At 43.8% G+C, this 72,089-nt stretch overlaps 2 protein-coding genes across 2 annotated transcripts; both read right to left on the bottom strand.

Moving 5' to 3' along the window:
- Positions 1 to 11,691: 11,691 nt before the first annotated feature.
- LOC127216704 (cytochrome P450 4F4) lies at positions 11,692 to 25,031 on the bottom strand. The gene is made up of 13 exons (XM_051177522.1): positions 24,881 to 25,031; positions 24,487 to 24,685; positions 22,732 to 22,876; positions 21,170 to 21,223; positions 20,948 to 21,075; positions 19,325 to 19,446; positions 17,034 to 17,304; positions 15,222 to 15,288; positions 14,927 to 15,056; positions 13,048 to 13,181; positions 12,894 to 12,958; positions 12,657 to 12,739; positions 11,692 to 12,287 (listed from the first exon to the last, which is right to left on the bottom strand). The coding sequence occupies exons 2-13, from the start codon at positions 24,682 to 24,684 to the stop codon at positions 12,116 to 12,118; spliced, it is 1,569 nt and encodes a 522-aa protein (XP_051033479.1). The 5' UTR covers position 24,685; positions 24,881 to 25,031; the 3' UTR covers positions 11,692 to 12,115.
- A 28,471-nt stretch (positions 25,032 to 53,502) lies between these two features.
- On the bottom strand, positions 53,503 to 68,829 carry LOC127216708 (cytochrome P450 4F4-like). The gene is given in 12 exon segments (XM_051177526.1): positions 53,503 to 53,680; positions 54,085 to 54,172; positions 54,175 to 54,378; positions 54,470 to 54,603; positions 55,985 to 56,114; positions 56,298 to 56,364; positions 59,317 to 59,587; positions 60,757 to 60,878; positions 61,335 to 61,462; positions 61,553 to 61,606; positions 64,447 to 64,591; positions 68,632 to 68,829. Coding segments are annotated over 12 exon segments (1,719 nt in total).
- Positions 68,830 to 72,089: the final 3,260 nt, after the last annotated feature.

The raw sequence follows: 72,089 nt of genomic DNA, 5'->3' as shown, positions 1-72,089 counted from the left end.
ATCTATCTATCTATCTATCTATCTACCTTTCTCTATCCCTGTGTTAGGTTTTAGAGAGAAAAGAGAGGAAAGAGACCTGGGATAAGATAAAAAGACATTTCCACTCCTCCAACTTCCCAACCCATTCTCCCTCTGTGACATAACCTACTTTCTCCAGCCAGTCCCCTCCTCCTAAGGTTTCAAGACCTTCCCTGAACTGCAACACCAGGCTTCATTTCATGAGCTTTTTTAGAAAGGAGACTTTATATCCATATCTTCCTTTAGAAAGAAAATGGAAGTAAAACATTTCATTTGAAACTTTTTTGGTGACTTTTCAATGTGTTTACAATACTGAGAAGTGGCTGCGGCCATCAACATCTACCATGGTCTCTTTGGCCTACTGGAATACATGTGACTTGGCTCCCGAAGGTCAGGAGTTCCTGGAAGCTCGCATTCCCCTTGGAAACAGTCATTAACAATTGACTGACAAGCTGGGGAGGACATGTACCCTATCTTTCTTGCCTCTAGTTGAAACAACTATGAGGGGTGACCTTCAGTATCTTGGGGCATCCCGGAGGGGCTCAGGCCAAAGTCCTTCTTTCTACGTAGTGTTAGATGGGGACTGATGGAGGTGACATGAAACCTAAAGGCAGATAGCATCTGCAGAAGCATAACTGTTTGTAGCTGGAGTCCCGCCACCACTTCAGCCCCAAATAAGCACACAGAGACATATATTATTTTACTTTTGGCCAATGGCTAGGGCTTTTTACTGGCTACCTCTGTCTTAAATATTAACTCATTTCTATTAATCTATGTATTTCCACCTGGTCTTCCCTTACTGGAGAAGGATCTGGACCTGTTACTCCTTCCAGGGATACATAGCATCTCCTTTGCTATCTCTCCCTACCTACCTTTCCCATAATTCTTCTCATCTCATAGTCCCACCTATCTTCCTGCTTCTATTGGCCAAACAGTGTTTTATTCATCAACCAATAAGAGAAACATATATATGGAAGGACATCCCCCATCATCCGTTCTTTAATCAGAATAACTGAAGGACACCAGTATTTCTGATAGATTAGGGACTGCCCAAGATATGCAGGGTCCTTGCCGTTTTATGGGGTAGAAAGGGGGGACCATTGGGATAGAAGATTACATCTGAGGTCAACTCCATGCTATCTCAAAATGGTAGATACCAGTGGGGGTGGGAGGTGGTTTTTTTTTTTTTTTTTTTTGATCACCTTACCGGAAACATCCACAGGTGTTCTCAGTGAAGCTAATTTTTCTGTCCTCCACCTGAGTCTTTGAACATCTTGCCTAATATGACCCTTTGTTTTTCCTCTGCTACAGTTTGAACCTGAAATGTCTCCTACAGGCTCTTTCATGCTTTGGATGCTTGGTCTCCAGCTGGTGGCTTTATTTTGGAAAGTTCCAGAAACTTTGAGAGGCAGGACCTAACTAGAAGTAAGTCATTGAGGGTATATTATCTATCTATTTCCTATGTTTTCTACTTCCCGGTGCATGCATGACCTGAATAGCCTCTGCCACACACTCCTTCCATCAAGAACTAAGCTGGTGTGCCAATTCTCTTTTACACTGTGCTTGTCCTAACAGGGCAAAGGCATGTAATACAGCCATCTCTCCTCTTCTCTCTTCTCTTCCTTTTCCTTTTGTTTTTACCTCTCCTGTATTCTTTTATCCTCTCTCATCTCCTATTTTTCTTCTGATATTGGGCCTCATTATTTGAAACAGATCTCAAACTTTTATTGCCCCCAATTTTAGCCTTCAAAGTTCTGGGTGTTGTGTGTGATATTTTGCTTGTGTTCTGACAAATAAAGCTTGCCTGGAGAACAGAGGGTGCAACTAGCCACTTGTTAACCATAGGGGTAGGGAGGTCTGTACAGACAGGAGGCAGGAAAGTGATAAGGCTGGGTGGAGAAAGGAAGTGATAAGGCCGGGTTCAGATAGCAGCTTGCCCTCTTCTCAGCCTGAGGGGTAAGAACTCTAGTGGCTGGCTACTCTGCATCTCTGCTATTTCAGCTTTGACTCTAATACCTGACTCCAGGTTTTTATTGTTAAACCCAATCAGGGTCATGTGTCATCTGACATCCTACAAGGAAGCACCATGTGGTAGTTTCCTGTCTTGGAGTCACTTGGTCCAAATACCTGGCAGTGACTTCCCAAATTACAACATAGAGGCTTAATATTACTTATAAATGCTTGAGCAATACCTCAGGTGTATTATTAACTGGCTCTTACATTTTAAACTAACCAATTCTCCTTATTTATGCTCTGCCATGTGGCAGTACCTTTTCTCAGTACAAAATGCCCATCTTGCTCTCTGAGCCTGGCTGTCGCCTCCTGATTCTGCCCTTCTCCTTCCCTTCATTCTTAGCTTGGTTGCCCCTTCTATACTTCATGCCTGGCTACTGCAGTGCTTTATTACACCAATTCAAGTGAAAAGTCTTTACAGTGTACAAGAGGATTATTCCACAACAAAAATGTGATCCAAGACCATTCCTTTCTTCCTTAAATTGCTTTCCTTAACATAGGCAGGGAGAGAGCAGAGGGTTCACCAACCAGAGGGACCCACACATACAAAGACCTGAAGTCAGAAAGTAATTTCTCATCCAAGAAAAGAGAAAGGATCAATAGGACAGGCAGCTCAGGTCACAGCATGTGCAGTGGCTTAAGAAGACAGACAAGGCTCCACATAGGAAGGACTTTCCATCATCAGCCCAGCAGCCCTAGCCCATAGTCATCTATCTGTGGGATACTGAGGATGATGATATGGTAATGCACGGGCCAGGAAGGCTCAAATGATACCACCCACACCTGAAAAGTGCATCTCAGGAAAATCAAAGAATATTAATCTTCATTATATATGGATTTTATTATTCACAGTGTCGAGCCCCCCAGGGTGAGTGAAAGGGTGACTTTATTGCTATTTCTCAAACAAGGATTTACTTTTAATTTTAGTTATGTGTTTGTTGTGTGTTTGTGTATGCTCATGCCTGGAAACATGCATGTATGTTCATATGTGTGTCAGCACCTATGGAAATGTGTGGCTTGGGGTCCCCCTGGAGCTGTAGTTACAGGCAGTTGTGAGCTGCTCTATATGGGTTCTAGGAACCAAACTTGGGTCCTCTACAAGACCAGTATGTGCTCCTAACCACCTATCTCTCAAGCCCTTTTTGCTGTATTACTTTTCTTTTAAATTGCATTGCATTTATTTGCTTGTTTAATCATTCATTTATTTTATGTGTGAGTGTGTGTAAGTATGAGGGTTGCCCATGCCACATGTGTGTGAAGGTCAGAGGGTCTGGGGTTTGGGTCTCTCCTTCCACCATGTAGTTGCCTGGGACTGAACTCAGGTCACAGAACCCATGTCATTAGGAGCAAATGCCTTTCCTCTTGAGTCTTCTGTGGTTGCTTTGTTTTGCTTTGCTTTGCTTTGCTAAGTGATGTTTTGCTAGGGATTAAACCCAAAGCCTTGTACCTGCTTGACAAGTACTTTCCTAGTGGGCTGTGTCTCTAGCCTTTTGCTTGTTTTCCCCATAATAGTTACTGAGCACAGTGTTATGAGCAGTTTTTCCTGCCAGCCTGGTCCCTCAGCCGCGCCAGCCCCAAATAACACAGAGACAGTGTATTAGATATAATGCTGGTGGCCTGTTACTAGTATTTCTTATTGGCTAGCTCTGTCTTAAATATTAACCCATTTCTATTAATCTAAGTATTTCCACGTGGTCTCATCTTACCAGAGAGAGGGCCCAGACCTCTGTTCTCTTGGTCTTACCTGTTAACTCTCCTCCCTACTACTTCCCCCATCCTCCTTGTCTCCTAGTCCCGCCTATCTTGCTTTCTTATTGGCCAACAGTGCTTTATTCATTAACCAATACAAGAAACATATTTACAGAATGACATCTTCCATCATCTCCTCTTTTCTGTCTAAAACACAAAGAAGGGTTTTAACTTTAACATAGTAAAAAATATATATCAAAACAGTTATCAAATAAGAACCACGGTTGACATATTTAGTCCACTAACATTTAGCAAGATTTGAAGAAAATATTTTATCGTCTATCCTATCTTTGTGAATCTAAAGTCTTATATGTAACTTATCTTTAATCCTAACTAATGAAAACTATAACCATAACTATCTGTCTTCAACTCCCTCAAAGACATAGAAGGATAATATATAAACTCCAGAAATGACAGAGACAACTCGCTGCTTGGTCAATCACCCAAAGTTCTTCTATAATGTTCAATCTTCAGCCCATAGGCCATAATGTGTCAGGCAGACTCCTCAGCAAAGCAGAAAACTTTAAACTGTCTACCTGTAATGGCAGTTTGTCAGTCACTTTTCTGTGTCCTGCATAAAATCTGGAAGACTCTTCCATGAAGCAGGAACCCTGTAGCAATGTCCATCTTGTATCAGCAGTCACTTTTCTGTGGGTCCTGCATGTCCAGTTTATACAGCATAAAGTCAAACAAGAGGAGTAGCTTGCCCAAATGGCTAGTCTTGCCATATTGAAAGCAAACTCCATAACGAATTTCTTCCTTTCTGACACAGGTGGTGTTGCCAGGAGCAGTTGTGCCTCACTGTCAAGAAAACTCCTAAATCATTTTAAATGCCATATTCTGTAGGTTTTTGAAAGGTTTGAAGAATGCCTATTCATCTCAAATACATCTCTGTATACCAGAAATCCTAACTAACTTAACTATAAGTTTTGACTATTATAGGTAACTATCTATAATCTGTACTAAATTATACATTACATTTCTAAATGAGCTATATAAACAAAATACTTAAACAAGAGGAGAAATACACTTATCACAAAAATTGACCTTAAATTTGTATGAATAAATGAAAATCATTCCAAAACAAAGTATTCATATCTATACCATAATCCCCCTTTTACCTTTAGGGAGATTGGTTGTGGTCATTAACCATTCATAATTAATTTCATTTAAATAAAAACAAACATTTATAAACAATATTTGGGAATTTGGGTGTCATTCTTTCCAAAATGCTTCCTGCTGGTAGGGGGCGCTATCATGGGAATCCTAAGAAGACACAGAAATCCTGGCTGTCATGGTCTCCATGGCTGCCTTGTCCCAGTCCCAGCTGTTTTGAATGTTGGATCACCTGGGACACTGATTCAGGGGTCTAGCTTGATCAAACCTTGTTAGTCTGGAAGGAATCCACAGCTTTTCATTTTTCTGTGGAAACAAAAATAGAAATCCTTTTCGCCAGTAACCTGTCCTTTGACTTAAATTTTGGAGTTAAAGCATTTTTAAAGTATATAAAAATTGGATTAATCCAGCAGCATTTTTTTAACAGTTGTTCCTATTTCCTCAGCAGTCAAACAATTTAAAGATAATATAATAGTGTACAGTACTCAGAATATTTTTGTGGTTTCCATCTTTACATGGCTTTTTTATTACTCTATTTCTCCTATTTCTATTTTTTTATTTTTTGAGATAGGGTTTCTCTGTGCAACTTTTATCTGTCCTGAAATTAACTCTGTATACCAAGTTTACTTTGAAATCACAGAGATCTGCCTCTGTCTCCGGAGTGGTGGAATTAAAGGCATGTGTCACCACACCCAGCTACTCTCTTTCTTTTTATTATTCTTTTTAAAAAACATTTTGTCCTGTTTCTTTTTCTCTCCTAAGCCTACATATATTTTAAAACACACTTAGAGGTTTTTCTTAATCTGAATATGTCTTTACTGTAAATCCTTATCTTTTTCTGGCCTCAAGACTTTATCTGGTGAACAAGATTGGTCAAATGAAAGCCATAGCTGTATTAGCTGTGGTCTATCAAAGATGGTGGCTGGTACTTTTATTCCCCAGAACTGAGAGCTATGCCTTGATCTATGCTGCCATCCAGCAGCATAGTGCCAGATTGGAGATGTGGTCATTTCCATTGCCAGCTCTTGTACACACCATTAAGTTGTTAGCAGAGCTCTATAAAAGCCTTGCCATTTTTTTGCCGCTTATGCTGAGTCAGGAAACCTCCCTTAAGGGAGCTGCACAAATCTCTGCTTGTCTCTAGCAAAAGAGCCCAACCACGAAAAATACTGCTACCAAGAAGCCTTGCTTGTCTCTCTTCTTTTGTTTCTAAAACCCTTTTTTAAGCTTTTGTTAAGTTTTAAGTGAAAGTTCTTATTAGCCACGTTCAAGGTGCCATTTTGTTAGGAGCAGGTTTTTCCCACCAGCCTGGTCCCAGTGCCACACCAGCCCTAAATAACACACAGAGACCTTGTATTAGATACAACACGGTTGGCCCGTTACTAACATTACTTATTGGCTAGCTCTGTCTTAAATATTAACCCATTTCTATTCATCTAAGTATTTCCATGTGGTCTTATCTTACTGGAGAGAGGGCCCAGAATTATTCTCTCTCTACATCTTGAATCTCCTCCTTTTTTCCTCTCTACTCCTAGTCTTCTAGTCCCACCTATCTTGCTTTCTTATTGACCAACAGTGCTTTATGCATTAATCAATAAGAGAAACATATTTACAGAATGGCATCTCCCATCATCATAGTATCTACTGAGGCAGGGAGAGCACAACTTGGAAGTTGCTCAGTGTGTTCCTGTCCTCTTAGGGATGTGGGCTTAGTGTGGTATGAAGGACATTGCTAAATGAGTCATTTATATGGCAAGGTGTTGAGCACTACAGTGGAGGTAGAGGTGTCAGAGCCCTGCAGGACATCCTGTGTGCCAGGAGCATAGGTTGCTCCTGGAGGCCATGCTCTGCATGGTAGAGTGTCACAGTGCTTTCTCTGTAGCAGTTGGCTTCTTGGGTCTCTGGAGCTTTTGTGTCCTGGGGAAACAGAGGGCTGCCTTCAGTACTTAACTGTAGGTCTTGCTTGCTAGGCAGACACTCAAGTTTAGGCTTGAAAGTAAGCAGAAAACCACCTGGGGAGCATCATTGTTCCTGAGTGGGTAGCATGGTTCCTCCATCCTAGCCATGGGTTGTGTATGCATCAGCCACAGATGCCTCTATCTCTGTCCTCAGAGACTCTGTAATTTGTACAAATAAGTGAAGACTGGAATTGCCTGTCAACTTTTAATGAGTCCCCAGGTATCACCTGTTGTGAGCCCTGATAAAACTTGGAATTGGTTTCCTGGGGACTGTTATGGCAGGGAAGTTTGGCAGTCTGCAGAAAGATGTCCCTTTTGGCTGTTTAAAGCCAGTGAAAACAACTGTACCTTTTTCATCTCTGATGTGTCCTCCAGGACAGAAGCCCAGGGGCTTTGACTAGTGGGCATAGAAATTCCTAAGCAGGGCTGGGGATGGCATATTCTTGCAAAGCATTGTAACTGCCTGGCACAGGAATGCCATGGCCTTGCTTCATCTGGATCCTCCTGGGGATTTTGTGTTTAAACAGAGACCTGGCTGAGAAGTGTTTCTTTTTATATTTTTCTTTTATTTTGTGGTGTTAGGGATGGAACTCAGAACACAGAATTTAGGCAAATACTTTACTACTGAGCCATGCCCTATCTTCATGTTCTTAAACACAGATCAATATCCAGGAATTACTATAATAATCAGATTAGGGATGTTGAAAACTATGATTCCTATACCAAAGGCTGCAATACACAGCATGCAGGAACAGAGAGGAAGGGATGGGGAAGTAATTTTTCCAGTAGTGTAGTCACTGATTAGTTACTCACACTCTAATAAACAAATGACTCCATGCACATGCTCACAAAAACAATCCCAATAAAACTTAATGAGTCAGGGCTGGAGAGATGGCTCAGTGGTTAAAAGCACTGCCTGTTCTTCCAAAGGACCTAGGTTCAATTCTCAGCACCCACATGGCAGCTCACAACTGTCTGTTAACTCCAGTGCCAGGGGATTTAACATCTTCATACAGACATACCCAAAGTCAAAAAAGAAAAAAAAAATCAAACAAAATACTCAATGAGTCATTAAAGGAAAACAAACCCAAAATCCAGACAGGGAGTTATCACTGTGAGGGCCCCAAGTGGGGATCTGTTTACTACCTTTTGAGATATTGAAGGCGTTCTAGGATAAAAAAAAATGTCATATACTCTGCTAAAATGCCTATATCTTAGGAATGTCTTATGCCCTTTGTCCCCTCCAGCTGATGTGAATAATAAGCAAAGAAGATCAAAAGAAAGGCAATCACAAGTATGAAGCGTGAGTCTAATTAATATTAATCAATAGAAGCCAGAAGTCAGATATCAGGATAAAAACCCGAAGAACCAGAGAAGCAGCAGAGCAGCCACCAGTTGCTTCCTTCCTGTCTCCACCCCACCTTACCACTTCCTGTCTCCAGCTCCCGAGTGCTGGCATTAAAGGTGTGTGCCACCACTGCCCAGCTTCTATGGTGGCTAGCTCCACCCTCTGGTCTCCAGGCAAGCTTTTTTTTTTGTCAGAAGACAAGCAACATATCACACAAGTACCTTAGGAGAGCCACAATACTGAAGTGAGGTTATTAATCTGTGATAAGATCTCCCCCAAAGGCAACACCTTCACTACAATTCTTCAGTTTAGGAAGAACTGTGTGTATCAGGAAAACCAAGGAACCAGATTGTCTCCATCTTTGGCTGAAAGCCGTCTTATAGCAAAGACAAACTAGGTTCATTTCTGCTTATGATTAAATTTCTATTTCTCAAAGGCTGGGATATGCTCTATCTGTAACCCTGACTACAGATGGTCCTACACTACCTGTTCCAGGAAATAGCCACTGTGTCTTTGTCTCAAAAGGTATGATCACTTTTTGTTATGACTACCTTATGGCCATCTTGCAATCATGTCTCTGTTTCAGAAGCTCAGTATTATTAACTTCTAATGAGATTGTAATCCTGTCTATTTGCCTGTCAAATATCCCATTTGGAAATCCCCTATCCCTGAGATATAGAAACATTATCTTGCCCCTGTCCAGTAATGACTTCTTGAACCCTACCTTAGGGGGAGGCAGCCCATGTGCATAAGTAAATAAGCTTTCTTTAATTAATTTGGTCACGATTATTTGGGTCAAAGCTCTTCTCATGCCCACAGACCACTAGGGAACTAGGACCGTTAAACATGGGGAGCCTCACCCTCTTTCTGTGCGGATATCGCTCCCGCCAACATGGTGAACATTCCTAAGACTTGCCGAATGTTCTGCAAGAAATGTGGCAAGCACCAGTCCCATAAAGTACAAGAAGGGCTACTCTAATACAGTGTCCTGTAGGTTATAGTTCCAGCTGTTTGGAAGGCTGAGACAGAGATCCCTTGAACACTAGGAGTTTAGGTTCACTGGAGAAATAAACCCCACTTAAAGGCAGGCTTCAGGCTCCTCAGAAAAATGGTTGCCACCAAAGGAACTCAACAACATAAAGTACAAGAAGGGCAAGGACTCTTTGTATGCCCAGGGGAAGTGGCCTTATGACAGGAAACAGAGTGGATAGGGTGGGAAGACTAAGCCTATTTTCCACAAAAAGGCTAAAACTACAAAGAAGATTGTGCTGAGACTTGAGTGTGTTGAGCCTAAGTGCAGATCTAAGTGGATGATCGCTATTAAGAGATGCAAGCATTTTGAACTGGGAGGTGATAAGATGAGAAAGGGCCAAGTGGTCCAGTTCTAAGCTGATCTTGTTATGAAGACAATAAAAGAAACTCACCTAAAAAAAATGTGGAGACTCTCCTTAATGGAGGATATGAAATACCCATTTTCCCACACAAAAGGCTGGGAGTGAATTTTGTTAATGACCTGGTGACCTTCTGCTCTAGAGGTAGACTTCACCTATATTCTCCAGACTGTTTATCCCAGACTCTCTCTCCTTAGACCATTATCTTTAGCTCCCAGTAAAACTCATCCTCAGAGGAGATGTCTCATCTATTTTATAACTTGCTGATCTCTATGATGTCAGTAAGAGACCACACTAGTTTCTAGCCCTTTTAGCTATAGAACCTACCCTCATGATCATATGTACTTTGCAAAAGAGTTTCTATATAGTCACACCTTCAGCTTTATTGTGCACCTGGAATTGTTGCCTGGAAACCTGGAATGGGAATAATTGTTGCCTTGAAACTTTTCGCCTAATTGTGTTGTGTTTTAAATATGGTGACAAGGAACTATCTGGCATCAGACTCCTCAAGTCTGGTCCAGGCTGACAAAGTCAATCTGAACTGAGTTTTCATTCTCATCTCTTCACAGGTTCACTTCCCTGCCTGGACATTTGCTTCTGCAGTCAGTATGCTTAACCACTGGACTATCTTCCTTATTATAGCTGACAATAATCCAGTTAACCACCAATATGTAATCACCTGGAAGACTTGAACTCTGTGCCCTGGAGGTCTTGAGACCCCTATAGCCACAGAGAGGGCAGTCCAAGTATAATCATAGCACTGAACAGTGTTTCCCATGGCATGCACTACCGTTGTATAGCAATTTAATTCAAGCCAAAGCATTAAAGTCTAGAGAAAGGCTTGAGACAATCAAAACTTACAAGGTTCAGAAAGTAAACACCTTACAAATCTCAGGAAATCCCTGAAACTTACAAGATTCGCAAGGTTATACAAGTAGTAAGGAATGTAGGAGAGAGAAAGATGAAGGGAGCTAGAGAAGGAAATAGGTAGGGAGGTAAGGAGAGTGGGGGGGGAGGGAGGGAGACTTGAGATTTTATAAGTCATTCAGGGAGAACCAAGGATACGGCTTTCGTGTAGCCAGAAGCTGGGAAGGATTTTCTGTGATGTAGTTGCCTTTGAGGCATCTATGCTTCTGGAGGTAACCCTTTGTCTACACCCTGGAAGTAGTGTCAACACACTCACTAGGTCACTATGCTAGGCTTGTGCAGATTCTTTCGTCTATCTTTGGTACCCTACCTGGGGTGAATCTTCCCCAGAAAAGTCTCAAAACAACCACCCATTCCCTCAATACCTTTGTCCTCAAGGATGCATAGCAGTTAGGGCTACTCTAATACAGTGTCCTGTAGGTTATAGTTCCAGCTGTTTGGAAGGCTGAGACAGAGATCCCTTGAACACTAGGAGTTTAGGTTCACTAGAGAAATAAACCCCACTTAAAGGCAGGCTTCAGGCTCCTCAGAAAAATGGTTGCCACCAAAGGAACTCAACAACATCTTTGAAGGTTCTTTGTCTCATAATGTTAAGTCAGGCCATTTTCCCCCTTATAGGTCCTTTGCATATACATTAGGGCTTCCAGGTTTGTGTTTTTATGGGATTCCTCTCTCTCTCTCTCTCTCTCTCTCTCTCTCTCTCTCTCTTCCTCTCTCTCTCCCTCTCTCTCCCCCCCTTCTCTCTCTGTATGTACTAGTGAGTCTCTGTGTCTGTATGTGTCTTTTTGTGCAATTTCTTTGACTCTTTTTCTTATTTGGTTGTTTGCCCTATCCCAATTTGATTTTGTTTTGTCTTATTTTCCTTTATTTTTATTGTATTATTATATTTCTGTTTGTTTTCTAATGAGAGATAGAAAGGATGTGGAACTAGATGGGAGGGAAAATAGGGAGAAGTAGAAGGAAGGGAAACCATAAAAAGAATATATTATGTGAAAAAAAAATCTATTGTCAATAAGAGATAAAAGAAAAAAAAACCTAAAGGTATGATAAATAAAATAAAATGAGGCAAAACCAAACCAAGGAGTAGAAATTTGAGAGAATGCAGGGCAGTGTATTGAGACTCCTATTCAAACAAACAAACAAATAAATAAAAGTCGATAGCAAATGCCAGGCTTGTTTGGTTTAATAAACCTAGAAATTCAGTTTTCACAGAAACACTGAAGAATCCCCAAATAAGAGAAATTTTGGGATTAGAACAGAGGTCAAGGCGATGGAAATGTACCTCAGTTTCAAAGATTTCCTGAGCGTGAGCCTGGCCCCCATCCTGCCCAGACAGTACCCTTCATCTCTATTATCTAAGGGGGGGTAGGTCCTGCTAGGTTGGAGCACAAGGCAGGGCCTGTGAATAGTCTGAGCAAGTCAGTGGTCTTGATCCAAGGACATTAGCTCCATTTCACTCCCAGACCCCAACTGCTGATGCCCGCTGTCCTCCAGTGCCTCTTGTTGTGTGCCTCGCGCACAGGCGATACTTTTGCTTATTTGGGGATCTGCAGAGGTAGGTAGGTGGGTGTAATGGTCCATCTGGGTGTAGGGGTTTACTGTGTGTTCAGCGGCTCCACCCGCAGCCACAGCCCGCCCTCTGCACGCAGAATCAACTCTGGCTGCCTTCGAGGCTCCTTGTCATCGGGCAGGATGCGGAAGCGCAGCAGTGTCAGCGCCAGGGCCACCTTCATCTCACTGATGGCAAAAGTCTGTCCTATGCAGTTCCTGTGAAAGGGCAGGGTGGGGACTGTGACTGTGTCCTGGATCCCATTCAGGTCCTACCTATCACTGAATCCTGGCCTAGGTACCTTCCCACCTGGTCAGCTAGCTGAAGGAGCACCCAAGAGGAACTAACTTAATTGGGACCCGTCGTTTACATCCACATTCTTTATCTCGTGAACCTCACTAGACCTCACAGCCCAACTGAAACAATCATGATTGTGGTTCTGAGACTTCCCCAACCTCAGTACTGCACATCTTTACTTAACCTGCAAAGATGCAGGAACAAGACCTAGACCCTGATTTGTCCCAACTTTCCACCTTCTCCATCTTCCCCAAAGCTGTGAACCATCACCTCAAGCCCTCTGGCCTCACCTGGGCCCAGCAGAGAAGGGAATAAAAGCCAGAGGTGACCTGTCCTTGATGTTCTCTGGATCAAAGCGGTAGGGGTCATAGACCTGAAAGATACAATGAGCCGAATCTCCCAGCACAGCCAGAGAAAGGGGGCTGTGTGCGGTAGGGAAGGGAAGGACTGATTTCCATAGCTTAAACCTGCTCCTTCTGCTGGATCATTAAAGGAAAAAGAATGGGGGGATGGGGTGTTTACAGCACCTCAGGATCAGGCCACACAGTTGGGTTGTGATGAGTTGCGAAAATATTGATGATGCAGACGACACCTGTGGTAAAGTGGGGCCAGGAGGGTGAGCCTGCTGCTGAATAAACCTTGCTGTGTGCCCAAGACCCTCCTTCCCTGTCCCGTGGGCACCTTTAGGGATGACCCGTCCATCTGGGAGCCCAATATCTTGGGTGCAGCAGCGGGAGATCACTGTGACTGGAGGATGCAGCCGCAGACTCTCCTTGATGCACATGGTGAGGAAGGGCAGCTGGGCCAGGTCGTCCCTGAGGAACAGGCCACACAGTTATCCAGGAGCGAAACAGATCATCAGGCTCCATGTTGCCCACAGTATTAAAACATCCCCAGGGAAAAAAGTAGAAAAGTACTGGGGAGAATTTAGCCAGGTATCTTTAGAAGGTTTTTCTGAAGTAAACACATCCAAATGTCCACCATAAAAAGGAACTAAAAAATGGCTTAAAAGAGAATTTTTCTTGAGTAAAGGCAAAATCAAAATGAACTAAGTAAGGGATAGCAAAAACATAGTGTTTGCCTTTTTTTTTTTTAAAATCAACCTTCTATGTCTGTTTCTGCTGCCTCTTTGAGTTCCTCCCTTCCTCTGCTCCTCCCTTCCTTCTCCCCCTTTCTTTCCCTCCCCCCTCAAATCCTTCTACCCTTCCTCCCTTCCCTCCACACTTCTTTTTGATCTCTAGTCCCACCCTGTTCCTTCACAGGCAAACCCTCCATGCTCCCTTCCTATCTTCCCTTCCTTCCTCCTCCTTCCTCTTCTTTTGTTCCTCTTCTTTTTTCTCCTGCCCCTCTTCCCTGTGCTCATCCTAACCCTCCTTCTTTCTCTTACACCCTCCCCTGCTTTTATCCCACACCTTATCTTCACCATTTCTCCTCTTTTCTAGTCCTCTCCTCTTTCCAATTCCCCTCCTTCTCAATGTGTAACAAATTTGTGCAAACTAAAAGATTCTGTCCCAGGGGGAGCTCCAAAAGACTCAGGATACGCAAAAACTTATAAGGCTCACAAGTCTTAGGAAATTCCTGAAACCTAAAAGATCCTCAAGGTTAAAGAAAGGGTAATAACTGTTGGGCAGAGACTGTCTAGGTGCTCCAGGATGCAGCCTTTTTGAGTCCTCATCCACATTAGGGTGTGATTTTCAGTGGTACAGCTGTAAATAATCCCTCATCCATACTGATGTGAGAAACTCTAATAAACTCACTGTTTCACTACATTGGCCTTCTATGCAATCATTTGTTTTGTCTGTTGTCCAGGAGGGCATTCATTCACATTTCCCCAACAAAAGTCACACAACACTCCATCTCTTGTCTCCATCCTTCTCCATCACCTCTACTCCTCCTCCCTCTTATTTATAGCCCTGTACCACAGTTCCAACCAGATACCTCCTAACCCTCATTCAGGATTCTAGATTAAATCCATCCTTTACCCCAGCCTGCTTCTCTTACTCTAAACCTCACACCTGTCAGTGTGTCCTAGAGGTGTCCTGATGCAAACCATTCTCCCTTCAGGCTTGGAGCTCCTGGCAGAACTTCCCCTCAGCTACATCATTAGCACAGGACAGCTCGTAAAACTCATGGGAAGGCATTGTAGGAGGATTTGCTGAATAGATGCACGAATGATGCAACAGATGGCACAGCACACTGACAATGACTTTTGCCACCATGTGTCATTTATGAATTTCTATTCTGGCAGGAAATAGGAAAGAGTAAACAGTCTTGGATGGAGGACATTGAAAATGTGTTATATGAGACAAAGAGCAAAGAAGAGGGAAAGTTTCTATACATTGAATAGCTGCAAAGTGACATCATCTGCCCTTACTATTGTATTGTTAGTAATTCTTTTGGAAGTGCAAGTCTTTCTGTCCAAAGCATAAAACCTCCTCTTTTTTAATGAGATTCTATTCTTACCAAGCAGCAATGGAAGAAGCAGCAAAAAGAGCCCCTCTGCCACCCAAGGAGTGGAGCCAGGAGAAGGAGCCAATAACACACCAGGACCTATGCTTACCACTCAATCGCCTGAGACTCGCGGTCCCTCAGCAGCTCCCGCACCTCCTGCCGGCAGCGCTCCTGGTATTCCGGATGCCTTGCCAGGTTGTACAGGGTCCAGGAGAGGCCACTGGCTGTGGTGTCATGACCTGAGGGGAATATGGGTGGGACTGGATCTCAGAGCTACTTCAGCACCACAAAGTGGGCAGCAGCCAGGCAGGGAGGACCCCAGGAAGGATAAGAAAATGGGAAGATGGATGATAGTGGGATTTCAGGGTCCATTCAACATGTCCTGCTTCCTCTGGCACACTCACCCTCAAACATGAAGGTGTCAGCCTCTGCTCTAATGTCCTCATCTGACAACTCCTTTCCATCTTCATCCTGGAGACAAGGCAAGACACCAGATCACAGCAGTTCTGAGTCTATGTCTAACCCGAGACAGTTCTCTTAGATCCATACACCAAGACCACTGCACCCCTGTATCTCTCTTGCTCATCATCACAGGACCCTACCCCAGGTATAGTTCTTGACTGCACTGCCTCCTGTTGTTTGTTTTTCCTGATTGGAGGAATTGCTGACTGATGGTATATCCCAATTTCTCTACAATGAGAGATTTCTAGCAGTGAAAGGAACGAGTAACTTTGCATGATGATTGCACGGAAGTATTCCTTTGAAACTGGAGACTCACCATTAATCTCAAGACTTCTCCTAGGAGGGATGTGGAACACTTTCTGTCAATTCTTCCATAAGTGTTTGATATGAATAGAGTCTACCTTGTAGGCAAGAATAATGCTGCACACTTTGAGACAGAAAGGGTTGGATTGACAGGAGAAACAGTGACAATAAGTCAAATGTGTGAATGCAAATGATTTCTCCTTACATATGACCAGTCTCTAGATTTCTCCTCCTCTTCCTCTTTTACCTTCAAACATTTTTCATGTTTCTATCCCCTGACTGTTTTATCCTGAACCCCAGTTCCTCCTGTACTCTCTTCTATTCTTGGGTGCTACATGAAGAAAATTTATCTTATCTCCTCTAGAGAACCATGGGCTTACATACCTATAAATTTTACCTGTGATTAGAGAAAATTTGCTTACATTCCAGAATAAAGTCCTCTCTCAAAGTATAACATTATATGTGGTGATATCTTGCTTATACAAATAAAGCGTGTCTGAAGACCAGAGACTGGAGCTTGCCACTAGCTAACCATAGAGGTCTGGAAGTCTATACAGACAGGCAGGTAGGAAGTGAGGTAGCTGAATGGAAACAGGATATAAGCAGGGAGAAACAGGAACTTGCTGTCTTGTCTGCTGGGATGCTAAGGTGTGGCTATGGTTTGCTCCTTCTCTCTGATCTCTCAGCATTTTCCTCTATATCTGACTCTGGATTTTTATTACTTAGACCAATTAAGAACTCCATTTATAATTATATGTTCATGAAAATGCTATAATAAAACAAGTTGGTTTGCACACTCAAACATTAATTTAAAATGTCCTCTCCTTTCATTTGTCTCTTATTCTCTTACTCTCCCAACATTACTTCTTCCATATACTCCCCTCTTTTCTTCTTATGTCCATATCACGCTACCCTTTCACCTCTTGCTTTCTAGCTCTCTCTCCTTTTCCATATGTCCATACTCCCTAGAACAAAGAAGACACGGAAATGTCAACTTTGCTGTGAAACTTGCAAGACTCATAATGTATGGGTCTTTGTATGAGTTCCATGACTTGGAAAATTGGAACAGGAAGATACATTCATTGGCAACACAGTGAGACTGATCTCTAAAATGCTTAACTAGACCTAAGTGATGTGGCATACATCTATAATTTCAGAATGTGCAAAGTGAGGGCAGGAAGAACATCATGAAATTGGTCAGCCAGGGCTGTTTATTGAGACTCTATCTAAAAATTACCCTCACAAACACAAAAATAGCTATTTGGTGAGTTAATAATTATTTTGAGATTGTGTTTCAGCACATATCTTTGGCTGGCCTGAAATTCAATATATAGACCAGGCTGGCCTCAACTCTTCCTGCCACTGCCTCTGGAGTGCTGGAATAAAAGATGTGCACATCACACTCATTGAATTAAGTTTAAACATCTCCATTGCACCTCTTGAGAACCAACCTTGGCCAGCAGCAGCACATCAATGAAGTCTAAAGTCTTGGACTTGGCCTTGGCCTTGAGGACATCATCACCATCCTTACTGGGGAGAGTACTCCGTCGATCCTGGATAACAGCATCCGTGAAGTTGTGCACCAGGTGGCAGGCCTTATGGAAGCGCATCCCATTAGGGGTGAGCTTATAAAGTGAGTCTATGTGCAGAAGCAGCTGCTGGTACCGTTTGGACACTAAAGCACTGAGTTCCAAGATGGCAGAAATATACTCACTGGGCTTCCTGCATGAGTAGAGCATGAAGAGAAGCATCACAACTCAACACAGCTGAGCCAAAGAAGTACCTCTCAGCAACAAGTGGAAATTACTTGCCAAGAGACTACTCAGTAGTCAGAAACAGAAGATCACATATATAGATACATGCCTGCCTTAGTCATGAGATTTGACTATAATGTCTCTTATCTCTCTGTGTCTCTTCCTCATGAGCTCAGTGTCTCAAGACATCTGGAGTGCAGACATCATGGCTCTCTTTTCTCTCTTACCCTAGATCTGACCCACCTGCTTCCCAAATCTTTCCACTAGTTAAGACCTAATTTTCCTCCAGTTACACAAACTCTTCTACAGGGTACCTGCATTCAGTGACAATTCAATCTTGTTTGTACAAGATAGTCAGTGTCTACAGACAGATCTCTGATACAATCATGTCTATTTACTGTGGTTTGGGGCTGTCTCCCAAACGTTCATCTCTGGGGTTATTAGAAAGTGGCAGAACCATTAAGAGATGGGGTTTAATAGAGGCTGGCTGGGCCGTTATAAGTGTGCCTTGGAGAGGATGTTAGGACCCTGGCCCTTTCCAGTCTCTCTTTACTTCTCAACTGCCATGAAGTAAATATTTTCCCTAACACCTGTTCCCACCAAAACAATGGAATCAAAGAACCATCAACAAAAGTCTATGAAACTATGAGCCACAATAAATCCATCTTCTAATTAAGTCAATACCCTCAAAAATGTTGGCACAGTAACAGAAGTGACTACAAGTACAAATACCCTTGGTAAAAACTATAAGAGAAAGTTCCTACCTTTGTTGGGCTTTCGTGCCCTTATGGTTTAGCCACTATGTTGGTGTATACTGACTGTCAAATTGACAAGATCTAGAATCACCTCGTAGAAAAATTTCTGAGCATATTTGTATTCTCTATATTGAGTTAATTAAAGAAATAATACCCACCTTAATAAGGGAACACTATGTCATGACTGGAGCTTTCAGATGACATAAAATGGAGAAAGCTAGCTAACATAACCACTCATTTCTCTCTGTTTCCTGACTGTGAATGTAATGTGACCATCAGTCTCACACTCCTACACCTGTGACTTCCCCACAATGATGGAATTCCCCTCAACTTTAACCCTCAACAAATCTTTCCTTCTTTACTTTTTGTTGTATCAATAAGAAACACAAGTAATATGTACATTGGTACCAGAAGTGGGGTCATAACTGATATAATCCTGAACATGTGGTTCTTAGGCCTTTGAAACTTGTTTGTAGAAGGAATGTAGAAGGATTTTAAATGCTGGACTAGAAAAGCTCTTAAATTCTGTAAAGAGAGCTTAAAAGGAAATTCTGATGGAAGTCTGGTAGACCAGAATATAAAAAAGAAATGCATACAATGGAGATATAGAACATGTGGGGTTGTTTCTGGGGGTGACTCTGTCAGGAGGATAGAGTCTATTCTTGCTACTTTTCTGGCAACAAATTTGGCTTCTTTCTACCTGTGTCCTAAGAGCTTGTGTGGGGCTGAATTAAAAGGTGCTAGACATTTAGCATGAGGAAAGTTTCAAGATAGCATAGCATTCAGGATATGGGATAGCTACTGCTTTCTGTCTTTTTCCTATATATAGTGAGAAGCAGGTTTCAGACTACACAAAAAAAGCAAAACTAGTTGAGAGTAAGCCTTCATTACTCTTTGCTTTCTGTCTGCAGTCATAGTGTAGCCAGCCTGCTGCACTACCTTCTTTGCCATGATGGAGTTTCCCTCTGTGAGCTGGAATAAACTCTTCTTAGAGTTTCTTTTGTCGGTTATTTTGTTGCAGCAATGAGGAAAGTACCTAATTCAGTAAGTGTCAACTTGCCAATCTCAGTCTAAGGTGCCTCCTCCATACCAGATTTATGCCTGCAACCCTTGGTCTTGTTCTAAATCACCTCCTCCAGGGAGCCCCCTCTTTTCCCACTGGTCAGCCACCACGCTTGCACCTTCTCTCTTAGGTCCATAGTCCAAGTTCTCCAACCAATGAGAGGAACTCACTCCTGGCAGTTGCTATCAAAGCTGAAGACGCATTTCTGCAAACTGTCCAAGGTCATCAGGCTGATGTTCTCAAACATGTCCAGACAGGCACTGCCACCTGAGGCCAGGCACTGCCACTTGGCCTTTACAGAAAAGAAACAGTATCATAACTGGGCCTCAGATCCTTGAAACTCTGCTCAAACACAGCCACAGGAATGGATACTCAAAAGCAGCCTCCCAGGTCTCTGCCCCAGACAGCTGACCACCAGAATAACCAGACTTGGGTGTGAATGAAACTATTATGTAGGAGATGAAGATCCAAGGCTAAAGATGAGGAGCCCCAAGTTTAAGCCTCATCTCTGACTCCCAAGTCCTATGCACCCTCAGTCAGCTCATTGCCCTTTGTCTCTCATGCCATGTCTTCAGCAACAAGTTGGTCTGATTGTGTCTGATAAACCATGATGGAGCCCATGTGCCACTATTTATAGATCACTTCCTATGTGAATATAATGGAACAAATTCCTTTATGCTTTAAACTTCAGATTCATCCTAATGAGGAAAAAGTAGCCTCTATCTCACAGGATTGTTAAAAATTAAATTTGCAGCATAAATTATGGAATTGGGTCATGACCCTCAGTTCCAAAACATGTTATGAGTGTAATTAATAATATTATTCATTACGTTGAGTGTCATAACTTGGGCTCAAAGCTATCTCTATGTTAAGTATGGCAGATGTCCATTGTTTTTTAAGCATTCTTATTAAGTATTCAAAGCATAAATCATCCCAATATTCTTTTCCTTTTTTTCTTTTTGGTTTTTCAAGACAGGGTTCCTCTGTGTAGCCCTAACTGTCTTGGAACTCACTCTGTAGACCAGGCTGGCATTGAACTCACAGAGATCCATCTGCCTCTGTCTCCCAAGTGCTGGGATTAAAGACATATGCCACCATTCCCCAGCTCATCTCAGTGTTCTTAACCTGGACTACTTCATAGGTACTTGCAGTGCAATGTGAGTTTTCAGCAATGTTCATTACAAAGTTGAGCCTTTGCTTTTGTGTTAGATTTATAACTTTGACTAGCATAATCTAGGAAAAAGGAAGGCACTATAACTTCAATGAAACCCAAGCTTCAAGTGACTTCCAGCTTCTTTCCTATGGAAATTTGTGTTATAGGAACAAGCCCAGGAGTCCAGTCTGTCCTGCTGAGACCACACTAAATTAGCTTGAAGTTGGTCAAGTTCCATTAGAGAACTATGCTGGTATCAGGCAAGCTGACCCACAGCTTTTTACATGCCACAAACGACCCAAACCCTTTCCAGAGGAACCAAGCCCCTGGCCCACACCCCTGTCAGCAACATCAGATGTCATTGTTTTCAAACCGACGTGTGTGGCAGTGCCTAGCTCCTTATCAGCAACTTCTATGTAATCCTCAAGTCTGCATTTAGTTTTCAGGGCAACCATCTGATAAGAGTAGAAACTAACTCTTTATCAACACTCACCATGTGGGAAGATATAGCTCTATAGTATCATCTTGAACACAAAATTGGGATGAAAATAATATAAAACATGGCTCCAGAATCACCCTTCAGAGCACAGACCAGATCTATCTGAAGCCAAGTCCCTTTCCCTGGCTTCTAGGCACTCACATGCATGATGTTGGTGCTGTCATTGAAAATCTTCACATAGGGCTTCAGGATGTTGAAATGGAAGGCGGGTGTCAGCATGCGACGGTGGCGGCTCCACTTGTCACCAGCACTCAGCAAAAGCCCATCCCCTGGTAGGGCAACATGGCAGCGAGCAATGGTGGCGTGTTCCCGCCACCCCTACCCCTAAGGATGTTCCGAGGCCTTTCATCTGTAGCTACTCACCCAGCCAGGGTTTCAGGAAAGTGTAGAAGACTACTTCCTTGAGGGCAACTGCAGCTGACATAAACAAGGATGATCAGAAGCCATGGAGGGGCTAGGAGATGAACTTGCAGAGAGTGTGAGGGCTTCCGCGAGGTGTGTGCATGTCTTCCCCAAACCCAGCATGACAAGGTTAGATAAAAGGACACAGGAAGCAGAGAGGAGGAGGAAACAGGATACATGATGAGATAGCATCAACTCACTTCACCATGCCTTCACTTGGCTTCAGCACAGTCTAACATGTCTGTCCTTCACTTGCAGCACAGCATTGTACAGACCTAGCATAGCTGTCCACCCCAGCATTCTGTGACATTTCCTGACATATATGGGGTAGTATGGGCTAAATGGCCTCATCTGCTGCAAAATGGACAGAAATGATCTGCTACATCTCAATGTGTTCCATAAGCAGGTCCTAGACAAGATTTTAGGTAGTCACAATAATCTCACAGATATTGATGGGTGTGGTCTAATTAGACATCAGACCTGCATCAAACAAGAGATCTCAGCCATATTTCTATTTCAGTGTGACTCTAGGTGACAAATGCCAAATAACCTCCCAAAACACCCTGATGTTTTCTGCGGGAGAAAAAGATAATTCTGAACAACTGCTCAGGCAAGAAAACGATGTTCTCCAAGCTCCGTGTAAGCCCTAGATAGGGCCATATTCATGACTATACTTGGTTCATACCCGGGGCATGAAACACTCCAACCAGCTTGTGTTTTGAAAGACTTAGTCCTCAGATGCTGCCTCTATTTTGGAAAGTTCTAGAAATCTTAGAAAGTGGAGCTTAACTGGAGAAAGGTCATTGGAGCAACCCCTTGGAAACATTGAATTGAGTTCCCTCTTCCCCTGTTTCCTTCCTCCAGGTTATGTGTCCACCTGTCTTTTGTCATGATGGACTCTAAACCACAAGCCAAAACCAATCTTTGCTCATTTAAGTTGTGCTAACAATAGCAACAAAAAGAACTGCTACACCAAGTGTGATCAGGAGATGGCCACAGCTGTCAAGTTTCATACTGAAATACAAGTCAGGTAGGGGAGTCACCAGAGCCCCATCTGCCTGCATCTGGTCATGTACCCCTACTGGAGGTAACACAGGAACCTTAGCAGTAGGCAAACAGGCTGGTGCAGCATCCACCTGGATGGGAAACAGGAGCCTCTCCGAGGCTGGGTGGAAGATTAGATAGCCATCAGCCAGGTCTCCACCCACCAGAGCACACATTCCCAGTGGTGCACACCATGCCATGGCTGCACAGCATTCCTTCCTCTTAGCTCTGAATGGAGATGAGAAGAAAGGGGCCTCCTGTTCTCTAGGCTTTATAAGAAAAGAACTACCAAGGTAGGAAGCCAGAGTGCCCTGAGAATCCTCTGTGTTGTGCTTCCTCTTGACAACTTCAGTGAAAAGTGGAGAAAGCCAAGAGAAAGAAGGACTGGGCTCCTTCAGGAATCGCACATAAGCATGACTGTGGAGACTAGATGCCCTCCGCCTCCCACAGCCACAGCACTACCAGCTTCCCTTGAGTACCTGAAGCACTGAGGACAGCTCGAATGATGTCAGGGTGGCACAGAGTGATGATGGGGAAGATGGGACCCATCCACGTCATGAAGCCCTGGGGGTAGGTGGCCACCAGCTTGGTAACCTCCTTCAGACCCTGCTCTGTGGGGGTGACCTATAAACAAGACGGGAGCAGTCACCTCCTAGGATGGTTTGCCAGGGGCCACATGTGCTATGCTTATGAGATGTTCTGGTAGCTGATACAATATGACTTCCGGATAGCTCTAGGATAGTGTTCCCAGAAGGCACTGGAGTTTGTATCAGTAGCCCCTGGCAGGATGACCCACCCTGCATGGGGTTGGGTGGCACCGCCCATCCCACTGAAGAACCACATAGAGCAGTGATCCTCAACCTTCCTAACACTGTGATCCTTTCATACAGTTCCTCATGTTGTGGTGACCACCAACCATAAAATTATTTTCGTTCCTACTTCATAACTATAATTTTGCTGCTGTTATGATTTATAATGTAAATATCTGATATGTATGGTATCTGAGGTGTGACCTCCCCAAAGGGGTCTTGACCCTTCAGGTTATGATCTGCATGTATAGAGCAATAGATAGAGGGAAAAAATTCACTCTCATTTCCAGACTGAGGCGCTCATCTACTTCTGCCCACAGACATCACAGTACAAGTCCTTGATCTTTGGACTCTAAGGGTCCCCCACACACAGGATGCCAAACTTTTGGTCTCAGATCGAATTAATTACAGCCTGCCTTTCTAGTCCTCCACTTTGCAGATGGCATATTGCAGCATGCTCAGAATCCATAATTATACAAGCCAGTGGCCATAACATGGTATACCCCTCATTCTACCCGCACTCTCATGTGGATATATACAGACATATGATACATATGGTGAGGCGTTATTTAGTGATATATACATACATAATGTGTTGTATAGAGCTTATATATCTATTATGCATATGTCTGTGTATCCGCTGTACATATACTTACATAACCATGTAAACAAAACCATCTGCTACATAATGCTATTCTTGTCACTGACACACTGCATATGTGTGTGACCCTGGTCCTTTAAGGCCACATTGGACCTGAAGTGTTCCTATGCATAGTATTTTGACATCATCCTTCAGATCGTGTCACTAACATATTTGTATGTTGTGAGCTTTGCTATTTACAAATGAGGCAACCGAGACTGAGTCACCAAAGAGGATAGACTTGGTCCAAGTCCAAGGAGCGGGGTCAAAAGAAAGCTTATGGAAGGAAGGGTCAGTGGACAGCTTTTATCCTGTTAGAGCAACAGGACTCACGGGTCCATCTTAAGGGAGAACTGAAGCTTTAAAACAAAAGAAAACAAAAGCGTGCTTCAGGAACAGGAGGCAGGAACACAGCCCATAGTTCTCTTGCTCCATGTGTGGTAGGAGAGAGATCCCAAAGATCGCCCCCGGAGAAACCCAGACACCCAGAGATGCACTGACAGAAGAAATGACCTTGGACTGGGCTTCTCAGAAGGCCTTAAGTCACCAGTAGTGGGAACACCAGGGGTCCTCGTTCCGTATGGTCCACCCTGGGAACCTCTCAGTGTCCACCAGTATAAGAAAGAGCAAGCAGAAGTGAATCCACAGATAATTAAGGGTGGAGGACAGAAATAAGAGCAGAGCTAGGGAAGGGTACAGAAGGACTTGGGGCTATGTCTCTCTGAACCCCATTCTTGGTGCATTCACTCCTCAACAGGAGACCCACAATCTTCTGTCACACTCACCATGCCCAGGTGACCCAAGAACCAACTCCGTTTGGGGGGCTGAGGGAAACCACAAAGATGGTGATACATGCGGTAGAAGGCATAGGTCCGAGCCAGGACACGGGCCAAGAGCCAGGAAGCAGCGATGAGCAGCACAAGCAGCCACAGAGAGGATGCCCCCAGGCTCCAGCCCAGGAAGGACAGATCCAACTGTGGCATCCTGTGGGGCGAATGGACAGAGAGTGAGATTTAGGACTGGGAAGAGGAATGGGATCCTTAGGGAGAGTGGACCGGGGTAGGGAGAGTGAAGGCTGGTGGGAGAAGGAGCGGGCCATGGGGAGGGCAGAGGCAGTAAGAAGATGAGACAGGAGTTCCCAAATATCTGAAACATAGTGAGGCTGCCAGGGGTTGTTACCTGTAAGTGAACGGGGTCGCTGTGGCTTTTTGGCTTCAGACAGCTGACTACCTGGAGATAAGTAGCCAGATCAGAGCTTTATATAAAACCCGATATAAAACGCTACAATTCTACCTCCCATAGCCTGGCGCCTCCTCTTAGGAACAGTGTGTTTCCCACAGTTCTCCCTCCTTTAGAGCAAGCTTCTTTGTTCCTGGCTTCTGCCCTGGAGGCGGTAAAGGGAGGCCAGGCTCAGCCAATCCTTCAATGGCTCATCTGCTTCCTCCCCTCCTGGGAAGATGGCCAAGATGAGGGGGGTTGGTTAGCAGACTACAGAGTGAAATCAATTCAAGCGCACACAGCAGGATGCCAGATTGTACCACATGAATAAATAAATAAATAAAAAGACTGGGAGACTGATATTGGGGTTCAAGCTTCAAGCTGAAGATCAGAAAAGCAATACAGCTGGTCACTAGCTCTTACCTCTACCTCAGCTTAGACTAAAGGGGTGATCCTCAAACTTCACAACTTCTCAGATTCACTCATACTGTTAATGCTCTCCTCAATGTGGCTAGAGACTCACTCTCAGACTGAATGCCTCTACCTTTTACACCCCTCAAATCCTGGGATTGAAGGCATGAACTCTGATTCACTTTCCAGTAGCTCAAAGGGTGGTCTTGGACTCAGAGATCCACCTGCCTTTTGCCTGAGTCCTGGGATTAAAGGTGCATACTACCACTGCCTGATCTCTATAGCTTGAGTCTAGCTTTGTTTTCTGTATCCTCAGGCACGCTTTAATAAATTATTATATATCTCCACACCAGATCCTTAGAACTTGACCCTTCCCACACTGGATGGGGGTGGGGGATTGATTATGGGATGAGCAAGATTCTGAGGTGAGCTAAGATGAGTTGAACCCCACATTTATAGTTGCTTCTACTTCTCCAAGAATAAGGTGTATCTTAGTAAAATAATTAACAAGAGTTCGAGTGCCAGGGGAATGGAGCCAGGCCAGGTCTGTCACAGACCATCTCCCAAGGTCCTCTGCCTGGACTGCACCGACAGCATGCACCATCTGGTTTTTTTTTATGCATACATAATTTTTATTAATTTGTTGAGAATTTTATACATGCATAAATGTACTTTGGTCAGATTCATCTGCTTCTTTTCCACTTAATTCCTTACAGATCAGCTCCCTACCCCCATCCCTCTTTTTTTCTTTAATAGCCTCCTGATTCAAATAGGTAGAAGGCCTACCAGGGGCAGAAGGCCTACCAGAAGGCCAGATCACCTGAAGAAAACTGTCTTTACCCATCAGCTGTCAATAACTCCTCAGTTAGGGCTTGGGGATCATGATGGCTTCCCCAGTGCTGGAATGTTGACAGCCTTGATCTTGAGCAGGTCTTGTGCAGGCAGCTGCAGTAGCTGTGTACTCATGAGTGCAGAAGTTCAGTCATGCCCCGAAGGCATTGCTTAGTCCTATCCTCCCAGACTTCTGACTCTTATAATCATTTCCCCCAACATCTGAAACTATCCTTGAATCTTGTGGGGTGTGGTTACAATATTGTTATCTGGTTTATTCTCTGGACTGTGATCAGCTGTGAGCCTCTACGTGACATGCTGTCTCCAGCACACACACATAAAAAAACTTCTCTGGTGAGGTCTTTCATGTCACAAAAATGGAAGGCTCCAGGATTGCCTCTGACTACCAGTGATGGAGTGTGGCAAAATTTAAATCCTACTGTTAAACAGCCCAGAGTCTGGAGAGAGACATGATCCTTTATCAGGAGCAAAGAATGCAGCCCGGTGATCAATTCCCCAGGTCAGATTCCAGGAATTAGTAGCCAAGTTAGAAGAACAATGCTTAGGTTGATCTGGATAGGGGAGGGGGCAGGTCTAGAGGAACCATGAGCAGATGGATCCATGCAGAGGAGTACCATGACATTGGTCAGAGGAGCCTTGGGGGTCAGAGGACAGCCTTGGGGGGGTCAGTCCTTCCATATTTTTTAGGGTCTCTTGTTGATTTCGCAGCTGTGTTCTCCAGGCTAAATGACTCACTATCTCCCAGGGATTCTCCCATCTGTACATCCCTTTCTACAAGAGTACTGACATTACAGATGTGTGTTATTGTGCCTGACTTTTTAATGGGTCCTGGGGACCTGAACCCAGGCCCTTATGTTTGCAAGCAAGTGTAATACCCTCTGGAGTTGCAGCAACAGTTTTTTTGGGTTTTTTCTTTCTTTGTTTCTTTTCTTTTTTTTTTTTTTTTTTGGCTTTTTTGTTTGTTTGCTTGGTTTTGTTGGTTTGTTTGCTAATGAAAGATTTAAAGGGCAGGGGAGAAGCATTACTGAAGATCTTGGAGAGCCCCTGAAGAGTCATCATATGAGAACAGAAAAATCCATCCCACCCTCCACCCCCTGCCAGGATGTAAGGCCTCATGCTACTTGCAGTTTGCTTTCTCTGGTGCTTGTGGTTCAAGATGTAAGCTCTCTGTTTTCTGCTCCAGCTGCCAAGTCCACTGGCTGCCTCCAGCTGCCATTATGGATTCTACCCCTCTGGAACCATAATCCAAAATAAACGCTCTGCTATGAGTTGCCTTAGCCATGCTGCTTTATCACAGCAACAGCAAAGTGATTAATAAACAGAAACTCAAGAACAAATAATAGACGTAAGCAGAAGATTAAGGATAATTTATTAGTTTCAAAGGCAATCCCCAGGGGCCTCCAGCTGTCAGTCTCAAAGCTGTGTTGAGGAGGAGACTGGAAAAGCAAATGTGCCATGAAGGTCAGCCACATGGTGGCAGGCTGGTACACAACAGAGGGGAACTTTAGAAAAGGAATAGAGAAGTCCAGAGCATTGGAGTTAAGAAGGCGTAGTCAGGCTCTCGCCAGTATCCACAAGAAAAAAATAAACTCAGAAAGGTGAGTTGAACCAACGAACCCCATGGAGGCTCCTGGCATTGTACTAGTGCCTGGGAGCTCAGGAAAGGAAAAGAACATTATCTTAAGGCAAGCCTACCTTCCTGTGACTGAGCCTCTAGCCAGATTCCTGCCACCCCCAGTTGGGTTAATCCTTAAAGAAAGAGACAAGACCATGTCTCCCCCCCAGAAGTAGATTTTGTTCTCGGTTGAGCCATCTCCTTGGCCCCTTTTCTTATGTGAAGTGTATCTAGCACTTCAAACAACATTTACTATTCTGTGCAACTATCATTCATATTTCACAAAGGAACCTTCCCATGGAATGCTTGACACACAGTAGGATTCTCTATCTGTGACTGTGAGAATCAGACAGCATTATGTGTGGGAACAGACTTGATGGCGCCTGTCAACACTGGCTGTGACTTGGGGCCACTTCTCTTCCACTCACTGGCTGCAGCTTTTTCATACTCATCACAAGAAATAGACAGTTGGTATGAATATTAACTAAGTTAATACTGAGTGAAGAATTAAAGCAACACTCCCCAATGGACAGCCAGCGCCAAGACTGGGTTTGCCGTCATGACTTTTGTGTTAGAATGAAGACATGGTTACCAGCTGGGATTCTCTTTCACACCCTCATCAACGAACTTGGTAGCTATAAGCAGCCACTGAGCATCCTCTGCCCTTACTAGCCTTTTGCAAAAGCTGTGAACATCAAGTAACCCTATAAAAAGCTGGCTTCTGTCAGTGATCCACTGTGTGATGTGGAGCAAGTAGGCAGCCTTCTCTGAGCCTCACATTCCTAAGGGCACAATCACATATGATGGGAGATGCCATTATGTATATACGTTTCTCATACTGGTTAATAATAAAGCACTGTTGGCCAATAGGAAAGGAAGATAGGAGGGACTAGGAGACAAGGAGGAAATAGGAAGTAGTAAGGAGGAGTCAAGATGGAGAGTCTGGAGAGAGCTGGACGCCAGCCGCCTCCCGGTAAGAGAAGGCCATGTAAAGATACATAAAAATGGGTTAATAATTAAAGGCAGAGCTAGCCGATAAGTAACAAGTAACCGGGCCAACAGTATTGTATCAAATACAGAGTCTCTGTGTGTTATTTGGGGCTGGTGGCATGATAGCAGGACAAGACCGGGCAGCAGGCGGAAAAACAGTACACGTTACAAATGGCGCCCAACGTGGCTAAGAACTTATACTTAAAATTTAACAAAAGCTTAAAAAAAAGGATTTGTCAATGGCAGTGACCACATCTCCAAGCCGGCAGCATGCAGATCAAGGCAGTGAGCGCAGCTCTCAGTGCTGGCGGTAAAAATACCCGCCACCATCTTTGGTAAACCTCGGCTGACACAGCTATGACTTTCATTTTAGCAATGTTTTTGTTTACCAGATAAAAAGACTTGTGGCTAGACGAAGATAAAGATTTACAGTAAAGACAGATTCATATTAAGAAAAACCTCTAAAGGTTTACAGTGTGTTTTAAAATATACGTAGACATGAAAAAAAAAAAATGGTTTTAAAGAGACAAAGAGGAACTGGGTGTTGTAGCACACGCCTTTAATCCCAACACTCAGGAGACAGAGGCAAGCAGATCTCTGTGGCAAAGTAAACCTGGTATGCAGAGTAAATTCCAGGACAGATAAGAGTTACACAATGAAACCCTATGTCAAAAAATAAAAAAAATAAAAGTAAAATAGAGTAATAATAAAGGCACGTAAAGATAAAAAGCTCAGAAAAAATCTGGTTACTGTATACTATTGTGTTGTCTCTACATTGTTTGACTGCTGAGAAAATAACAACTAATAAAGGAAATGCTGCTGGATTAATTCAATTTATATATTTTAAAAATGCTTTGACTCAAAAATTTAAGTTCAAGGACAAGTTACTGGGAAAAAAAATTTCTATTTTTGTTTCCACAAAAAATAAAAAGCTGTGGATTCCTTCCAGACTAATGTGGTTTGATCAAGCCAGGCCCCCTAAAACAGAGTTCCTGGCGATCCAACATTCAAAACAACTTGGACAAAGCAGCCTTACAGACTACAGCCAAGATTCCCATGACAGCGCCCCCTATCAGCAGGAAGTAGTTTGAAAAAAACAACGCCCAAATTCCCAAATATTGTTTATAAATGTTTGTTTTCATTTAAATGGACTTGGTTATAAATGGGTAATGATCACAGCCGATTATTTTTAAAGGTAAAAAGGGAATTATGGTATTGATATGATTATTTTGTTTTGGAATGGATTTTCATTTATTGATACAATTTAAGGTCAATTTTGTGATGTGTATATTTCTCCTTTTGTTTAGGCATTGTGTTTATATAGTTCATTCAGAAACATATTGTATAATGTAGTACAGATTATAGATAATTACCTATGATAGTCAAAGCTTAGAGTTAAGTTAGTTAGGTTTTCAAGATACACAGAGATGTATTTGAGATAGATAGGCATTCTTCAAACCTTTCAAAGACCTACAGAATATGGCATTTAAAATGGTTTAGGGTTTTCGTGACAGTGAGACATAATTGCTCTTGGCAATACCACCTGCACCAGAAAAGAAGATGGACATTGAAGAAACTCGTTTTGGAGTTTCAATATGGCAAGACTAGCCATGTGGACAAGATACTGCTCTTGTCTGGACTGTTTGACTTTGTGCTGTATAAACTGGACATGCAGGACCCACAGAAAATTGACTGCTGACTCAAGATGGACATTGCTACAGAGTTCCTGCTTCATGGAAGAATCTGCCAGACAGTCTGCAGGACACAGAGAAAAGTGACTGATAAACTGCCAATACAAGAAGACAGTTTAAAGTTTCCTGCGTTGCTGAAGAGTCTGCTAGACACACTATGGCCTATGGGCTGAAGATGAAAGATTGCAAAAGAACTTTGGGTGACCAGGCAGTGAGTTGTCTCTGTCATTTCTAGAGTTTAAATATTATCCTTCTGTGGTCTTTGAGGGAGTTGAAGACAGATAGTTAAGGTTATAGTTTTCTTAGTATTAAAGATAAGTTAGACTTTAGACACAAAGATGTGATAGATGATGGAATGTTTTCTTAAATCTTGTTAAATGTTAATGGACTAAATAATGTTAACTGTGATTCTTATTTGATAACTGTTATGTGATATATTTTGCTATGTTAAGGTTAAAACCCTTCTTTTTATTTAAACAGAAAAGAGGAGATGATGGGAGATGCCATTATGTATATACGTTTCTCATACTGGTTAATAATAAAGCACTGTTGGCCAATAGGAAAGGAAGATAGGAGGGACTAGGAGACAAGGAGGAAATAGGAAGTAGTAAGGAGGAGTCAAGATGGAGAGTCTGGAGAGAGCTGGACGCCAGCCGCCTCCCCGGTAAGAGAAGGCCATGTAAAGATACATAAAAATGGGTTAATAATTAAAGGCAGAGCTAGCCGATAAGTAACAAGTAACCGGGCCAACAGTATTGTATCAAATACAGAGTCTCTGTGTGTTATTTGGGGCTGGTGGCATGATAGCAGGACAAGACCGGGCAGCAGGCGGAAAAACCATACACGTTACACACATACCTCAGGAATGTGCCACTCACCATGTTTGTCCAACTTTAGGGTCCACATAAGCACGCCATTATGAAAAAAGAGAGAAATTCAAATCCTGTTTTTGGAGGTTACCCTTAGACAAGGTTTTAACTGCCAGGTGTTCAAAGATTCCCTGGAAGCCAGCAATGCAGTGGGAAAGTGGGATGGGATTCAGGAGTTAAAGGTGGTGTGAAGGAAGTTTGTACAGTGGCCGCCTGGGCTGAAATCTAGTGAAGGGCTCTAGGAGACAGCCAGCCTCAAGTATCCCTTAGTCATTCCTGAAGCTGTGTATTTACCACCTGTGGCCATCCTCCAGGACTGAAACACAGCCCAAGTTACCCCTGAGGGCTATGTTTGTCTGAGGTGTGCAACCTGCACTGCAAAGGTCTAGTTTAGGAACAGGATCAGAGGGCTCTTACACACACACACACACACACACTCACGCACGCACACACTTAAAAACCATCACAGTATGCAAACACATGCACACACAGCATACACACTATACTACACACCACACACACACAGACACCATACACACCACTCATGCCACAGACACATATATATACACACAACACACACATAAAAACCATCACAGTATGTAAACACATGCACACACACCATACACACTACACACCACACCACACACACACACCATACACTCCACACATAACACACACACATATATACACATACAACACACATACACACACACTTAAAAACCATCACGGTATGTAAACGTGCATACACGCACACACACACACACACACACACACAAGCACACATAAAAGCGTCCTCCGTACTTTACACATTTGCCTCTACAAGTACACACATGGCAAACTTTATGAATACACCTGCATAAGGGCACACAATCACAGACTTACCAACAAACACGCCTTTCACAGACAGCTTAACTAGTTACCTAAGAGCCTGCTATCCCCAGACTTGCCAGCAGAGGGAGCTTCCTCCATGTTCAGATCTACAGACTCAACCTCTTCAAGCATTCGCATTTTCTCAACCTCATCCTAGGTAGAATCTCTCAGCTCACTTGTTTGTTCCGAGCAGGAAATGAGACATTTAAGATTCCAACTGTAGAATAAATATGAAATGAAGCAGTTCGCAAAGAATAGATTAGCTGGTGAGAGAGCAAAATTAAGGGAAGGCTTTCCTTCTCTTTCTTCTTTCTTTTTCTTTTCTTTTTCTTTTTTTTCTTTTTTGATGGTTACTCTATTTGTTGCCTGAGGACATATAAACAACATCTACTCCCTCCTTATAAGGGACCCAGGGCACAATTCCATCGAAGTTCACCCCCCAGGAACCAATGAGTTTGTTGAACTTACTTACAGAGCAAGAATAAGAGGCTGCCCACAGGAGAGTGGGCGACTTTACTGCTTCTCTGTGCATGATGGATGATGTCGTTGTCATCTGGACCTGACCCAAGCAGCTGGGTAGCCTGTGAGGGATTTTTCTTGACTGGATCATTTGAGGTGAGACCCCACCATAAATCTGAGCCACACCTTGGTGGTGGCAGCCACATAAAAGGACATGGAAGAAGGAAGCGTTTGCTTTCTGTCTGCTTGCCCTCACTCTCACTGGTGGGTTCATCTATCCTGTTGCTGAGACACTCTTTCGATTGTTTGAGACCCTTCTTCTTCAGGACTCCAATGCAGACCAGAGGGACACCAGCAGTTCCCCAGGAATCCTCCAGGACTCCAGCACCAGATAAAAAATGCTGAGACATCCAGTGTTATGGACTGAGCAATTACTGTAGACAGCCACTGTTGAACTACCCAGATGACCTGTAACCTACTCTAATAAATCCCCTTTTAAATATATGTATACAAATACGTATAAATATATTTTCTATCAGATCTGTTCCCTTAGAGAGCCCTGATGAATATACCATAGCTGCATAGGTGAGCTCCTTCAGTTAACCTTTCCCAGTCTGTGTACTTCAGCATTTCTCCCAGTTAGGGCAGAATGCTATGAAGAGTGGCTGGAATCTCAATGAGGTTCCAGTGACACTCCATACCCTGCCTTCTGCGATGGAATGTCTATACTCACAGCTCCATTGTGATGGTCGCTTTCAAGTAGGCACAGTGGATCTAAATGCATGTAGAAGCTATTTGCACAGATGACAATGTTCTACAATACTACTCCAAAGGGTATACTGATTCAAAGGGATCAGAAGCTGTGTCTGTGAGGGCAGATGGAAAAAAACATATTTACAACACAATAGACCTTATTCTAGTAAGAGCTGAAGGAAATGTTACAAAGCTGATGTAGGAGTGTCTCTGCAAAGGAGGAGTCAAGCTGCTGGCACACAGTGCTTCACACTGCTCCCAACAGTAGATGCCAGCTGTAGCCCCACACAGGAACTCTCATGGGTGAGTATATCAGATCCAGAGACAGAAGGTCCAGACCAAAGAAACTTTAGGGCACAGTGGATGAGGCCCACATGGTGAGTAGGCAGTAATAGAAAAGATGCTAGAGAGAGTAGCAGAAGTGTGGGTTGAGAATCATAGGTTGAGACAAGCATAGGAAATGACCACTCCTCCCCCATAGGCTTATGTACTTGAATACTTGGTCTCCAGTTGGTGAGACTGTTATGAAGGATTCAGAGGTATGGTCTTGTTGGAGTAGGTGTGTCAGTAGAGAAGAGCTTTGTGTTTCAAAATCCCATATCATTCTCACTTGGTCCTCCCTGTGCCTGCCTGCTCTTGCTAGTGGACAGACATAAGTTCTCAGCTATATATAACTCTAGTGTCATGCCTGCCTGCTGCCATGTTCCCCTCCGTGATGGTCATGGACTTAGCCTTTGAAACTATAAGCTCCAATAAACTCTGTTCTTCTGTAACTTGTCTTGGTCATGGTGCCTCTTCACAATTGAAAAGTAACTAAGAGCTGGTACCAGGAAAGAGTATATTGCTGTGACAGGCCTGACCATGATGTGTTTTTGGAGTAAAGTGAAAGACTTTGGGTCTTTGAACTAGAAAAGTGATTGGATGTTTTAAGCAGTCAAGTAGGAACATGGAAGTAGTGCCGAGGACAGTGTGCACTATAAAGGCCTGTCTTAAGAGGTTCCAGAGGAGAGCAACATCAGCAACCAGTCTAGAGATCATTCTTATGACATTTTGGCAAAGAATGGGGCTGCTTCTTGCCCTTATCTAAGAATCTTCCTGAGGCTAAATTGAAAAGTTTTGAAGTAATTTCATTGGCAGAGGAAATTTCAAATAGCCTAATATTGGCTAAGTCACTTGGTTATTAGTGATCACTCTTACATAGGTCTATAATGAAAAAGAACAAACAGGGCAAAGGAAAAACAGAATGTACAATCTGAGGAGGGAAAGAATCCAGGAAATATAATGTTGGAGCCAAGTCTTGTGCTCAAAGAGATGAGAAGTTTAAAGAAAGGTCTGGTGCTAAATGGAAAAAAAGGAAGTGGTATCTTCAGGGGGAGACTACACACTGCTAATCCTGCAACCTGTGAAAGGAAAAGGTCAATGGATTTCTTCTACCTAGAAATCAAGGTTTATGCAAATATGATTCAAGGAGAGGGCAAGTTCCCATCCCAATTGAGCAGAGTCAATAAAGATGCAGGACTAAAGAGCTTGTGGAAGGTTTCTCCGTGGTTAAGTAAAACCACCAAGGCCTGGCATGTGGCAGGGGGGGGGTCTCTGCATGGAAGCTCTGAGAGGCCATTGTGTGAAGCTGTGAAAGTGAAACCTGGATTGTGTTGGAAACCCCAAGATGGCAGAGATGCCACAGCCACGGGTTACCTGCCATTGAAAGCTGCAGACTACTCGTGAACCAGCCCAAGAGAGAAGTGTGTTGCCGTCAACAAAGCTGGAAAGAGTGGAAGATCTGAACAGCCATCTCAGTACTTTAACACTGGACATACAGTTACCAGATTTGGGGGTTATTCTGCAGGTCTTCATCTTCCTTTGGTCCCACATTTCCTCACTATGCCACTATTCTTCTCTTTTGAAATGGTAATGTATATTCTGTGCCCTTCTGTATTGGAAGTATATAGCTTGCCTTTTGGTTTTCCAAGAGGTTGCTATTAATAGATTGCCTTGAGTCTCAGAAGGGACTGTGGATTTGGATTCAAGACTGTTAAGGAAGGACTATGGGGATTTTAAGGTCAGACTAAGTGCATGTTGCATTATTATATCGCCATATGCCTATAGAGGTCATGGAATGGAATGTGGTGGTTTGATTGAAAATGCCCCCATGGGCTTATATATTTGAATAGCTGGTCTCCTAGTAGGTGCAACTGTATAAGAAGGATTAAAAGGCATGCATGGCCTTATGGGAAGAGGTGACTTTGAGGTTTCAAAACACTCACATCATTCCCAGTGAGGGGGTCTTTCTGTCTCCAACTTGTGGGTGAAGATATGAGCTCTCAGCTGTCCCTGCTGTCATGCTTTTGTTCTGATATCATGGAATGGTATATTTATACTTTGATACCATAAGCCTCAATCTAAATGCTTTCTTTTATAAGGTACCTTGATCATATGTAACAGCAAAAGAAAAGTAAGACACATTTTAAAAACCTTTAAAATAAACAAATACACCAATAAAAAGGATATCTCCAACAAAAATCAAATAAGTTAAAAATAACTAATAATATAGTAACATGGCCTCAATGCTTCCCTAAAACATTTTAAAGAATAGTCAAAGATTCACAAAAACAATTTAGTGTCATGACAAGATAGATATTCACAACAGCTTGTATGAATATCTTAAATCAACAAAGGCCATGTATAACAAAAAAAAAATACTTTTGAGGTAGAAGTCATATAACATATGAACATGAAGTGTACAATTCAGTGGCATTTAGTATTTCACAATGACATGCAACCTTCTCCACTACCTACTTCTAAGACATTTCATCAGCCCATGAGGGAATCCTGATTAAGCAGTCATTCGGCCTCTTCCCCATAGCCCTGTCAACCACCCACATGTTTTCTCTACTCTACTCTAATCATAAAAGGAGTCACAATATGTGACTTTGATGTCTGGCTTTTGTGGCACCATGTTATGTGAATGCTCAGCCACGTTACAACACCAATCAGGAATGTTCCTATTCTGGCTGAGGGATGTCCCATTGTGTGACCACAATGCCTGTGTCCTTTCTCTCATCTGAAAGTGGGTGTTTGTGTTGCTTCCACCACTTACCAATCTTGACTTGGACATGATACAGTTTGAATGTGAACTACCCACACAGACTCATATGTCAAACATTTGGCACCTGATAGAAAAGTGAGTGGTTAGTTCAGTAGAGGAGCTGAAGCAAAATTACCCTTCAAAATTAAATTAACTTATTAGGAAAAGCGGGCATCAGATCTATGGGAGCCATGTTCAGACCTTGAGATGGGAGAGCATTAAAAACAGTACATCCCATCAGGGACCACATGATGAGGACCTTAACGGAAAGGGAGGCCCCACTGTAAGCCATGGAGAGGGTTCCATTGTGAGCTATAGGTTAAAGTGAAAGCGAGGAGAGGGAGGCGCAGGGATGGGCCTTCAGAGAAATCTGAGCAAAGGGAAATGTCTGACTTTTACCTATTTCCAGGAAGTGGTGAGAAGTGCTGTACCACATCATGTAGTCTGGGATAGCTTTGGTGACAAAGAGCAGGAAGCAAGCAGGTGCCATGAATTAGGGGATGTTAGGCCACAGTATAGCATGGGTTTTTTTTTTTTTTTAAATCTGTCCTAAAGAAAGGATGTTGAAAGCTAGACAGGGTAGGGCCAGTTTCTTCAGGATGTGGGTCCTGGCTTTTAGAGTACCCCCGTGCAGCCCCATTGCTCAGCATCCTCAGCTTGTGGCATCCACTGTCTTAAAGGCTGTGGATTGTTGAGAAGATGGAGCCTGTGTGGTGGTGATTCATGATTGTCAACTTGACAACATCTGGAATTAACTAAAACCCCAGCTCCTGGATACACCTGTGAGGGACTTCTCTTGACTAGATCATTTGAGGTGGGAAAACCTACCCTAAATCTGTATCATTTGCCATGGGAAGACCGACCTTAAGCCTGGGCCACACCTGGCAGTAACCTACATAAAGGACATGGAAGAAGGAAGCTCTTGCTCTTTGCCTGCTTGCCCCCATTCTCTCTGGCAAGCTCACTCCTTCCCTGGTATTAGAACTTATTTATTCAGGATTCCAGTGTGTACGGAAGGACAGCTAGGACATCCAACCTTGTGGACTGAACAACTATTAGATTTTTGGAGACAGCCATTGTAATAGTCAGACCACAGCCTGTACGTCACTTTAATAAAACACACACATGCACACACGCACGCACGCACAGAGTCACACCATTCTATCAGTTCTCAGTTTCTAGAGAACCCTAACTACCTAACTAATACAGCCTGGTTAGTGAAAGTAGGTGAATGGAGCTGGTATTTGAAGGTGATGCCTGCTCACTCTTCTAGCCCAGAAACCATCAAGACCATGTGAATGGCCACACTATTGCCACCATGCCTTCCACACCATAGTAGCATAAACCATGAACTAAAATAAATTATTTCTCCCATGCATTGTTCCTGTCAAGTATTCAGTTCCAGTGATGGATGTGAGGGCTAAAGAATACAGAGTTTCATTGAATATCCTCTCTCTTCCCCCCACCACACACACAGTGTGCACTTAAGCACCTGTTCTCATTGTGTGCTCCATACCAAGTAGACCTGCAGGATGAAGTGAGATTTCTGCATCATGTTCCACAACCTAACAAACTATTTTGCTAGCAGCTACAGCATTTAGCTTTCCCTCCAGAAATGTATGGGTCCCAAACCTGCTTATGCATCTCCATAAGCATGTGTTAGATACTAACCTTCCATATGAGTGCAAAGTAGCATGTCAATATGATTGTCTCTAAATTCCCTAATTCTTACTGATGATGAACATCTTTTCAGGTACTTTATAACCAACAAAGTAGCAGTTCTAAGCAGGACAGTGTATGTAACTTAAAACTATTAGATGCTAATAAAAATATCTACTTGCTTGCATAATTTATAAATAAAAACTGAAGCAACACATAAAAGAATATTAGTGATTATTTAACATGTTTCAATTATATATTGTATTTCCTATTCTAAAGAAAACTTGTTTTTATTTATTGTAGATATGGGGGGATGTGCATTGCCGTGGTTGGTGTGGATGTCAAAGGAAATCTTTGCAGAGTGAACCATCTTTACATAGCACCCTAGTTTGCTTTCTATTGCTATCTGGTGGTTTGAAAGCAAATGACCCACCAAGGAGAGGGGCACTATTAGGAGATGTGGCCTTGTTGGAATACATGTGGTCTTGTTGGAGGAAGGGTGTCGCTGTGGAGGCAGGCTTTAAGGTCTCATATATGTTCAAGACACCACCCAGTATCTGAGATCACCTCCTGTTGCTTGCAAGATGTAACTCCTTCTCCAGCAGTATGTCTGCCCGCATGCTGCCTTGCTTCCCACCATGACAAAAATTGACTAAACCTCTCAATTAAGTGTTTCCCTTTATAAGAGCAATAGAAACCCTAACTAAGACATGAAGTAATAAAAACTATACCCTGTAGACAGAGTTTCTGTCCCATCTGGTCTCACAGCTGTTTAGCCTCCAAATAAACACTCAGAGACTTACATTAATTAGAAACTGTTTGGCCGATGGCTCAGGCTTCTTATTGGCTAGCTCTCTAGCTCTCTCTTAATTATTAACCCATTTTTATTAATCTAAGTATTTCCATGTGGTCTTATCTTACTGAATAAGGATCTGAACCTCTTACTCCTTCCTTGGCTATATGGTGTCTCCTCATGACGTCTCTCTGCCTCTTCTCCCCATCATTCTCCTTGCCTAGTAACCCTGCCTTATACTACCTGCCTGGCTACTGGCCAATCAATGTTTTACTCATCAACCAATAAGAGAAACATATATACAGAAGAACACCCCCCATCATCTTCTCTTTTCCCTTTTTTCTTTTCTTTTCCATGTCTACATATATTTGTAAACACACTGTAAACCATTTAGAGATTTTCTTTTTCCCTCTGAATCTGCCTTTATTGTATATCTCTATCTTTTTCTGACCATGAGTCTTTTATCTGCTAAACAGCATGGCTAAAATTAAAGTAGTGGCCACTATTTCTTGGTTTTCTGAGAGTAGCTTCATGGTGAAGTACTGGTGGGAGCCATGTTTATTGCCACAACTCTGTGGAGTTTCTAGGTCCATGCCACTACCAAGAAGCATGCTTCTGTCTGCTCATAAACACCATCTAATTGTTTGGAAGCAGGGTCTCTTAAAAGAGCTGTGTGGCAGTAGGACCAGCCTGGAAAGAAACTCCGGCTACAATACCCAATTGATATCCTCTTCCTAGATGACCCTGGCTTGTGTCAAGCTGACAAACTAACCAGCACATATGGGTCATTCTAGAAATGTAACAACCACCAACCACCACCAGGCAAGTGTGCCTTTACCCATTGAACCACCTTGCAGCCCTTTAGTTCCTATTTTGATCTTACTTTCTTTTATAAATGAGTATTGGAACACTGAGAACATTTAAAATGAGGAGACTGGCAACAAACAAAGTGTTTTTCCTTCTCCTTTAGAAGCTCCTCCCTGTGGTGGTCTCTGCACCTGCCATGGCCAGCAGAGTGATGATCCAAGAGAGGCAGGAAGGCAGTTTGGTTCAACACAACTAAGTAGCTGATATTGGTTCTAACTTTGTAAGTCTGACCCAAAGTAGTTTACTTTAAGCATATTTAAAGAACAGCACAAATTTAGTGAAAACTTTCCTGGTGATAATTAACTCACTCCCATGTGCACAATAAAGCTCCTTGAGGAACAAAGTAAGCTAAATAAAGACTAGACTACATTGAAACTCTTTGTAAAGTACATGTGATACCCCCCCCCATAAAATTGAGTTCTATAGAATGACTGAGAAATACAAGCCTCAGTAAGGCTCTTGGGGATGGTCCAGCATAGTCTCTGGCCACACAGACAGCACAGAGGCCACCAGGCTAGAATACACATCTCCTCCCAGAACTTCTGGACATATAACAGATTATGCATTCCCTCCCTTGAAGGAACAATCCCGTGTACTAATATTTCAGGTTTCCCTAGTGATTATCTGTGTCTCTGTCTCTGTTTCTCTCTACCCCACCCCCTCACTTACACACACACACACACACACACACACACACACACACACACACACACCTTCCCTGTGTTGTTCTGTTCTTAACACAGTGCATGGTTCTGGGCACAGGGTTTCACCAGTGTTCGGCAACAGCTTTATTTTTAAACTACATGCCCAGCCATCCAATGCCCCTTTCTTATTTGAACACCCACTAGTAATCCTAGGTCTCATCCAATCTATAATAGCTCAAAAGATATTCTCAGTCATGGATCCTGTCTGGAGAATCTTAAGATGCCCTTCCAGTCGCAGAGTGGGAATTTCAGATACACCCATTGGCCATAATGCTGAACAGACTGTTTTCTATCATCACCATCTTTTCAGTAGAGAAAATAGATACAACATGACCAGACATGTTACAGGACACCCCAGTACTGTGTTCCATAGGCTCTAGTCCCAAATATGAAAGACCAACGCAGGGGGAGCTTTTAACTCAGGGCACATGAGACCATGCAGGGAAATACAGTGAGATCCCAACTCAAACACAACAACAAAATGCCATGCCTGTTAGATTTACTGACCATAGTAATTTAGTCTCCACAAAAGCACTGACGAATCCATGAGGGAAGATGGACATATCAGGAGACAACAGGGATCAAGTTGATGATGTGTAGCATAGCTAATTGTTTGCCTCTGAAAACCCGAGTCTCTGACTTGCCATTCATCCTGGTCTTCTCTTGCTCAGTCACTTCCTGTTAACTCCCTATTGCCCAGAAAATAGTCCTACTAGGCAAGAGAAGAATCACCCTCATCACAGGACCATGTGTCCAGCTAAAGAAGTCAGGATCTTTAGTTCAGACACCCACAGGCCTCCTTGATCCAAGCCACTTGATCCTCAACTCCCCCTGCTGGTGCTCAGAGATGCTTGAGCACAGGTGGCAGCTCTGTCCCCAAGAAAGGTAGAAGAGTGTGGAGAGGACACAGATTCTAGTGTCTTTGCCTGAAAACTGGATCCAGCTATGGCTTAAGACCATCCTCTTTGGTCTCTATAGTCAACAACAAACTCCCTTTCTTTTCTCCAAACAAATGACATGTTTCCACCACTCACAAATGACAGAACTAGGCATCCAACAGAGCTACTGAATTGCCTGGCAAATACATATGACACGTAGCACTTTTTGTCTAAGAGCCATAGTAACTGGTGAACAAAGAGCATACGTAGGACATCACAGCAGAGCAGGGTGATGTGGAAACAGCAGGCCCTATTACACACCAACCACAGCCCTCTCGTTGTTGTCACGATATAGTCCACTCCTGCTTTGAACATGTCTACTGATGGCTATAGAGCTTCCATCTTTCCGGATGCTTGGCTGTCTCTCCTAGGCCTTTGCTGTCCTGGCCTCTGGTTATGTCTGGTCTGGCCATGTCTCCTCCTCCAGGAATTCTCCCTGCCTAACCTAGCAGATAGCTCACTCCATTCAACCAGCACAGCCCATCTCCTCTGCTCCATTTATACAGACCTCTCTTCTCAAGCTTTAGTTGTTTCCCGCCCCCCCCAGGGACTTGTACTATGACTTCCTGTCATGTCAGGGGTTCCAATAACACTGAAATGGGTGAGGGGGTGACAGCAGTGGATGGAGAGGGAACAGACATGATGTTGTCCTGATTAGATTTAACTCACAACTTGAGTTAGTCTACACCAGTGGTTCTCAACCTTCCTAATGCTGTGACCCTTTAATATAGTTCCTCATGTTGTGGTGACCCCCCCAACTGTAAAGCTATTTTTGTTGGTACTTTATTCATAATATAAATATCTTTCTTTTCTGATGATAATAGGCAACTCCAGTGAAAGGGTCATTTGACCCTCAGAGGGGTCATGACCCACAGGCTGAGAAATACTAGTCTAGTGTCATCTGTAAAGACAGTTTCAATTAAGGAATTGTATAGCTCAGATTGGCCTGTGGCCTTATCTATGGAGGGGGCTATCTTATTATTGGATGCAGGTGGGTCCAACCCACCTGTGAACAGTACCATACCTAGACAGGTGGTCTTGCACTATGGAAGAAAATTATAAGAATATAAGCACATCTGCAAGCCCAATAGCAAGCATCCTCCTCCTCCACAGTTACTTCTGTACCTGTTTGGCCGTGAGTTCCCTGAAGTAAGATAATGCTGTGTACAATAGCCTTCAAGTGCCTGCCCTGGAGTCCCTCCACTATAGACTGTGACCTGGAAGTGTAAACCAAATAAATCCTTCCCTCCCCAGATTGCTTTTGGTCTGTGTATTTTAATACAGGAATGGAAAAGTAACTACAACATGGAAGAAAAAGCAGGACTGCTGAAATAGACCAGGGAAGGAAAGACTGGGCTAAGAAGCATGGGGGGTGGGACTCGATGCCCTTAGATCCCCACAGCCATACCACCACCAGCTCCTTGTGTACCTGAGGTATTGAGGACTAATGGATGGTGTTGGGGTGGCCCAGAGTGATGATGGGAAGTATCAAACTCACTCAGCTTATGAAGCCCTTCGATAGGTGCCCACCAGCTTAGTCACCTCCTTCATGCCCTGCTCCAGTAAAGGGACCTGGAAAAAATAGACAGGGCAATTAGCTCCTGAGATGGTTGTTTTCATGGATCCAATTGGCTGCACTAGGGGTTGTCCATGTGGCTCATGTCACATGACTCCTGGGTGTGTCTGTGATGGTGTTTCCAGAAGACATTAGTATTTGCATTAGTGGACTGAGTCAGCAGTATCTGCCCTTGACCATGTGGGCAACACTCTCTAGTTCACTGAGGATCCAGGTAGAACAGTAGGCAGAAGGAGGGAAAATTCACTCTCTCTTCCAGAGCTAGGACACTCAGTTTCTCCTGCCCTCAGACAATAAAGTTTGAGCCATTGTCATTTTACTCCCCCATTTTATTTATAACTGACATTTCACCATACTCTGGGGGCCTTGGCCTTTGTTCTGAGACTTAATTAAATTGGTTCTTGTCCTCTGGCTTGGCATTGTGGGATTTCTCAGTCATCGCCATTGTAAAAGCTAATACTTGGACATGCCCCTCATATTTGCATGTGTGTGTTTCCCTTCCTCCCTCCTTATTTCTCATTTTTATACCTGTATGTTATCATATCTGCAAATGGATGTGTGATGGTTAGCTTTAATTGTAAACTTGACACAACCTAAAGTCACCTGGTGAAGGGATAAGACCCTCACCCAGCCCCTTGCTTTAGCAGCCATGACAGACTGAAGAAAATACCCAGAAAGATGTAGGCCTCTGACTCAGCACATGTCTGACCTTGCCAGACCTGCCCTAGTCACTAGGAGGGCAGATACCCTCCATGTGGCAAGGAACCAATCAGAAGTTAGCTAGTGGGCTCTGGACGTTTTTTAATGGTAAAAGTGGTGTAACAGTGATATGCAGAGCATAGCAACCACCCTGAGAGGGCCTATGGGTATTGACCAATCAATACAGGACAACTCGCCCAAGTCGGGAAGTGCACTAATCTTGAGACTGTTGCATATCCCTAGACACTGCCCTTGCTCTATGCAATAAATTCCCTGACTCACAGTTCCCTGGGTCCTTCTCATTTTACACATATTTGAGACGGTCACAGAATAAATAAGTAAATTCGTAAAAACCTGCACGGCTGTAAATTAGTGTGTGTGTGTGTGTGTGTGTGTGTGTGTGTGTGTGTGTGTGCACCTGTGTGTGTGCATGCATATGTATGTGCATCTTTGTGTGTGTGTATGTGCATGTATGTGTGTGTATGTATATTTGTAAGGTATGTGTGTGTGTGCCTGTGTGTGTGCATGCATATGTATGTGCATCTTTGTGTGTGTGTATGTGCATGTATGTGTGTGTATATATATTTGTAAGGTATGTGTGTGTGTGCCTGTGTGTGTGCATGCATATGTGTGTGCATGTGCTTGTGTGTGTGTGTGTGTGTGTGTATGTGTTTGTGTGTCCATGCCTTTGGTCCTGTTTCTTCCCTTTGTGTCCATGCCTTTGCTTGTGTTTCTTTCTAATACACTTCCCCGGCATGCTTACAGGTCCTTCCTGCAGCCTCTGGAGGTGACACAGCTCTGTAAAGACCAAACCTAGAATTTACAAGGATGGATGGAATCAATCCCTGCCTCTTCCTTATTGGTCCCTCTCAGGGCCTTGTGGAAGTCATATTGGTATATCAAAGGTTCAATGTAAAAGCTATACTGTCTGCCTCAAAGGTGTCCATCTTGGCTTGAAAAGATGAATTTCTCAGTAAATTCTAACCCCAGGGAAAGACACAATGCAAGGTCCCAACTGGAGCAATGTGTGGACTCAAGGCTTATCCCTAAGGCTTGTCTCATGTACTCTTCTAACTGCATGTGCCACACAGTTTCAATGATTCAAAATGGTCCAAGCATTAGAGGCCACCCAACCTCAGTATCTGCAGATGCTGAGGGCTCAGCAGAGGGACAGCAGAGGTTACCTCTAAGCCTCCATGAGGTTAGCAGTTCCTACCCATAAGCAACTGCTGCCCACAAGACAGAGGATCCTCTGCATGGTGAAAGGGCTTGTGGGCATGCTGTGAGCGCAGCTGTTCACAAATGAAGCTACAAGTTCACAAAAGGAGAGAGCAGACCTGAAAGTCCTAGTGTGGGATAAAGTTTAGGGTCGAGAAAAGCTCATGATAGGATGAGCACTCTAATCCAGCTTGTGCAACAGGCCTCACTGGTCGGTCCATCTTAGAAAAGTGCCATATGAAGAAGGATGTAGTTGTCTGAAAGAAAATGTCCCTCTTACATTTCAGTATCTGAACATATGGTCCCCAGTAGGTAGCACTGTTTAGGGAGGTTTAGGTGATGAGCTCTTGATAGAGGAAATACGTCACTGGGGGTGGATGTGAGATTTAAAAGCCTCACCTACTTCCACTTTACTCTCTGCTTGGTGATTGTGATTCACAGAGTGAGCCCTCAGCTACCTGCTCCTGCTATCAAGCCCACTGCAGCTGCCACACCTGCTGCTGCTATGCCTGCTCCTGCAACCCTGCCTGCTGTGGCTGCCATGCTTCCCCACCATGATGGAACACTAAGTGCAAACTAAACGTTTTCTTCTATAAGTTAATCCTGTCATGGCATTTTATCACAACCATAGAAAAGTAAACGATCCAGTGAACATAGCCCAGGAAAGGAAGGTGCAGAGGCAGCTTGGGACTCTCCTATGGCCTTGCTGTGCCCTGCGAGTGTATATAGTGGGGAAGGGACATCAAAAATCCTTCCTGGAATAAAACAGAAACCTACAGATGAACCACAGAAAGGAATAGAGCAGTCAGGAGGCTAGCCCTGGGATAGAGCTCCCCAGAAGGCTTAAACAGCAGATTTGAAGGAATTCCCTGGGTCCTGACTCATGCCTAGAGTCCCTCAGTATATACCAGAGTCAGGAAAACAGACTGGAATTGAATCCAGAGTAGACTTGGGGAGGAGGGCAGGCATATGTGGGCTTGATGTAGAACATCCAGCTCCTATCTCCAACTCCCTGATCCTCAGAGGCCCCTGCACCCTCATACCCCAGACTCCAGTCTGTCTTTCCACCACCTCCCTTGATCCTTAGGAGATGGCTGTACCTCATAACAACAGCCCAGATCATCTTACCTCTAATCCTATGATCCCAGGGAAATTCATGAATTCACATACCCAGACTCCAGGCAAACTTAGCAACTATGACTCTTGAGAAGTCACTGCACACTCATACCGGTTACGAGCAGTTTTTCCTGCCAGCCTGGCCCCAGAGTTGCATCAGCCCTAAATAACACTAAAAGATGCTGTATTAGATATAAAGCTGTTGGTCTGTTACTAGCATTTCTTATTGGCTAGCTCTGTCTTAAATATTAACCCATTTCTATTAATCTAAGTGTTTCCACGTGGTCTTATCTTACCAAAGAGAGGGTCCGAATCTCTTCTCTCTCAAATCTCTACATCTTTACTCTCCTCTACTACATCTCCCAGAATTCTCTGTCTCCTAGTCCTGCCTATCTTGCTTTCCTATTGGCTTTATTCATAAATCAATAAAAGAAACATATTTACAGAATGACATTTCCTATCACATACCCAGGCCTCAGTCCATTTATCCCCAACTCTTTAATCCCTGGGAGATCCCTTGACCCTCATACTGAGACACCAGCCCATCTTAGCCTCAACTCCTCAACCCTGAGAGATCTATGTACCCTCATACCCAGACATAAGCCCATCCCATCCTCAACTCCATGACCCTTGAAAGGTCCCTAGACTCTCATATATAGACACATGCTGCTGTCACATTCATCATACTCAGGTAACCCCCCCAAAAAAAATCCCCTTTGGTGGCTGAGAGAAACCATGGAGATTATGTTACGCCTTTCATACAAGGTATGGATCTGGCCCCAGCCAAAAGAAAGAGCAGCCATGGCAAAGCTGACAGGTGCCCCAGCCCCAACCAGGACAGGTCCAGCTGAGGAACTCTACAGGGAAGATGAGAAAGTGTGGGTTCCTGAGGCTCAGATGGAAAAGGATGTCTGGAGACAGGCCACATAGCAACTTGGGATGCTGGTGTTGGAATAGGCAGCAGCAGGATCCAAAGCGATGCAGGAAAAAAGTGGGGAAATGGTATGGCGAGGATGACAAGAAGTAGAAGACAAAGTACAAAGAGAAAGCCTGGCTACTATTTCAGACTGCCTGAATGATACTGAGGCTGCCAGGAGCTGTTGCCTGGAAACTACCACTGCTGGAGCACTGTGGCCAACCTGCTTTATCCACCTGGGTCCCTCGCAGCACCCCAGATGTGTGCTGAGATGTTTCTAACCAAGGACAGTACCTTCTAGCACCTCCTCCCCTAGCCTGGCACCTTCTTTCAGGGGCAGAGTCTCTCCTACAGCTCCTCTCCCTCCTTGGTGGCCTCATTGTTCCTGGATCCTGATCTTAAACAGGTGATGGGGTGCTGGTTCAACTGTGCCAACCAATCCCTTCCAGGCCTAGCTACTTCCTCTCACCCTTGACAGAAGGCCAAGGAGAAGGGGGTTAGGTCAGCCAGCTGCAGAGAGGAACCAAGTCAGAGTCACAAAGCATAGGAATTAGACCCTTAGCATTTGGTCCCTCCCACGTATTCATGGAAAAGACTATGGAAGGACAAAGGTGATTTATAGTTGCCCCTTCCCTTTCAAGGACCGATCATATTTAGTATAGTCATTAACTTGGGACTTCAGGTGCCAAGAGACCAGGGCTAGGCCTGTCCCATGAACTTCTAGGAGCTCATCTGAACATTGTCATGAAGAAGGCCTACAGGGTTTCTTGGTGCAAAACTTGGAGGTTCTAGAATGCCTGTCCACCAGCTGCACACAAGGCAGAGGTCAAGTCTCACCTACAAGCAACCCAGGGTCTTGGTGGGCAGCTTTCTCTTTGATCTGTTCAATGATTTATTTCCCAGGTCAGATTGGTAAGATCAACAGCCTAGCTAGAAGGACATAGCTGAGGATTGTTTGGCCCTAGATTGGAAGTGGGGAGGAGGGAAGGCATGTAGGGATGAGCCTGAGAGGTGACCTATGTAGGCGAGGTCAAGAAGGGGAGGATAGAGCTGTTGGAAATAAAATAAGGAATTAAAAGAATGAGTAAAAAAATGAAGGCTTTTGTAAGATACACCCCAATAGAAAAGGCAAATATGATGACTGTGTACTGATTTAGCACAAGTCAGTGATTTTGTTTGTTTCTTTTTATATGAATAGGTGCCTTCCCTGCATGTGTGTCAGTGTACCACATGCCTGCAGTGCCCAGTAAGGCCAGAAGAGGGTTCCAATCTCCCGGAATTGGAGTTACAGATGGTTGTGAGCCACATCGTGGATGCTTGGAATAGTATCCCAGTTCTCTGCAAGTGCAGCAAATGCTCTCAGCCTCTGAGCCATCTCTCCAGCCACAACAGCAGTTGTTACAATCATAAAATATTCCTTTTCTTTTTTCTATAGTCTGGAAATTGTATCCCTCTTACATTTCCCATCTCATGGGCCTAAGACACAAAGCCTCATCCATGAACCTCATTCCCATCCCAGGCTCCATCACATAGAATTTTTCCAACTGAAGTTCTGAGGCAAGCAGACACCAGAGGCCAACTAGGGGAAGGAGACCTAATGCCTCCAGGAAGTCTGATGAGCTCTAAACATACCTCATATTGAAACATGACATAGTAATCCATTTCTCTACAGAAACCTTTGGTTTATCTCATTATCATTATTATCATCTCATTATGCTGTGGGACATTCTGTATGCTGTGAACATGTTTTACTCTCATTGGTTAACAAAAAAGCTGCTTTGGCTTATAGTGAGGCAGAGTAAGACTAGGAGGGAAAGCCAAATTGAAAATACAGAGAAGGGCGGAGTTAGAGAGAGAGATGCAAGCAGCCACTAGGGAAGCAAGATGCTAGAGGACAGGTAAAGCCACAAGCCATGTGGCAAGATATAGATAAATAGAAATAGGATGATTTAAGTTGTAAGAGCTAGTTAGTAATATGCCTGAGCTATAGGCCTACCATTTTATAATTAATATAAGCTTTTGTATGTTTATTTGGGACCAGGCAGTCAGGACAAAAGAAAAGCTCTGTCTCTATTTACATTATATTTTCATCATCCTCATATTTTGGAGAATTATTACTATATTCAATTGTAAGTGTATCAAATTACCATATTCCTTTCACTTAGTTGCTCCTAGTAAAATCTTTCTTTATATGATGGATGGATGTTACTTACATAATATTCACTACTGTGTATTGTTTTCATTTAAATTTTGAGAAGAACGCTGTCTCAAACCCAGCATATAGTAGGACTCATACATGTGATTTCTGAACAAAGACTAACATACAGCTTGTACAGTTCTTATCAGGATGACTTATGACCTTGGATACTTCTACTCATCTTGATGTTTTCTCACATACATACTGAAGGGCATATCAAGCTTTCATGAATATTAGATAAGTTAAACCGAGCAGCCAGCACAGAGCTCCTGTTTGTCATTATAACTTTGTGACAGAATAAAGACAGTTTGGGTCCCTTTGACACATTTCTCAGGGAACTACTTGTTTGTAAACATCCATTGTACATTAGGCCCTTGATAATCTTTTACTAAAGATGTGAGCTTTGGGTTAGAAACTCCAAAACACTGAGGCTTTCCACTCTCTAGCTTTGTGATCTTGGATTCACAAGCTGTCCTCTCTGAACCTCAGAGAAAGGGTATACCTGTGAGGATTGCTGAATGACCACTGAATGTGTGTTATGAAAAAGTGGAAGTCAAGTTCAAAAAACTCATTTGGTGCTATTCAAAGACAAGTTTCAGTTGGAAGGTGTCTCTTTGGGAGAGACCTGGATACCAGCAAGACAGAGGGGAAGTCAGATGTGTTGAGGAGGAAGAAGAGACAGCTGAGGAAGGAGGCTGGCACAGAGGCAGTCAAGGTTCAGACGTAATGGGAGCTCTGGAAGACAGAAAGCACATACATGAACCTCAGAGCCCTCTAACCTGGAGTGAGGGAGCTGTAGCATTTACCCAGCCATACACCCGAGAGCTTGGGCTGCTTTGAAAGTCAGTGTTTCTCTGCAATGTGTGGTCTTTGTTACAAAAGTCAGGCCTGAGGATGAGAGGTCAGGGGACTCTGACAGCAGCTTCAGCCATGAGCACAACCCCATGTGGACAGTTTAGTCACTAACTGGTTCCAACACACACACATATATCCTTCCTAAATGCCAACACACCACACACATATAGCCCACATACACATAGCCCATATATACACATACAAACACACACATACCCCACACATATATCCCTCCCCAACACCCCCACACCACACACACACACAGTCCACATACACAAACACACCACACACAAATACAGCCACAACCACATACACACACATCACATACACCTACCACACATACACATATATACCACATGCACAACACACATACCTCATAAGCACATACTCAGATACCATCCAAGTGTTAGTATTCTCTTTTTATTTTATTAATCATTCTTACAATAATCTTTTCTAATATCTTGCTGGAATTTCTTCTAATTAATTTACATAGACTCTATTGCTTTGGATTTATATATATGTATATATATTGCATCTTTTTCTTTTTTATTTATTTTATATAACCAAGTCCATTTAAATGAAAACAAACATTTATAGACAATATTTGGGAATTTGGGTGTTGTTCTTTCCAAACTACTTCCTTCTGGTAAGGGGGATTTGTATTTTTTTAGAATGGTTCTATTGCCTTGATTTCTTATGGCCTTTATATCTTTGTGCCAAAACTGAGCCTGTAGTGTTATTTCACTGGATGGATTTTCTTTAATCAACTTTATTCTTTCAGCTGCCGAATAAGCAATAATAAAATGAGGCTAGGTTGGAGAAGAGTAAGATTCATAATTAATAGCTACACCCATCAGTTCACATTCTCAAATACAATAGTCTATATCAATCCAAGAATAGGTTATGAACCACAGAAGCAATCACAATTCCAGGATATCTCCACTATGCAAATATAGCAGTGAGTAAAAACAGCCATTCACTTAATTTTAATAACTATTTGGAGGTAAGTCATGGTGGTGGGGATGACAGTGGTGATACATGGTATATGAAGGTATTTGTTTCTAAGGCTAGGAGTGGAAAGGATGTTGGCTGGGTAAGTACATGAATCACTACTAAATCTGAAAAAAAAATCAAGGTGGGGAAAAGGGCTGGAGGAGATAAGCTGGGATACTGTCAGAATTTAAAGATTACTAGAAGTTATACACAAGACACAAAAAGAGGAGGAAATGGAGAATGTATTAATTACTCATCTCCCTTGCTGTGGCAAAATAACTAACAAAGACAAGTGAAGGGAGGAGGGTTTATTTTAGATCACAGTTTGAGGATACAGTTTATCATGACAGGTGGTGGCAGCAAACTGGGGCAGCTGGTCACATACCATATCCAGGCAATGGGCAGAAGAATGCTGCTGTTCAGCGCCACTCCCTTATCCTTTATTCTCTCCTGGCAGATAAGGTGGTCTCCCCACTTAAGTTAACATAACCCCTCACACTGTGCCCAGAAGTTAACTGACCTACATAACCCTCACAGCCATGCCCAGAAGTTAACTGACCTACATAACCCCTCACAGCCATGCCCAGATGCTAACTGACCTACATAACCCCTCACAGCTGTGTCCAGATGCTAACTGATCCACTTAATACCTCAGAGACATGAACAGAAGTTTGTCTCTGACACCAATTTTCACTCTGTCCAGTTAACTATCAATAGAGCCACCACAATTTCACTTCTTGTCAATTTGACAATAAAACACATCACTTTAAAACTACTTCTTGTCCTTATTGGCTCATGGCCATCGCATATCACAAAATGCATTTAGTCTACCTTTAAAAGTTCCTGTGAAACATCAAGAAAACCAATAACCCAATTAAAAAATAAGGCATGGAACTGAACAAAGAGTTCTCAAAAGACTAAAGACAAGTAGATGAGAAACACATGGAATAACCATAGAAGTCAGGAAATTAGTAAGAAGCCATGGAGGCATGATTTCTATGGGAGAGGACAGAACAAAGTGGTATAAAGTGTTCAAGGGAAATAATGATACAAGATGAGTTTAATGGGGAAGGTAGATGAACATGGGGAGGGATAATTAACATTAAAGGCATTTCAAAAAGTCGTATAGAAATCTACTACTGCAGAAATGTATAGAGGATATGCATACACACATGTAATAGGTGTTAAAATGGGGATACCCTGTAAACTGGCAACAATGCCCCTACTAGACACCCAAGGATAACAAATGAAAAGCCCAGCTCCAGGGTTACCTCTTTTGGATTTGCTGGAAATTGAGGTGACTAGCCACCTTGCAAATAGGATTATTTCATCGTCACAACTTAGTTGAGCAGTTAGATGTTAAGTACTGCTCTAGGTGGGGAGAGCTGACCTCATTTTTACCAGTTTTTATGACACAGTGCTGCTAGTGATTATTTCACATGTCAGGATAATAAAGGACATTCTTTTCCTATTTCATTTACTTCTGTGAATGGAATTCTGTGGATTAGAATAAGAAAAACATTTGGAGCAAGAATAAAGGCGAAGGAAAAAATGTGGCTTCCAAAGGAGAATACTAAACATTTAAAAATCTCTTTTAGAGCCCTGTTTTGCTGTTTTCCCCCTGAGTTATTTTAACGTGGGACGGCAGGACTTCACATGTGCTGCAAGGACTGCTCCACTAAACTAATGAACTAGCCCTTAGTATGGCTGAAAGATATTCAAGCCTTGGTTGGACTCCATGCCCCAGTGAACTCCCTAACCGTCAATGTAGCAAAGCTCAGTCTGTTGCTGTCCACAGTGCTGAAAACAAAACCAAACCAAACCATCACAGTCTCCTTCTCCTCCTTGGGTTCCTCTCATGAGTGAAAATGGCCACAACCCCACAATGATCAGACACACTACATAAGAGCCAGAACTAGCCCCATACACTGTTCCTAAGACTAAAGTCTCAGATGGTTGGGAGCCTCAGGCTGAGTTTCCTTTAACACCAGCAATTTGAGAACCACTCAGGGTAACACTGCATCATCTCAAAAGAAAGCAAAATGATGGCTTGTTAGATTTAATATGCATATTGACTAGAACCCACGAAATCAGAAATCCCATATGAGATTAGAATCGGGGTCAAGGTGGTGTTAAGGCTTTGCCTCTGAGAATCTGAGTCTCAGTCTGGCCTGTCATCCTGGTCCCTCTCCTGCTGGGTCACCCCTTGGCTCCTATTGCCCAGAGTAGTGCAACTTGGCTAGAAAATGAACCCTCATCATAGGAGTCTGTGATCATCCCAAGGAAGTCAGGGATCTTTGGCTCAAATAAACCACCCTGTTGGGAGGGAGGGAGAGGGAACTGGGATCGATATGTAAAATAAGAAAAAAAATAATAAAAATTTTAAAAAATCAAACACCCTGTCTACTGGATAAATCCCTTACAGCCCCTGCTTGCAGGGTGACAGCACAGTTTGGATCACTGTGCCCCTAGGCTCAGAGGTTCCACCCGCAGCCACAGCCCATCCTCCACGCGCAGGATCAGCTCTGGTTTCCGGCGAGGCTCCTTGTGGTCAGGCAGGATGCGGAAACGCAGCAGTGTCAGCGCCAGGGCCACCTTCATCTCACTCATGGCGAAAGTCTGTCCTATGCAGTTCCTATGGGGGAGCAGAGTGCATACTCTTGACTGTGCTGGGACCCAGCCAGGCACTGTAGAACCCAATGTAACCGAGTCGGCCCAGGCAACAGGGCGGCCTGAGGTGCAGCAAGGGATGCTAATAGAACAGGGATTTCACTTAATGCCTGACTTGCCCAGAGCTCAGACCACAATACCAATCAGCAAGAGGATGATGCTCTGAGCATCTGTGGCCGCTCTTGGGACTTCCCAAACGGGCTCACAAAACCTTGGTTTTTACTCTGCTTTGGAGTTTTTTTGTTTTGTTTTGTTATTGGTTTTTTGTTTTGTTTGGGGAGGGTACCAGAAACCTCAACTATCTCAACTCCTCCTTCCTCACCACCAGACCCAAATCCCACTTCATAATCCTGAGCCCATTGGCCTCACCTGGGTCCCGCAGAGAAGGGAATAAAAGCCAGAGGTGACCTATCCTGGATGTTCTCTGGATCAAAACGTAAGGGGTCATAGACCTGCAGAAGAGACCAGACATGATGAATGAGTGGCACCTACCAACACAGTCAGAGACAGAGAGGCTCGAGTGTGCCTGGAAAAGAGATCTGATATCCGGGGGCCACTGAGAGATGAACAAGGATGGAGGTGGGGAGTTACAGCGCACCTCAGGGTCCCGCCACACAGTTGGGTTGTGATGGGTTCCAAAAATATTGATGACGCAGATGACGCCTGTGGGGGGAAAGGGACGGGCAAGGTAAGCTTCGCTGCCTGATAAACTTTGCTGTGTACCCAAAACCCTTCTACCCTATTCTGTGGCTACCTTTGGGGATGACCCTGCCATCTGGGAGAGAAATGTCCTGGGTGCAGCAGCGGGAGACCATTGTGACAGGAGGATGCAACCGCAGACTCTCCTTGATGCACATGGTGAGGAAGGGCAGCTGGGCCAGGTCGTCCCTGAGGAGCAAAGCAGAGGTAGCCAGCCCCTGTGTTGCCCACTTAACCTTTCCTCAGTAGTAAAGTAGTCCCAAGAAGAGCAAACAATTAGGAAAGTGCCAGAGGAAATTCAGCAAGCATCTTTAGTTTTTTGTTTTGTTTTTTCCCCCTGAGAAAAACAATGTTCATACCCACCATTTTAAAAGCTCAACAAAATTGGGGGTGGGGGAGTAAAATAGGGCTGGAGGGATAACTCAGCCATTAAAGACTAGGCTCACAACCATAAAAACTCAACAAATTTTACATTAAAATGAACATTTCGTATGCCCAAAACAAAATCAAAATGCAAAGAAAAAAAAAAAGAATAAACTGATCTTCTGTGTTTGCTCTTCAGACTCTCTTCCTCTATTCACACAAAACCTCTCTTGCTCTCACACATCTTTTGTTGTTGTTGTTTTTCTAGATAGCATTTCTCTGTGTTGCTCTGGCTGGCGTTGAACTCACTGACATCTGCCTGCCTTCTCCCCTGTCCCTCCTGTATGTTTCTCTCCTCTCATCTTGTCTTCTCTCAGAGTTCTTTCTCCCATCCCTCCTTCCCTGAATCACCTTACCCCTTCTTTACACCTCCTTCTTCCCTTCTCCATTCCTCTTTATATATTTTCTCTTTCCCACACCCCTTCTGCTCCCAGTCATCCATCCCAATTCGACTGTCTTCCTCCTCCAGCAGCCCACATCACCCTATTCCCCAATCTCACACAGATATTCAGTGACTTTCCCAATGAAGCATAACCTTTACTTTCCCCCTACACTTGCTTCTCTTTCTCTATCCCATGCCTTCCCGTGTGTTCTCGCGGTGTTATGACCAAAGACTGTTCTCCCACCCACCTGAGAGCTCCTGGAAGGAGGATCTCTGGGATGAATCCTTAGCATAGACTAAGCTGGGCATGAAATTAGAATGGAAATGCAGTATGGGAGGGTTTAATGATTGGATGCATGGATGAGTCACATGTTCAACACAACATAGACATGACTTTTATCCCCATATGTCCCCTATGAGTCCCTGGCAAGAAGAGTAAGGAAGTAATTAGGGAGCAGATGAACAACCAATCAGGAAAGGATAACATGGGAAAATGTCATTTAGGACAAAAATGGGGGAGGGGAAGGAAGTTCATTTACTCAACATGTGCAAAGTAGCATCATGGCCCTCACCTCATGTTATTTTGTCAGTAATTCTCTTTGAAGTCTGTATCCTTCTGTTCCCATACATAAACCTTTCTTTGCTGATGAAGTAGATGCCTCACCCACTAGCCAATAATAGGAGAATCATCCAAAGAGTTCCCTTCCCCACCTGGGAAACTGGGGTGGGGGAGCTCAGAAACAGGCCACCAGAACCTGCATTCACCATTCAATCTCCGTAGACTCTCGGTCCTTAAGGAGCTCCCGCACTTCCTGCCGGCAGCGCTCCTGGTATTCAGGGTGCTTTGCTAGGTTGTACAGGGTCCAGGAGAGCCCACTGGCTGTGGTGTCATGGCCTGAAGAGAGGACAGTTAGGCTTGGATTTCTGGGCTGCTTCAGCACCACTAAGTAGACGGCACTCAAGCGGTGAAGTTCTCGGGAGGGATGGGGAAAAGAAAGAGTAAAGGGAATGGAGGAACCCAGACCCCTGAAATGTAAAGACTCCTGTCCCTTCTCTGGTCTCACACTGAGACTCTCACCCCTAAACATGAAGGTGTCAGCCTCAGCTCGGATGTCCTCATCTGACAACTTCTTTCCATCTTCATCCTGGAAACAAGGCAATGTCTTACATCAAACCACTTCTGAAAGCTCTTGTGTCTAACATAAAATAATATCTAGAGATCCTTTTCCAATCAGGCAAACAAGACCTCCATACTCCTGCATGTATTTTGGTCACTGAAATGACTCTGGCTAGCTCAAGCATGGCAAGCTAGGCTCTGACAGGCCTTCCCCTTCTTCCCGATTCCCTCTGCCTTGCTAATTAACCATTAGATTGCATTCTTAAAGCTAGTCTATTCCCTTATTTGGCCATTTCGTCCTCCTCAGGCTGACCACCAAGTTCCAGCTATCAAAATATTGAAGTCCAGCAATCAAAAGTCCAGCTCACTTACTTAACATGCTCAATTAAAATTAAACACCTCACTCTAACATGAAGTTCCCCCTTGTGCCTTTATAAACTTCCATTTTCCTGTGTGCCACATCTGTCTCCACTGTATCCAGAAGCAGTGGTTTTCCCCACTCCGGGACATATACCCCAGGCCCCCTTCCCGTGTACCCATCCCTGTCTCCCTTATCCTCTGTCTCCTGTCTTTGTTTTATTCCCTGCCCTCTGTCCCTCTGGGGAAAATCAATTTCCTTTGTGCTGAGTACCTGGTCTTGGGGTGTCCTGAGCTGATACTTTTCCTTTCAGTCACCATCACCAAAGTCCCCACCAAACAGGCATTGTTCCTGGCTCCCCTGTCTCCTATTTTTTCCTACTTGAAGGAATCAAAGATCCATGGATATTTTCCACTTCATGTATGATGAGTGATTTCTGTGGGAAAGAGTGACTAGCCACCTTGCAAATAGAATCGTTGTATGGCAACTTGTCTAGGCAGTTAGATATTAAGCTTTGCTCTAAGTCAGTGGTTCTCAACCTGTGGCAAACCTCTATCTCCAAAAAGATTTGCATTGTGATTCATGAAAGTACCAAAGTTACAGTTATGAAGCAGCAATAAAAATAATTTTATGGTGGGGCTCACCACAACATTAGGAACTATATTAAAGGGTTGCAGCATTAGGAAGGTTGAGAACTGCTGCTCTAAGTCATTCACTTTAAACACTAGGTAAGGAGAGTGGCTTTCCCCCATTTCTTCCTTTACTGCCAGCTACTTTGTCACCAAAGGTTTTGTCTTCAGGACTGAAAGGTTGAGACTGACAGAAGAAATAGGGGCAAGATGGCAATGTGTGCGGACAGATGATGTCACACTGTATGTGGTCAATAAGTAAGGTTCCATTCTCCCTTCTTTACCTCTCAGTATTTTTCAAATGCATTCCCTCACCGGCTTTTCTCACCTTGCATTCTGATTCCTTCCCTACTTTCCTATCCTATTCTTGGGTCTAAGCCTAGAGAATTTTTCTTATTTCCTTTGGAAGCTATCAGGTTTGCAAACCCACAAAATTTACCATAGCACTTGATTAAAGTTGTTCATATTCAAAACATAAAGTTCCCTCTTTATTTGAAAAAGTTTGAGAGAAATGTAAGATGATTTATGTGAATGTTACAATGAAATCCATTATTTTATAGCTAATAATTAGTCTTAATATTCCTTGCTTGCTCTCCTGCCCCCTTTCCATTTACTTTCCTTCTCCTGTTCTCTTCTTCCTTCTCCCTCTCATTGTTCACCTTATTGCCCTCTCTTAAACAAAGATGACATAGATGTGCCATCTGTCCTACAACCCTTCATGATTCATAATATGTGAGTCTTTCTTCTGTTCTGTAAATCCTGGTTTGAATGAGAATGACCCATAGGTTCATATATTTGCATGCTTAGTTCCCAGTTGATGAGGTGTTTGGGAAGGATTAGGAGGTGTGGCCTTGGTGGAATAGATGTGGTTTTGATGGAGGAAGTGCATCACAGGTAGGCTTTGGGGTTCCAAAAACCCATGCCAGGCCCAGAGGCTAGTTTTGTGTGTCTACTTGACACAACCTAGAGTCATCAGAGAGGAAGGAGCCTCAGCTGAGGAAATGCTTCCGTGAGATTCAGCCGTAAGGCATTTTCTCAATTAATAACCAATGGGACATTGGTATCCATGGTGGATGGTGCCATCCCTGGACTGGTGGTCTTTGTTTCTATAAGAAATCAGGCTGAGAAAGCCAGGAAAATCAAACCAGTAAGCAGCACCATCTATGGCCTCTGCATCAGCTCCTGCCTTCAGGTTCCAACCCTGCTCGAGTTCTTGATCTGACTTCCTCCAAGGATGGACTATGATCTGGGGGTATAAGCTGAATAAATCTTTTCCTCCCCAACTTGCTTTTTTGGCCACAGTGTTTCATCTCAGCAATAGAAACCCTAAGACACCAAGAAAGACCTTTCCGTTTCAGACCTAGAAAGGCTGTACTGGCTATGTCCAGTGTTCTATGTATTTCTCTCTGACTTGTCCCTTTCTTTTCCTCAGATGTCTTTCATGGTTTCTAGATGTTCTCTCCACTGAGCCCAAATTATTACTGAAATTATAAAACGTTGAATCATCTCACATTCAATCGCAGCATCGATTCTGTTCTTAAAATCATAAAGCTATAGGGCGGGGGAGATGGCCCAATGGTTAAGAGCATCCTCACCCATCCTCATCCACATGGTGGCTTACAATCATCCATAACTTCAGTTCTAGGGGATTCAATACTCTCTTCTGGCCTCTAGGGTACCAAGCACACATGTGGTACACCTGCATACATACAAGCAAACACTCATACACATAAAACTAAAATAAAATAAAAAATCATTTTTTAAGTCGTGAGGGGTGGTACAAGTATGTCGTGTCAGAAGTTAGGGCAGGCAGATCCATTTACCCCTCCCTGAAGACAAGCCTGGCAATCTCAAAAAAGCTACTTAATGCCAAAAAAGGATGACAGGCATCTGTAATTCCAGCACCAAGGGAGCTGAAGCAAGAGGAAGAAGAGATTAAGGACAGCCTGACCTACACAGTGAAACTAATTTTTAGACGTGCTATCGCACCCACCTTGCTCAGCAACAGCACATCAATGAAGTCCAGAGTCTTGGACTTGGCTTTGGCCTTGATGACACCATCACCACCATGACTGGGCAGAGTACGATGTCGCTCCTGGATGATGGCATCTGTGAAGTCATGTACCAGGCGGCAGGCCTTATAGAAACGCATTCCATCATGTGTGAGGCGGTAGAGCATGTCCATGCGTAGAAGCAGCTGTTCATTTCTTTTCACAACCAGAGCACTGAGCTCCAAGATGGCAGCGATATATTCGCTGGGCTTCCTATACAAGGAGAACATGAAGGGCAGCAAGAATGCAATAGCCCTAAAACCTGAGCCGCATTCCTCAGTAAATGGTGGGAACTATTTCCCCACAGGATACTGAGTAGCCCAACTAAGCTGGAAAAGATGATAACACATGATAGACATGGGCCCTGAACACTCAATCTCTTCTCTCTCTTTATTCCATTTCCATGAGCCTAGGCATTTCCCTGAGCATCCACAGCATAGTATGGACACCAGACCCCTCTCTTCCTCTTGGACAGAGGGGTCAGTTCTGACCTACCTGCTCCCTAACATTGTCCATCCAGACAAGAACCCATCAATTCTTCCAGCTGGACTATGGCCATTTTCTTGCACTTCTACTCCATTTTCTTTTAAAGGGCAGTCACCATCTATAGAGCTTTGCTTTGATCATGCTCATCATTGGTTTACTATGTTCATTACTGGCAGGGCAGTCGTTTTAGACATAGCTTGACAATTCTTTTGGTTAAGGCCATGGAAACCTCAACTGTGCTGCCAAGGCAGATGTGACCATTCAAGAGAGAGGGTTAGAGAGCTGAGAAAATATCTAAGCAAACACAAAATGGAGTCAAACAGGATGGTATTACCTTAGTCATTTCAATTACAGGGGTGCCCTTAAAGGGGTGTTAAAACCCTGGCATTTTTCTGTCTCTCTTTACTTCCCAGATGCCTGTGTTTCCTCCAACACATGCTCCTTCCATAATACAATTTTGGTCACAGACACAAAAGCAAATGAAATCAAGCTACACTAAAACCATGAGCTTAAAAAAATCTCTATTTGGTACTCTTAGATATTGTGTTATAGAGACAGATGTAATGAAGACCTTTTATGGCTTCCTAGAAACTACAACATGAAGTTCCATGCTTTCCTTGGCTTTAATGTCTGTATGCTTCCACTACTGTCCACTCTTCTGACCTCATCCCAAGCTACCTCATGCCAGATGCCCATGTCTCATCTGAATCTCTGTGGCTTTCTCTAAACAGTTTCACCCCATGGGAGAGGCTGCTCCTTCCCCAGGGGTTGGTTCACTATCAGTTCTGAGCCACTTCCTCCATGGAGTCTTATCAGCTGCTCTGGCCGGCCTCCCCGCTCTGCCTCTTGCCTTTGATTCTACAGACCATGTTCCAAGGCCTAGAGTTGAAACTCACTCCTGACAGTTGCTGCTGAAGCTGAAGATACATTTCTGCAAAGTGTCCAAGGTCATGAGGCTGATGTTCTCAAACATGTCCAGATGAGTGCTACCCCCTGAAGCCAGGTGCTGCCATTTGGCCTTGGCAGAAAAAGAGACTGTGACATTGTTGAATCTTGGCTCCCTGAGACTCTGACCAACCCAAACCACTATAATGGACACCCTCAAACCAGCCTTCTGGATAACCCCAGATAACCTATCTCAGATCGCCCAAACTGAGTAATTATGGAAGTTGTTACTATAGGAGATGAAGACCCAAGACTGGCTCAGGAGTTCTGAGTTCAAATCCAAGCTCTGATTCCTATGCTCAGTGCTCCCTCAGTCAGTTCATTTCCCTCTCCTAGTTCTTGTCTGTCACATGTTTAGGAACAGCAAAGTTGATCTGATTTTGTGTCTGCAAAACTGAGAGGAAACCATGTGCTACAATTTTTAGCTCACTTCTTGCAGTATAGCTATACTTTGGACTAGACCTATCTGCAGTCCCTTACCAGCCCCAACCCCAGACCCCAGCTGGGAAGGTGGCTTCCAGGCACTCACATGCATGATGTTGGTGCTGTCATTGAAAATCTTCACATAGGGCTTCAGGATGTTGAAATGGAAGGCGGGTGTCAGCATGCGACGGTGGCGGCTCCATTTGTCACCAGCACTCACCAAAAGCCCGTCCCCTGGGAAGGTAAGCATTGGTGGTGGGCAAAGGTGGCACCTTTCTCTGGGCCCCAGGGATGTCCCCAGTCATCTCACCTGCAGGGACTCACCCAGCCAAGGTTTCAGGAAGCTGTAGAAGATGGCATCCTTTGGGGCAACCGCAGCTGACATGAACAAGGATGATCAGGAGAACACAGGATGAACTTGGGAAGAATGTGGTGCCCTCATCGGGAGTATGCATGTCCACTTCAACCAGCATAACAAGATTGGGGAGAAGGACAGAAGTAGCAAGGAGTAGGGGAAAGGTAATCGGGAACCAGGTCAAGCTTTAGGAGTAGGTAGGACAAAAGTATGGCCTGACATTACATAACACACCCAAGTATGCATGCACATAGCTCCTACATAGTCTAGCATGTCAACACAGCACAACACTCTGGAGACCTTTACATAGACCTAGCACATCCATCCATCCAACACTTTCTGTCATCTCCTGAAATATACATGTGACACAGATGCACCTGGCCTAACATTGCTAACATGGCTAAAAACGCGCATAATCTTCCCTGACATGGCCACGCCTAATGTAACATAGATAAAGTATAACAAATCTCAGTGTGTCCCAGAGATTATTTTAAGATGGTCACTATAGGGTGTAGGGAGACCTGATTTGGCAGAGTGTTTGCCGTGCAAGTATGATGACTGAGTGCTATACGCAGTTTCCACAGGAAAAAGTTGAGTGTAGTGGCATTCACTGCTAATCTCAGTTCTGGGGAGGCAAAAATCCAAGTGGATCTCTGGCTATTGAGCCCAGCCTAATCAGTGAGCCCCAAGACCCGAAACAAGGTATGTGGTTCATGAAGAATGACCCCAATGTTGGCCTCTTACTTCCACACACACAGTCACACAAATGCATGTACATTCTCATAAACACACATACGTATCTGTACATAGATTTTAAAAATTAGTAGTCACATTAAATTCTCAGATGTGTACCAGGTGTGATCCAACTGGACTTCAGACAGGAATCTACACTAAGCCCTGCCTCAAACAAATGTCAAATCATGTCTCAGTGGAGCTCTGCATGACAGATATCAGACAACCCTAAACATGGTCAAAAATGTTAGCAAAAGGAGAAAAACTACAATCCCAAACAAATCCTCAAACAACTACACAGAACCCGACATGCCTATGTTCGAGGCCCCTTAGGAGTCCCAGATAGGGCCACCTTCACATGATCCCAGGTGTGAACCATGTTTACTTAGGGACAGTATATACCAGGGGTTATGGTTTGAATGTGAAATATTCCCCCAAGTTCCTGTGTTGTAATGTTGGCTCCTGGATTGTGACTCTGTTTTCTAGAGACTGTAGGATGTGGGACCTAACTGAACAAATTTGAACAATTGCCTGGAACTATATCTTCTCATTTTCCCTTTTCTCCCTCTGGTCTCCCCTCTTCTTCCCCCTTCCTTCTTCCCTTTCCCCTCCCCAATCTGGCCAACATGTTGTAAGCTGGTATGCATCACCACAAAAGTCTTTGAAAATTGTTTGTGTCAGATACTGTGTCTCAGCTGCCTAGCAAGGCTGCCACAGCCCGACCAGCCTAACTCAGGTCACCTGACCAATTGGAGATAGTGCAGATACCTCAGCAGTGGGCAAGCTGGGGCTGGTGCAATGTCCACCTGGAGCAGAGAGGAGGGGCTTCACAAAAGCAGGAAGATGCTGGGCCTGACAGTGTAAACCTTTAATCCCAGCACTTGAGAGGCAGAGGCTGGTGGATCTCTGTGAGTTCAAAGCCAGCCTGGTCTATAAAAGCAAGCAAGCTCCAGGACTGGCAGGACTGTTACACAGAGAAACTTGATCACAGAAAACCAAAGGGAAAAAACAAGAGTTTGTCCTGTAGCTTGGGTCAGGAAATTAAAATTAATTACAAGCCCAGAACCCCTGGGAACGCCAGGAGAAAGGCAAGCTGGCTGCCCCATGGAAGTGAATGTCTGAGACTTGTAACTTGGACCTTGATGAAAAAGAAAAATGGGCTACAGGAAGGTAAAACAGACTTAAGGGCACAGATTTTGATGTCATTGCTTGAAAGCTGGATCCAGCCATGCCTGAAGACCAATCCCACAGGTCTTTATAGTCTATAAATTCCCTTTATTTCCTTCAAACAAACCATGCAGAGAGGGCCAGGGGCCTGCTTGGCAGATGATAGAGCTGTGGCCACTATGGAACACACACTGACCCCTCTCTCCTTAGCTTACCCTGTACCTGTATGGTACTGTCAAGGGGCAGGGTAAATGGGCCAGGCTGGAGTTTAATTTCTTAAGGGAGATTCTGGGCCTAGTTGGTGAGCAATGACCATATGATGGGAAAGCACAGGAAGAGGAAGAATATAGAAAAAGCAGCTGGATCACACATTAGCATAAGTGGCCTCATTGCTGTGCCTGGGGATGGGATGGGCTGCAGCCATACATAGGCCCCACACATCTTGCCCCTACTTGAACATTCCTATCAGCAGCATAGATTTATCTTCATTCCAGATACCTAGCTCTGTCTCTCCTAGACATTCGGTGGTCTGGCCTCTGGTCGTGTCTGGTCCTGTCATGTCTCCTCCAGGAAGCCTCCCTTCCTGCTCTAGTAGAGATCTCACTTCTCCATTCTGCCATCACCCATCCTCCTCAGGGCCATTCCTGATCACAGGTGATTGGAGTGTTCTTGTAAGGACCCATCTCTTCAAGACTGGGTTCCTCTAGGACAGAGTTTTGTGCATGGACTCCTGGAAACCCAAGGGTACCAACAGTGCTAGGACAGGGTGGGGAGGAAGAAACAACAGCAGTGGAGGAAGAAGAGACTGGCATGGGGATGGCGAGCCCATGAAAGAACAGCAAGGCTGAGAGAGACAACCGAAGGAAAGGCGAGGCTACCGCAGCAGCCGCACACAGAGCATGGGAGTCAGAACTAGAAGTTCTCAGATTCCCACAGCCACACCACCACAGGCTCCTGTGGGTACCTGAGGCACTGACGACAGATCGGATGATGTCAGGATGGCACAGATGGATGAGGGGAACCGCTGGACCTAACCAGGTCACGAAGCCCTGCGGATAGGTGGCCACCAGCTCAGTCATCTCCTTCATGCCTTGTTCCGTGGGAGGAGACTGGGGGAAAAAAGGCATGGCAATCCCTTCTGAGATGGCTCTTTTCAGGGACCACATTGACTGGGCTAAGAGATGCCCACAAAAGAGGATACAGCCTGACTTCTGGCAGTATCTATGATGGGGTTTCCAGAACACATCAGTATTCACATTAGCAGACTGAGTCAGGATGACCCACCATCCACCGTGTGAGAAGCACCATCCAACTCATTGAGGATCCAAAGGATCGAGAGGCAAATGAAGGGAAAACTCACTCTTGCTTCCAAAGCTGAGACACCCAGCCTCTCTTGCCTTCAGATACCAAAATTCAGGTGCTTGACCTTTGGACTTCAGCATTTACATCTGACACTCCACTCCACACTCAGCCTTTGTTCTAAGACTGCACTGTTATACCACCAGCTTCCTGGTCTTCCAATTTGCATGCCTCATTAGGGTATTTCTCTGTTATTACTTAAGTCCAAACTCCATCTAGCTATTCATCCATCCATCCATCCATCTATGTATCATCTCTCCTTACTTCATTCTCTCTCGTTTACATACCTTTACACACTGTAAGTGTATGTGTGTATATATTTATCTATACAACTATGTATAGAATTATGCTACATAATGATTTTAATGACTTATTTATTTTATGTGCCTCAATGCTTTGCCTGCATTCATGTCTGTGTTAAGAAGTCAGATCCCCTGGAACTGGAAATATAAAAAGCCGGATGTGAGCTGCCATGTGGGTGCTAGGAATTGAACCTGGGTCCTTTGGAACAGTAACTAGTGCTTTTAGCCACTGAGCCATCTCCTCAGCTCACATAATGATTATATTTTATCAACAACAGACTGTAAATACTACCTTGGTCACATAAAATTATAACAGACCTGAGGATTATCTATGGCTTACAATTTTTGCTATTATTTTTATGTTAGTACATTTATCTGAGTAAATACCATGATCTAAAACTTGTCTGCAGTCTTCTCAACAGTACCACAATGTACAAGTTTGTATGCTCTGAACAGTAAGTGGTCTCTCACAACCTAGACATGCGGTAGGTTCAGCCATGATAGTTTGACTAATTGTACTCTATAACGTTGGTAAAATGACAAAAATCATCCAGGGATGAAGTTTTAAATTTGTCCCTATTACTAACTGGTTCAAGATGTCTGTGGGGGCGGGGTGTTTGTGAGTGTTACCATTTATGTGTGCATGTGTGTCCAGGCCTTGCTTCCGCTTCTCTGGAGAACACTAAAGCACTTCCTCAGCACCTGGTGCAGGTTCCTCCTGAAGCCCCTGGAGGTGATGCAGCCTCTGCAGTGAACATGTATCTGGATGTTGCAGGATGGAGGAAGAAATTCCTGCTTCTTGTTCTGTCCCTACCAGTACCAAGCCTACATCTCATGGTCAATAAAAGTTATGTTGTTACACTGACTGCCTCAGAGAAACCTCCTTTGTCTGGAGAAGATTAATTTCTCAGGTAGAATCAAGTCCAGCCCCAGGAGAAGCCTCAGGGCAAGGTCCTGTTAGGGACATTGTGGACTACACTGTGGCCTCAGGGTTTGTCCCCAATGTTTCCCTCACATGCACTTCTGCCAGCATAAGCCTTCAGTTCCAACTATGTAGAAGGGTTAAAGCACTGGATCCTCTAAAAGTGGCACAGCCTCAACAGGCCCCAAGATAGCAGGAGGACCTGCAAATCTCCATAGGAGTGGCAGCTCACCTAATAAGCAACCACTCCCACAGGGTAAAGGGTCTTGTGCATGGTTGCAAGAACTTGTGTGCATGCTATGAGCTCTGCTAGTTGTAAATGAAACAACTGAGACCAAGTTAACCAATGGAGAGAATGGGCCTACATCAAAGTCCAAGTGTTGGGTAAAGGTGAGGGCCAGGGAAGGCCCATAGAAGGATATGTTGTAATTTAAGAAAAGCAGCACATGAGACAAAGACTCCATTTGACAGGGTTCAAGCAGAGTGAATTTTTTTAATTAGGGGAAAAGGATCATAAAAAAGGGAAAGGGGACAGGAGGAGCAGGAGAGAGGAAAGAAGGGGGGACCAGAGAGAGGGAGAGAAAGAGAGAGAGAAGGTGGGCAGGGAAGACAGTGAATATGCACAGGTGGTGCTCTTAGTGGCTGAAGCAGAAGGCGTATCTTGTTAGAACCCCAAGGAGAGGCCAATACAACACTAACAGAGTGGACACTCTAATCCAGGCTGCGCAATAGGCCTCAGTGATCCATCATAGTGGAAAAGAGCAATCGAAGGAAGATATGATCCAGGAGGTGAAGAGTCAGAACAGAACTGTTATATGGCCCAGCTGTGCCCTAGGTATATTGGGATGGCATAAAAGTCCCTTCTGGAATGAAATAAAAACCCAAAGATGGATTAACAAAGAAATGTACCAGACAGGAAGCTGATTCTGAACCAAGGCCCTGTAGAAGACCTAAGCAGTGGACAATGTCTGAATGTGAGGAATCCTGGCTCTTTGTAGCCCATGCTGGGAGCCCTTACATATTACTAGACAGGAAAACAGGCTAAAAATAAATCCAGACTAGACTCGGGATAGAGAACAGGTGGTGTGGGCTGCATGGGAACCATTGCTCTGCTTGACAGCGTTTCAGCATTTCCACATTCCAGACCACACACACTCTCCAGCACCTTTTTACTTTCATCTTTAATGGTTCTCCTTATTAATGCCTTCCCCTTTGGGAAAGTTTGTGTGGGCTTTGGTAAAGAATAAAAATGTGTACAATGGTAGCCTCTCTAAATAAAATAATTTCTTGGGGAAAAAAATCCCTGCCACCAGGAATCCCACTGTGTCCTCCTAATTAAACCAAGAACAAGAAACTTAGAAAATTATTACACACACCTGATTCTAAGGATGAAATGCCTACAATTCAGATCCAGAGCCTGAGGACATTAAGGTCAAGAGTTCAGTTAGTAAATACAGAGAAATCAGAATGGTATCATATAGTAGGAAAAGAGAAAGATATGAGGACCTTCTCTTTTGGGAACATTATGTGAAGAACAGGCCCATACAGTAAAATTAAGAAATTGTAGTATAGTGTCTGCTCTCCAGAGGAAGTCCTTTTCCCCAAATCAGGCATTTGGATAAGGTCTCCATTCCTTGGAGGCTTGAGGAAAGTTCCTGCTGCTAAAGTAGTCGACCTCCTTATCTCTGGCGAGAAGAACTTGTGGCCCTTTCATTAATATGACTGCTGCCTATTGTTAAGGTCAATGTTATATTTCTCAGCCCCTGATCTCAAGCCACACCCCAGCTCACATGTCCCTTGTCTCCCATTTAATCTCATGTGCAATTATAGAGTATAAAAGGTGTATTCTTTTTACAATTAAATGCTGCTGGCAGCCATCCTGATTCAATCTCATATTGTGTACTCCCCCCCCCAACCTTCCCACATCCTCTTTGGTGTAAGGATTCAGGCTTTATGTTGGCCTGCCCCTGTCACCTGGCAGAATGCATTCAGGCAGTACCCTGGTCAGCCCAGGGTTCCATGCTTGCAAACTGCACTCAGGTGCAAAGTACTCCTTTAAAAGAAACACCCCGGCCCACTTATGCTCTCTTTCCTACTGTTCCCTCGGGGGAGATAGGAATCTTCTCTTCTGTCCTTTCTGTCTCTGTGTCTCTTTATCTCTTTTCTCTTTCCTTCCCTCCCTCCCCTTTCTAATAAAACTTCTCACTAATCTCTGTCTACCTGGCTTGTTTGGCCCCCGCCTTGGTCACCCTTGCCTGCCATGGAATCCACCAAGGTTTCCCACACTCTTTATTCATAACATTTAGGTCTGAGCACCCTCCCCCAAACAGGTCTCCACCAAATAGGGATGTAAGAAAAGGCGTGAAATGGAGCATGCAAAGGCCCTAATCCATTCTATCCCTAATTCTCTGTAGGGAAAATCTCTGCACCCTCAAAACCCCAGCCCCTAGCTGAGTCTGTCCATGTGCCCTCATACCCAGTTCCCAGGCCAATCTACTGCCAACTCCTTAGCCACTGAAGGTCCCTGCACCCTCACACCCCTGGTCCATCCTGTTGCCACACTCACCATGCCCAAATGACCCCAAAACCAATTCCTCTTGGGTGGCTGAGGGAAACCTCGGAGACGACGACACTTTTCATACAAAGTGAAAATCCTGGTGAGGCAGTGGGCCAAGAGCCAGGATGCTCCAACCAAGAAAAAGAGAAACCATGGTGAGGCTGATGTGGGCCCCAATCCCAGCCAGGACAGATCCAGATTCCGCATCCTACAAGATAGATGACAGAATGTGAGTTACTGAATCTCAGAGAATCAACAGGGGCATCCTCTAACAGGGGTGGACAGGGGTGAAGACTGAATCCTGGTGTCAGATCAGGAGGTGGCAGAAACACAATGCAGGAGAGGGGCAGTAAAATGGGCCATAAAGGGTAGGACAGGAGACAGATGACAAAGGAGAAAAGGGAGATGGGAGTCTGAATAGTGTCCCAAACTGCATGGAGGATACTAAGATTTGTAGGAGCTGTTACCCAGAAGCCACCATAGTTTCAGGGCCAGCTGGATCACTGTGACCACCCTGCCTTAGCCATCTGGCTCCCAAACAACACCCCAGACATGAACAGATCTCTCTCTAACCCAGAATAGTTCCTCCAGCGCCAGCTCTCTAGCCTAGCACCTTGTCTCAGGAGTGGTGTTTCTCCCTGAGCTCCTGTCTCTCCTGGGGCCTCTTTGTCTTTGGCTCATTACCTAAAGGAAATGACAGGAGGCTGGGCTCATTTGTGCCAGCCAATCCTTCCCAGACCTGACTGTTTCCTTTCCTCCTGGCCTGGGCAGGAGACCAAGAAGGGTTATGTCAGCCAACTGCACAGTGGAATTGAGTCAGGGTCACACTGAGCATGGGAACCAATCCTCAGGACTTGACCAATCCCACATGTAGTGGGATACAAGACCAGTATGGGCAAAGGTGACACTGAGCCCCACCTTTTTAAAAAATCATTAACTTGGGATTTCCCGTACCAGGAAGGCAGGGCCAGGTGTGTCCCTGAACGTCTCTGGAGCTCCTATGCATGCTGGTGTGGGAGGAAGGCCTGCAGGATTTCTTGGTGCAGAACGGAGAGGCCACAGAATACCTCTACCCACAGCCAGCCAATAGCCATGTTTCTTTTAGAAGCTGTCCAATAATTTATTTCCTGGATCAGATTCCAGGGATCAACAGCCCAGCTAGAAGAACACAGCTAAGCATAGGCTGGGTTCAAGCTAAGATATGGAAAGGGGAGGAGAGGTATGTGAGTGTGGGGATAAGAAGGGCTATCAGCAGATGTGTGATACAGGCAGAAGAGCTCAGGGCCCTTCTTGTTCATATAAGAATATGAAACATAGATAGCACTTAAAATAATATTTACTAGGGCTAGAGCAATGGCGCAATGGGTTCAATTACCAGGGTCTACATGGCAGCCCACAACTGTCTGTTACTATGGTGTCAGGAGGCCCAGCCACCTTCTTCTTACCTCCAAAGGTTGTGCATGCACATACTACACAGACATACGGACAGGCAAAATTAATTTAAAAAATTAGAATTAATAATATTTACTATTCTGTATGTTGGTTATTTAAATTTTCAAAAAAGAAACTGCTTATCATCATGATTGGTGCCCACAGTAGAACTCTGTGGTGATATCTTGTTTGAACTTTACCAAATAAACACTAGTTACCACAGAAGTCTGGAGGAGAGAGGAATATAAGGCAGGAGTAGACATGAGCTTTCTCTCTTTTCACTCTGAGGATTTCATAGAGGTAAGAACACACACACACACAAAAAAAAATCCTGTCTCAAAAAATGAAACAAATAAAAGTAAAAGAAATAGGGTAATAAAAACGCCACATGAAGATGGAAAGCACACAAAGAGTCTGAATACTGTATGCTATATTGTTGTCTTTGAATTACTCAATTACTAAGGAAGAAATAATTACTACAATACACTTGATTATCAATGCTGCTAAATTAATCCAATTTATATATTTTAAAAATGCTTTGACTCCAAAATTTAAGTCTCAGGACAGGTTCCTGGGGAAAAGAATTTCTATTTGTTTCCACAGAAAATGAAAAGCTGCTGTGGATTCCTTCCAGACTAACATGGTTTGATCAAGCATGACTCCCTGAAGCAATGTCCCAGATGATCCACCATTCAAAACAGCTGGGACAAGGCAGCCTTGCAGACCACTTCAGCCAGGATTTCTGCGTCCTCTTAGGATCCCCAAGACAGCTCCCCCTACCAGCAGGAAGCAGTTTGGAAAGAAAGGTGCCCAAATTCACAAATATTGTTTATAAATGTTTGTTTTCACTTAAATAAGGTAGATTATAAATGGTTAATGATCACAACCAATCTCTTTAAAGGTAAAAAGGGGATTATGGTATAGATATAAATACTTTGTTTTAGAATGGATTTTCACTTGTTGATACAAATTTAAGGTCAATTTTGTGATATGTATATTTCTCCTCTTGTTTAGGTGTTTATATGGCTCATTTAAAAATGTAATGTTTACTACAGTACAGATTTTAGATAGTTACCTTATAGTTAGTTAGGATTTCTAGATATACAGAGATGTATTTGAGATGAATAGGCATTCTTCAAACCCTTCAAAGACCTACAGAATATGGTATTTAAAATGGTTTAGGGCTTTTCTTAACAGTGAGGCTGCGTCAGAAGAAGATGGACATCAAACTCGTTAGGGAGTTTTCTTTCAATATGGCAAGACTAGCCATTTGGGCAAGATACTGCTCTTGTATGGACTGTTTGACTTTATGCTGTATAAACTGAACATGCAGGACCCACAGAAAAGTGACTGCTCAAACAAGATGGACAATGCTACAGGGTTCTTGCTTTATGGAAGCATCTGCCAGACAGTCTGCAGGACACAGAGAAAAGTGACTGACAAACTGCTATTACAGATGGGACATTTTGAAATTTCTTGCTTTGCTGAGAAGTCTGCCAGACATACTATGGCCTATGCGCTGAAGATGGAACATTACAGAAGAACTTCGGGTGACTGACCAGGCAGTGAGTTGTTGCTGTCATTTCTAGAGTTTATATATTATCCTTCTGTGGTCTTTGATGGAGTTGAAGACAGATAGTTATGGTTACAGTTTTCCTTAGTTAGGATTAAAAATAAGTTACATATAGAACTTTAGACTCAAGCTGGAGAGGTGGCTCAGAGGTTAAGAGCACTGGCCTCTCTTCCAAATGTCCCAGCAACCACATAGTAGCTCACAACCATCTGTAAGGAGATCTGGTGCCCTCTTCTGGCATGTAGGCAGAACACTGACCACATAATAAATCTTTCAAAAAAAAAAAAAAAAAAAAAAAAAACTTTAGACTCACAAAGATAAGATGGATGATGAAATATTTTCTTTAAATCTTGCTTAATGTTAATGGACTAAATGTTGTTAACAATAGTTCTTATTTGATAACTGCTTCTTTATATATTTTACTATGTTAAGGTTAAAACCCTTCTTTTTATTTCAGACAGAA

The sequence above is a fragment of the Phodopus roborovskii genome, unplaced genomic scaffold, assembly GCF_943737965.1.
Source record: "Phodopus roborovskii unplaced genomic scaffold, PHOROB, whole genome shotgun sequence".
Lineage (NCBI taxonomy): Eukaryota > Metazoa > Chordata > Mammalia > Rodentia > Cricetidae > Phodopus > Phodopus roborovskii.
The sequence above is the reverse complement of the archived record's forward strand: the minus strand, read 5'-3'. Positions and strand labels throughout refer to the sequence as shown.

Coding starts and splice junctions, on each gene's coding strand:
- LOC127216704 (XM_051177522.1), bottom strand. CDS start 24,684: ATGCCACAGTTGGATCTGTCCTTCCTGGGCTGGAGCCTGGGGGCATCC. Junction 21,224..22,731: donor AGCTGTCCTCAGTGCTTCAG/GTACTCAAGGGA, acceptor TGTTTATGTCAG/CTGCAGTTGCCCTCAAGGAA. Junction 12,288..12,656: donor CCCTTCTCTGCTGGGCCCAG/GTGAGGCCAGAG, acceptor GCCCTTTCACAG/GAACTGCATAGGACAGACTT.